We start from the raw sequence: 72089 nt of genomic DNA, 5'->3' as shown, positions 1-72089 counted from the left end.
GTCCTGGCAAAAAAGACCTCGAATTCTGTTTGGTAAATTGAGCAATAGAACTATAGTATGGAACTAAGTCTTCTAGATAATTTAGTTCTATCCTATCATGCTGTCTTCCTGGTAGAAATTGCATTCTTCCTTGGCAATTTTTTCCTGACTTTAAGACCAATCTATATGACAATAACTGCCTGAAGTCCCCAACTTGACATACTCTTTTAATTTTTTACTGCTGGTGTTTTCTGCATTGGTTTACTATTTTATTTCAAATGCACTATAGAGATTGTTTCTTTAGATTCTGAAAATCAAGAATCATTTTTTGATGTTTAGCAAAGCATCATGTACATAAACAGGTAAATTATTATTACCTTACAGATTATAAATTAGCACATCTGGAGACTGTATCAACTTCCTCAAGCTAATTAATATAAAGAAGAAGCAGTTTACTAATTGTCTGGAATTTGTTACTATTGAATAGGAGATTTTTCTGGTCTGGGAGAACTCAAGTACGTTTTAAAGTGTAAAATTTTAAGGGGAGATTGTGCTTTAAGAGAGGCAGGCTCCATAAGTACTATTTGATGGACATATTGGTCATTAGATAATAAAATATATGTGAATAAATATTAAAAGAATGCAAATATACGTGAATGAAAAATAAGCACTTACCAAGGAAGTTGTCATTATCTATGGAAATAAGCCAAAAGAAATAAAACTTTCATTTCAATTCTTTGAAAAGATAATCTACAATTGATTTGTTTTAGATGTTGGTTTAACAAGGCTTTCTTTGGTTAGGTTTTTATACAGTGTTTGTGTTACACCTGTATAATAGCTTATCTCGTTGAATATTATTATCATACTTATGAATAACTATCAAATATTTATTGAGCTTCTTGCATAGTATCTGGCACATAGTAAGCATTAAACAAATAATGCTTGATTGAATTCATTAAATTATATTGAATAAAATTAAATTTTAATACAGAAAGATAGCACTAAGGTGTGTTTAGAGCTAAATGCAAACAATACATTTAAAATGAAAATCTGACTAGTCTGTTCATTCTATACCACATCCTGATCACAACAGTTTTTATATTGGATCGAAATGTGACCCTATTTTCTTCCATTTCAGTCTTCTAAGTCATTTTACCACATGAATGGAGAGTTAACTCAGGAACTTGACTTAGAGAATCTTCGATTCATGAACACAGTGCCTGCTTTAAGAGGTAGAGGAATTGGTAAAACCACAGGAAGGAAGAGCTCTCAGAAACAATGGAAGTCCTTTCCCTGGGATTTCTGAGTGCCTTCCATAGAACTCAAAGTTCTCCTGAATAGTTCCATGGGGTGAAAATGAGTCTATGTCCAAATAAGTTTGTGAAATCTTGTCTATTGTAGCTCTGTCTTGGTGAATTATAATGCACATTAGCATAGTAAAGTCCCAATCAGCCCTGAAAAATGTATTTAATACAATATTTCTTCAAATATATTTGAATGTAAAATAATTTTTTCAAGTAAATCCCATTAATGTCCCAGGAATCTAATGTTCTCTTCAGCATATTTTGGGCAATGCAGTCTTAAGGTGCTATCAATAATTTCCTTAAGTTGTGAAAGTTAAATCTGGCAAAAGGGAATATGAAGATTTTGGATATTGGAGGAAGTTGGAGGGAGTATCAATGAGGGAGGTAAATGAAGTCAAACAGGAAGCTATGTGGTGATATTCAAAATTTATTGAGTGGTAGTCTGTTAGCTACTTTATCATTTTTGACAAGCACCAAATGTCAATGTTAGGGATTTCTTTTGATGCAGAAAACCATGTCAGAAATAAAATTCTTAGGACCAACTGGACAATGATGGTTAGGATAGTTCAATTTGTAACACAAATGGAATCTAAATGGAGATGAAATGGTGAAAGAAAATCATAAAATAACAATGGGAGAAGCCTTGACAGATTCTATTTCATCTCTATTTCATGTCAGAGATACTTTATTTAAAATAAAGCATTTTCAGTTGCATTATTAAGTGTTGCCAGTTTTCATAACTGGACATCATGAAGTTATTTCTAATATCTAATCTAAATCCTTTCTCTTATGAATTGAAGCTGTTCCTTCACATCTTGCCTTTGCGTGCATACTAGTTTTTTGTCACTTAACTGGAATTCTGTCATCTTTCATCTGAATTCTTTAACCAATCCCTTCTCTTTCTTAGAAAGAGGAATTTAAAATGTGTCTTAAGCTAGACTTCAGCCATGGAGAAAGTGGCAGCAATATCCTCTTAATTTCTGACTGGAGTGTTTCCAGAGCCTCCCATACAAAACAAGAGAAAACTTTATACATAAGTGCCTTTTTGCTGGGAAGAGGATGAAAGAGGATTTTTGGTAATATGTTTGGGAAAGAGCTGGGATTGCTCTGTATTTGGTGCCTGAAAACAAAAACTACTATATGTGAGGCTGTTACTAACTTAATAGCTGCTGTGGTAAATAAAGTTAGGCATCATGTGGATTTTTCAATTCTCTTTCAAGTCAAGTCTCTGGTTAAAAAGGAGGGACTTTATTGGTGTCAGGTGGTGCTTCAAGGACAGTAAAAGCGCCCTGGAAAGCAGGCTCAGGTGCGCAGAAGGGGTTCTGGATTGAGACTCTGCTCCCAGAGTGCTTTTGAACACTACGAAGAATGTGTTCATCTACCTTCAGTTCAATAATTAATGTTGCTATTTCTACAGCTACTCTTAGAATAACAAATAATGGCAACTCAAGACATTAAAGGCATTTCATTTAAGATGCTTTATTTCCTGGCATATTTTGGCCTTGATGGGTATATTGTTATAACTCTTTTAGTGACATAGAGTGGAGATACTTTTTAAGTGAGGGGAATCTCTGTGACCTCCACAAAAGAAGATACAGTAGACGATTTAACAGAATATTTTACTACGTTTTAATTTATCATAAAAGGAGTGCGAAGCATTCAAATGATTGGCATAGCATGACGGAACAGAGCTCTAATTGGAAGCCAGATGATGATTTGCACTTGACATGGAAGAGGGCTTTGCCGTCAGAACTCTGGATTTGTTTCATGTGGAGCTGGGTGCACTCAGAAATGATTTAAATCCAGAATTTTTCTGAATCCTAAGGAAATTCCACAGTTGAGGCAGCTTCACAGAGAAAAGGAAACATGTACACGCAAACACACTCACATTTATAAACACATTTTCTTGCTTCTTTGAAGAGTGCTCTTTTGTGGCTATTGCCACAGAGGGGAGAGCAGCCCTCTGGTATTTTTCTCGAGTTCTATTTCTGAGAGTCTATAGCTGAAGAGTAGCTGTTTCTAACCAGCTTTCTTGCACATGCTTTGCTTTGTATATAAAGTACATTTTACTGGTTAGCCATGAGCTTTTGTGTATACTGGGCATGATTTTCTACCACTTCATCAAATTTGCTACTGTATTATCAAGCTTATTTCACATATTGTATATATGAAAATTAAATATAGCGCTATAATTATACTTGTAATTGTTTTTTTAAAATATATTTGTATTACAGAAATTGTGAACTAATGAAACAAGCATGCACATGTATAGAATTCCCCTACAACACCCCTTCACCAATACACCACACCGTTGTGGAACATTTGTTACAGATTATGAGATAATATCATCAGACTATTACCACTAACTATGGTCCATTGTGTACATTTGACATATTTTCCCCACACCTCCTATTTTAACACAGTACAACTTGGGCACTGATGCAAGAATATTGCAGTAGTGCTGTTAACTATAGTCCATAGGTTTGTATTTTTCCCTTCCTTCCCCATATTCCCACCACCCTGCAATAGTGATATACATCCATTTAGTTCATAGAAGGATATTCTTGTTTTTTACTAATAATCACAATTCTCATCCATCTCTGGATACACTATGTTATTCAGTTCCTAGATTATTCTCTAGCTTTCTTTCAAATGACATTTACATCCCTAGGCTACCCTTTTCAGCCACAATCCCATTTATAAACTAGTTGCATTAGTTCTACTCACTGTAATGTGATACCATCAACTCTATCTATTCCCACACTTTTACAGTAGAGTTAATGAGAACTTCTACATACATTAAGCATCAGTAGTTCTTCTCAGCCCTCCACTTGCCTCCTAATAACCTATACCTTAGGTTTTAACTCCATGCATTTATTATTCACATTTAGTTCATATTAGTGAGACCAAGCAATATTTGTCCTTTTGTACCTGGCTTACTTCACTTAGCATAATGTCTTCAAGATTCATCCATGTTAATATGTGTCCCAATTTCATTCCTTCTTACTGCAACATAGTATTCCATCATATGTATATACCACATTTTGTTTATCCATTCATTGGTTGAGGGACACTTGGGTTTTTCATCTTTTGACAATTGTGAATAACACCCTATGAATATTGGTGTGCAGATGTCTGTTCGCATCACAGTTTTCAGTTCTTCTGAATATATTCCTAGTAAAGGAATTACTGGATCATATGGCAGTTCTATACTGAGCTTCCTGATGAACCACCAAACTGTCTTCCACAGAGGCTGCTCCATTTTACAAGCCGACCAACAGTGGAGGAGTGTTCTATTTTTCCACATCCTCTCCAGGACTTATTGTTTTCTGTTTTTTAAACATTTGTTTTTCTTCCCTAATGGCTCCTTCTTCTGATCGCTCATTGTTTTTGCTTGTTGTTTTTGCTCATTGTTTGCTTGTTGTCTGTTTTTTCTATAGGAGGCATATAGAATTGAACCTAGGACCTCGCGTGTGGGAGGTGGACCCTCGACTTTTTAGAATAATGGCCATTCTATGCAGTGTAAGATAATAGCTCATTGTCATTTTGATTTGCATTTCTCTAATAGCTAGTGATACTGATACTGAACATTTTTTCATGTGCTTTTTGGCCATTTGTATTTCCTCTTTGGAAAAATGTCTATTTAAGTCTTTGGTCCTCTTTAAAATTGAATTGCTTGCTCTTTTATTGTTGAGTTAGATGATCTCTTTATATAGAATGGAAATTAAACCCTTATTGGATATGTAGTTTTCAAACATATTCTCTCATGGAGTGAGCTGCCTTTTCACCTTCTTGATGAAGTCCTTTGAATCACAAAAGTGTTTAAGTTTGAGGAGGTCCCATTTATTGAGGTTTTCTTTCATTGCTCTTGCTTTTGGTGTAAGGTTTAAGAACCCATGACCTACAACCAGGTCTTGAAGATATTTTCCTACATTTTCTTCCAGGAGCTTTATAGTTCTAACTTTAATATTTAGGTCTCTGATCCATTTGAGTTAATTTTTATATGAGGTGAGATAGAGGTCCTCTTTCCTTCTTTTGGATATGGATATCCAGGTCTCCCAACACTATGTGCTGAATAGACTATTCTGGTCCAGTTGGGTGATTTTGACAGGCTTGTCAAAAATCACTTGATCATAGATGTGAGGGTCTGTTTCTGAACCATCAGTTCAGTTCCATTGCTCTATGTGTCTCTCTTTATGCCAGTACCATGCTGTTTATACCCTGGTAGCTAGGTAATATGACTTCAGGTGTGGAAATGAGAATCTTCCAACTTCACTTTTCCTTTTAAAGACATTTCTGGCTATTCGGGTCACAGAACTCTTCCAAATAAATTTGGTAATTGTGTTTTCCATTTGTTTAGAAAAATTCTGGTGGAATATTTATCTGTATTGCATTGAATCTATATATAAATTTGGGTAGAATTGACATTTTACTGATATTTAGTTTTCCAATCCATGAGCATGGGATGTTCTTCCAATTATTTAGTTCTTTTAAAAAAATTTGTTTTAGCAATGCATTGTAGTTTTTTTGAATACAAATGCTTTACAATCTTGGTTGAGTTTATTCTTAAATATTTGATTCCTTTAGTCACTATTGTAAATGGAATATTTTTCCTGACTGCCTCCTCAGATTGCGCATGACTAGTGTATACAAACATTATTGATTTTTGCATATTGATCTTATATCCTGACACTCTACTGAAATTATTTATTTGCTCTAGCATCTTTGTTGTAGATTTCCTGGGACTGTCTAGGTATAAGATCATATCATAACAAAAATTTTAATTCTTCCTTTCCAGTTTGGATGTCTTTTATTTCTTTGTATTGCCTGATTGCTCTAGTTAGAACATCTAGCACTATATTGAACAGCAGTGGTGACAGTGAGCATCCTCCTCTTGACCCTGATCTCAGTGAGAAAGCTTTCAGTCTTTCACCATTTAGTACAATGTTACCTGTGGGTTTTTCATATGTGGCCTTTATCATGGTGAGAAAGTTTCCTTCAATTCCTATCTTTTGTAGTATTTTTTATCTAGAAAGGATAATGTATTTTGTCAAATTTCTTTTCCTCATTAATCAATAGGATCATGTGATGTTTCTTTTTCCATTTATTAATGTGGTGTGTTAAGCTGGTTGATTTTCTTGTATGGGACCACCCTTATATGCCTGGTATAAAATTCACATGATCATGATAAATAATTCGTTTAATGTGTTGTTGGATTCAATTAGCAAGTATTTTGTTGAGGATTTTACATCCATATTCATTAGAGAAATTGGTCTGTAATTTTCTTTTTTTGTAATATATTTATCTGTATTTGATATTAGGGTGATATTCGCTTCATAGAATGAGTTTGGTAGTGTACCTTCTTCAGTTTTTTGGAAGAGCTTGAGTAAGACTGGCATTAAAACTACTTTGAATGGTGGGTAGAACTCACCTGTGAAACCATCTGGTCCTGGGCTTTTCATTTTGGGGAGTTGTTTGATGACGGTTTCAATCTCTTTACCTGTGATTGGTTTGTTGAGGTCTTCTATTTCTTCTAGGGTCAATATAGGTTGTTCATACGTTCCTGGGAATTTTTCCATTTCATCTACATTGTCCAGTTTGTTGTCATACACTTGTTCATAGTATCCTCTTATGAACTTTTAATCTGTAGAGTCTGTAATAATGTTCCCATTTTCATTTTTTATTTTATTTATTTGCATCTTCTCTCCATTTTTCTTTGTCAGTCTAGCTAAAGGTTGGTTGTTATTGTCAATCTTCTCAAAGAACAAACTTTTGGCTTTGTTTATTTTCTCTTTTTTTTTTTCCAATTTCATATATTTCTATTCTGATCTTTGTTATTTCATTCCTCCTACTTGCTTTGGGAATAGTTTGCTGTTCTTTTTCTAGTTCCTCTAACTGTGAATCAGGTCACTGATTTTAGCTCTTTCTTCTTTTTCAATGTAAGCATTGAGGGCTAGAAATATCCCTCTCAGCACTGCTTTCATTGCATCCCATAGGTTCTGATACGTTGTGCTCTCATTTTCTTTTTTTTTTAAAGATTTATTTCTTTATTACCCCACCACCACCCCGGTTGTCTGTTCTCTGTGTCTATTTGCTGCCTCTTACTCCTTGTTCGCTTCTGTTGTTGTCAGCGGCACAGGAATCTGTGTTTCTTTTGGTTGCGTCATGTTGTGTCAGCTCTCCGTGTGGGTGGCACCATTCTTAGGCACACTGCACTTTCTTTTGCGCTGGGCGGCTCTCCTTACGGGGTGCACTCGTTGCACGTGGGGCTCACCTACGCGGGGGACACCCCTGTGTGGCAGGGCACTCCTTGTGCGCATCAGCACTGCGCATGGGCCAGCTCCACACGGGTCAAGGAGGCCCGGGGTTTGAACCGCGGACCTCCCATGTGGTAGATGGACGCCCTAACCACTGGGTCAAAGTCCGTTTCCCCTCATTTTCAATCATTGAGATATTCATTGCTTTCTCTCGAAATTTCTTCTTTGACCCACTGATTATTTGAGTGTGTTGCTTAATCTCTTTATATTTGTGAATTTTCCCTTTTTCCATCTTTTGTTCATGTCTAATTTTATTCCATTATGATGACAGAAAGTGCCTTTTATAAGTTTGATCTTGTTGTTTTTATTAAGATCTCTTTGTGACCCAACATATGGTCTATGCTGGAAAAAGACCCATGAGCACTTGAGAAGAATGTATATCCTGCTGTTTTTGGGTGAAATGTTCTGTATAAATCTGTTAGTTTTAGTCCATTATCATATTATTTAAGCTCTCTGTTTCTTTATTGATCCTCTGCCCAGATGTTCTATCCAGTACTGAGAGTGGTGTGTTGAAGTCTCCAACTATTATTGTAGAGACATCTATTTCTTCCTTCATTTTCACCAGTATCTGCCTCATGTAATTTGGGGTATCCTGTTTAGATGCATATACATTTATGACTGTTGCTTCTTCTTGGTGTATTGTGCCTTTTATTAATATATAATGTCCTTCCTTGCCTCTAATAACAGTTTTACTTTTAAAGCCTATTTCATCCAATATAAGTATAGCTACTCCACCTCTTTTTTGTTGTTGTTGTTGTTGTTAAATACTGCATGCATGGAATATCTTCTTACAGTCTTTCACTTAAATCTGTAGGTATCCTTGGGTGTAAGGTGAGTCTCTTGTAGACAGCATATAGATGGCACAAATTTTCATATCCATTCTGCAAGTCTTTGTCTTTTGATTGGGGAATTTAAACAATTAACATTCAATGTTATAACTATAAAGGCAATTCTTATTTCACTCATTTGACCTGTGGGTTTTATCTGTCATACTTTATCTTCCCCACTTTTTCTACATCTTCAGTTACATTTACTGATATAACCTTCATTTCTACACTTTCTTCCAAGCCCCAATCTCCTGTATTTTCTTTTCAGACTGTAGTACTCCCTTGCTAACAAACTCTCTCAATTTCTGTTTATCTGTGAATATTTTGAACTCATCCTCAGTTTTGAAAGACAATTTTGCCAGATATAAGATTCTTGGCTGACAGTTTCTCTCTTGCAGTATCTTAAATATATCATGCCACCACCTTCTAGCCTACATGGTTTCTGGTGAGAAATCGGCACTAAATCTTATTGGGTATCCTTTGTATGATATGCATCATTTTTCTCTTGCTGCTCTCAGAATTCTCTTTGTCTGTGGCATTAAACATTCTGATTAGTATGTGTCTCAGGGTTGGTCTATTCAGATTCATTCAGATAGGCGTACATTGTGCTTCTTGGACATGGATATCTATGTCCTTCAATAGGGTTGAGAAATTTTCTACCATTATTTCTTCAAATATTCCTTCTTTTCATTTTCTCTTATTTTCTCTTTCTGGGACACCCATGATGTGTACATCTCTTATCATCATTTAGTTCCCTGAGAACCTGCTCAATTTTTCCATTCTTTTCATCTGCTCTTTTGTATGTTTGCTTTTGTAGGCCATGTCTTCAAGCTCATTGATGATTTCTTCTGTCTCCTCACATCTGCTGTTATGTGCCTCCAGTGTATTTTTTATTTCATTTATTGAGACTTTCATTTCCATAAGATCTGCTATTTTTCTATGTAGGCTTTCAAATTCTTCTTTGTGCTCACCTAGTTTTTCTTAACCTCTTTAGCCATTTCTTTGAATTTATTAAGGAGATTTATTCAAACATGTATGGTTTCAACTCCTTTTTGTTACCTGAAGGCTTGTCTTATTTCTTTGACTGGGCCATATCTTTCTGTTTCTTGGTATGGATTGTAATTTTTTGTTGGTGTCTTGGCATCTGCCCTACTAGATGTATTTATTCTGGATGCAGTTTCTTTCTTTAGTTTAGGGCTTTCTTTTTTTTTTTTTTTTGGATTTGGTAAGTACATCTTTGGGCACCTCTGCACCTCATAGACAATGGTTCACATCATGGCCCATACTCTCCTCCATTCCATCCAGTGGGCCCTGTGAGGATTTACAATGTCCGGTGATTACCTCTGAAGCACCATCCAGGGCAGCTCCATGTCCCAAAGACGCCTCCACCTCTCATCTCTTCCTGCCTTTCCCCATACCCATCGTCCACCATGTCCACTTTTCCCAATCCAATGCCACCTCTTCTATGTGGACATTGGATTGGTTGTGTCCATTGCACCTCTATGTCAAGAGGAGGCTCAGATTCCACATGGATGCTGGATGCAATCCTCCCATTTTCAGTTGTAATCACTCTAGGCTCCATGGTGTGGTGGTTGTCCTTCTTCAACTCCATCTTAGCTGAGTGTGGTAAGTCCAATAGATCAGATTGTAGGTGCTGGAGTCTGTTGAGGCTCAGGACCTGGCTATCACATTGTCAGTCCAGAGATTCAACTCCCCTAAATATATCTTAAACCCCAACATTAACTGCACCTCCAGCACATTAGCATGAAAGTCTTATGAAGGGAGATCCCATTTGAGTCCAGATTCATCACACATAAACACCATTTCCAAAGAGGGGCCATCTGCCCTGGTAGTTAACCCCATCGCCATGACCATAACTCCCATGGGTCTCTTTAGCCCTCAAAGGAACCAATATCTGGGGGTTGTATCTGCTTTATCTGTCTCTCTGACTCTGCTCAGTTGTGCATGAGGGCAATCCTTCTGCCAGCCTCCAGACTCTTTTTTAGAAACTCGTAGCCATATAAACTCATTTCTCCTTTCCATTTCCCCCTTACTTTAGGTCAAACAGCATTTTAAAGTCATGTTATTTTATGTAGACATGGATATTCTGCTGATCCGCATTGAACCTTCCATATAAGGTCATTTTCCAGTTGCATCATCAGTTGGTAGTTGATAGTGGTCCCTCGTTGCCAGGGAGGCTCATCCCCAGGTGTCATGTCCCACGCTGGGGGGAAGGCATTGCATTTACATGCTGGGTTTGGCTTCGAGACTGGCCACATTTGAGTAACATGAAGGCTGACAGGAGGAAATTCCCAGGCACAATGTTGCTCTAGGCCTTGTTCTTATTTTAGGTTTATCAGCTCACAAGCATAGTCATTAGCATCAGGGGCTCACTGTTGAACCCTCACTCCCTCCCGGTCCCCGCCACTGTACCTGGGAGACTGTCGCTGCTCCCCTAGGGACCACGACAGAGCACCACTGGCCAGGAACCCAGTACCCCCCCTGCTGTGGTTTTTAATTGTTGCCACTATGAGTATATCCAAACATTACCATGCACCCTGGACATATGTTCTGTACAGCTCCCTGTCAGCCATGTATCACCTGTCATTGGTTTCCCATACCAGTATCCCTCCATTGCCATTGTTGAAACACTCTGTGATCCAGAACTCCCCGAAATTTGAAGCCCAATATAATGTCATGGTCCCTTACTAGGGAATGGCATATAGTGATGGGTTTAAAGGATAGATAAAGAACTTGGATAAAGTTAGATAAAGAGCTTAGATAAAGAATGTTGACTTGAAAAAATTCCACATCCTATCTTTTTTTTTTTTTTTTTCCCCCCCTAATTATTCAGCTTTTCTTCACAGGAGTCCTAGACCACAGCAATGTATATATATAATATACAGCACTCCCACACATCCACCAGAAAACCTTTTCCCTTCCACAGTGATACTCTTACGCCCTATTCATATCATATTTACTTAAAGTGATGTACAGAGTCTGAGACATTAGCTTTCTAACAAGGTGACATCTGTGCTTACATTATGGTGCATACTTTAGGATACACAGTTCTTTACATTTTTAGTTATCCTATGTTTTACATTATGGTTTACATTATCAGTCTGTCATCTCCTATATGTTATGGTGTAATATTGCATGTTTTATATCCATCCTTGTGTACTCTCAAGAAACTCCTCTCTTACCCCCCATTTACTTTGGTTCCACACATTTGACGTCCATTTTCCCTTCCACCTTGGTGCCCACAGTGACAGCCAACCTCCGTTTCCTGAGGAGCCACTTCCAGAGATAGATGGAATAGTGTTCAGGGCCTAACTTGCTCAACTGCCCCAATGCCCTGGGAGCCACCCTTTCTCTCGAGGGATACAGTTCCCTCTATTTGATGGCATTAGTCCTCCCCAGGATGTGGGTCCACCCCCACTCTCACTACTTGGGTTTCTACCCCATGGTGTCACCCACTCTGGCAGAATGAGCATTTAGACATTCCCCAGGAGCCCGTCCTGCACCAGACCCTCCCCTCCGAGCATTCTAAACAGGTAACCCTCTTTATTATATTTTGATATGATTTTCTTGGCATTTTACTCTCCACCAACACCTGACCCTCTCCTGGTTCGTATGCTACCCCTCCCTCCCCCCACTTTTTTTTTTTTTTTAATTTTTTTATTTTTTATTGACTTTGTAATAATATTACATTAAAAATATATATGTGAGGTCCCATTCAACCCCACCCCCCCACCCCCCCTCTCCCCCCCCCCCCCCAACAACACTCGTTCCCATCATCATGACACATCCATTGGATTTGGTAAGTACATCTTTGGGCACCTCTGCACCTCATATACATTGGTTCACATCATGGCCCATACTCTCCTCTATTCCATCATGTAGGCCCTGTGAGGATTTACAATGTCCGGTGATTACCTCTGAAGCACCATCCAGGGCAGCTCCATGTCCCGAAGACGCCTCCACCTCTCATCTCTTCCTGCCTTTCCCCATACCCTTTGTCCATTATGTCCACTTTTCCCAATCCAATGCCACCTCTTCTATGTGGACACTGGATTGGTTGTGTCCATTGCACCTTTATGTCAAGAGGAGGCTCAGATTCCACCTGGATGCTGGATGCAATCCTCCCATTTTCAGTTGTAATCACTCTAGGCTCCATGGTGTGGTGGTTGTCCTTCACCTCCATCTTAGCTGAGTGTGGTAAGTCCAATAAATCAGATTGTAGGTGCTGGAGTCTGTTGAGGCTCAGGATCTGGCTATCACATTGTCAGTCCAGAGATTCAAATCCCCTAAATATATCTTAAACCCCAACATTAACTGCACCTCCAGCACATTAGCATGAAAGTCTTTTGAAGGGAGATCCCATCTGAGTCCAGATTCATCACACATAAACACCATTTCCAAAGAGGGGCCATCTGCCCTGGTAGTTAACCCCATCGGCCATGACCATAACTCCCATGGGTCTCTTTAGCCCTCAAAGGAACCAATATCTGGGGGTTGTATCTGCTTTATCTGTCTCTCTGACTCTGCTCAGTTGTGCATGAGGGCAAACCTTCTGCCAGCCTCCAGACTCTTTTTTAGAAACTCGTAGCCATATAAACTCATTTCTCCTTTCCATTTCCCCCTTACTTTAGGTCAAACAGCATTTTAAAGTCATGGTATTTTATGTAGACATGGATATTCTGCTGATCCGCATTGAACCTTCCGTATAAGGTCATTTTCCAGTTGCATCATCAGTTGGTAGTTGATAGTGGTCCCTCGTTGCCAGGGAGGCTCATCCCCGGGTGTCATGTCCCACGCTGGGGGGAAGGCATTGCATTTACATGCTGAGTTTGGCTTCGAGACTGGCCACATTTGAGTAACATGAAGGCTGACAGAAGGAAATTCCCAGGCACAAAGTTGCTCTAGGCCTTGTTATTATTTTGGGTTTATCAGCTCACAAGCATAGTCATTAGTATCAGGGGCTCACTGTTGAACCCTCACTCCCTCCCGGTCCCCACCACTGTACCTGGGAGACTGTCGCTGCTCCCCTAGGGACCACGACAGAGCACCACTGGCCGGGAACCCAGTACCCCCCCTACTGTGGTTTTTAATTGTTGCCACTATGAGTATATCCAAACATTACCATGCACCCTGGACATATGTTCTGTACAGCTCCCTGTCAGTCATATATCATCTGTCATTGGTATCCCATACCAGTATCCCTCCATTGCCATTGTTGAAACACTCTGTGATCCAGAACTCCCCGAAATTTGAAGCCCAATATAATGTCATGGTCCCTTACTAGGGAATGGCATATAGCGATGAGTTTAAAGGATAGATAAAGAACTTGGATAAAGTTAGATAAAGAACTTAGATAAAGAATGTTGACTTGAAAAAATTCCACATCCTATTTTTCCCCCCCCCCCCCCCTAATTATTCAGCTTTTCTTCACAGGAGTCCTAGACCACAGCAATGTATATATATAATATACAGCACTCCCACACATCCACCAGAAAACCTTTTCCCTTCCACAGTGATACTCTTACGCCCTATTCATATCATATTTACTTAAAGTGATGTACAGAGTCTGAGACATTAGCTTTCTAACAAGGTGACATCTGTATTTACATTATGGTGCATACTTTAGGATACACAGTTCTTTACATTTTTAGTTATCCTATGTTTTACATTATGGTTTACATTATCAGTCTGTCATCTCCTATATGTTATGGTGTAATATTACATGTTTTATATCCATCCTTGTGTACTCTCAAGAAACTCCTCTCTTACCCCCCATTTACTTTGGTTCCACACATTTAACGTCCATTTTCCCTTCCACCTTAGTGCCCTCAGTGATAGCCAACCTCCGTTTCCTGAGGAGCCACTTCCAGAGATAGATGGAATAGTGTTCAGGGCCTAACTTGCTCAACTGCCCCAATGCCCTGGGAGCCAACCTTTCTCTCGAGGGATACAGTTCCCTCTATTGGATGGCATTAGTCCTCCCCAGGATGTGGGTCCACCCCCACTCTCACTACTTGGGTTTCTACCCCATGGTGTCACCCACTCTGGCAGAATGAGCATTTAGACATTCCCCAGGAGCCCGTCCTGCATCAGACCCTCCCCTCCGAGCATTCTAACCAGGTAACCCTCTTTATTATATTTTGATATGATTTTCTCGGCATTTTACTCTCCACCAACACCTGACCCTCTCCTGGTTCGTATGCTACCCCTCCCTCCCCCCACTTTTGGGCAACGTTACCCACCCATCCCTCCCCAGCCACCCTCAAACCCGCAAAGCCCCAAGCAAAGGCAACCCCTTGCCCCCCTTTTATCTCTTCTTTGTGTTCATACTTACCACCATCTCGTCTTAAATTCCACCCCTGCAGACATCGGCTCATATCCTTCCTCCACCCTCTGATTTCCTGTAAGCCTATCGTTCAGTCTCTTGCTATCTAGGGCAGCTTGTTTATTTCATATCATTGAGGTCATGTAGTATTTGTCCTTCAATGCCTGGGTTGCTTCACTCAACATAAGGTTCTCAAGATTCATCCATGTTATCACATGTGTTTGTAGTGTGTTTGTTCTTACAGCTGAGTAGTATTCCATTGTGTGTATATACCACATTTTATTGATCCACTCATCTGTTGATGGGCATTTGGGTTGATTCCAACTTTTGGCAATAGTGAACAATGCTGCTATGAACATTGGTGTACATATATCGGTTTGTGTCCTTGTTTTCAGTTCTGCTGGGTATATAACCAGCAGTGGTATTGCTGGGTCATATGGCAAATCTATGGCTAGTTTTTTGAGAAACCGCCATACTGTCCTCCAGAATGGTTGGATCCTTCTGCATTCCCACCAACAGTGGATGAGTGTTCCCCTTCCTTCACATCCTCTCCAGCACTTGTATTCTTCTGTTTTTTATAGCTGCCAATCTTATGGGTGTAAGATGGTATCTCATTGTAGTTTTGATTTGCATTTCCCTGATAGCTAGAGATTTGGAACATTTTTTCATGTGCTTTCTTGCCATTTGTATTTCTTCTTCGGAGAAGTGTCTGTTTAAGTCTTTTTCCCATTTTTAAAATGGGTTGTTTATCTTTTTATTTTCAAGATATAGGAGTTCTTTATATATGCAAGTTATAAGTTTCTTATCAGATATATGATTGCCAAATATTTTCTCCCACTGTGTGGGCTCCCTTTTTACTTTCTTGACAAACTCCTTTGAGGTGCAGAAGGCTTTAATTTTGAGGAAGTCCCATTTATCTATTAGTTCTTTTGCTGCTCGTGCTTTTGGTGAGATATTCATAAATCCATTTCCTATTACAAGGTCCTGTAGATGTTTCCCTACACTGCTTTCTAAGGTTTTTATGGTCTTGGCTCTTATATTTAGGTCTTTGATCCATCTTGAGTTGATCTTTGTGTAAGGTGTGAGATGGTAATCCTCTTTCATTCTTCTACATATGGCTATCCAGTTTTCCAGACACCATTTGTTGAATAGGCCACTCTCTCCCAGTTGAGAGGGTTTGGTGGCTTTATCGAATATTATGTGGTTGTATATATGAGGTTCTATATCAGAGCTTTCAATTCGATTCCATTGGTCTATGTGTCTCTCCTTATGCCAATACCATGCTGTTTTCACCACCGTAGCTTTATAGTATGTTTTGAAGTCAGGTAGTGTGATTCCTCCAATTTCGTTTTTCTTTTTCAATATGTCTTTGGCTATTCGGGGTCTCTTTCCTTTCCAAATAAATTTCATAGTTAGTTTTTCTAGTTCCTTAAAGAAGGCTGTGTTGATTTTTATTGGGATTGCATTGAATGTGTAGATCAGTTTTGGTAGGATAGACATCTTAATAATGTTCAGTCTTCCTATCCATGAACAAGGAATAGTCTTCCATTTATTTAGGTCTTCTTTGATTTCCTTGAACAATCTTGTATAGTTCTCGGTGTATAAGTTCTTTACCTCTTTAGTTAAATTTATTCCTAAGTATTTGATTTTTTTATTTACTATTGTGAATGGTATTTGTTTCTTGATTTCCTCCTGATCTTGCTCATTATTGGTGTACAGAAATGCTACTGATTTTTGCGCATTGATCTTATAACCTGCGACTTTACTAAACTCATTTATGAGTTCTAGAATCTTCGTTGTAGATCTCTCAGGGTTTTCTATGTATAGGATCATGTCATCTGCAAATAATGAAATTTTGACTTCTTCCTTTCCAATTTGAATGCCTTTTATTTCTGGTTCTTGCCTCAGTGCTCGAGCAAGTACTTCTAAGACAATGTTAAATAGGAGCGGAGACAGTGGGCATCCTTGTCTTGTTCCTGAGTTTAGAGGGAAGGAGTCTAGGATTTCTCCATTGTAAACAATATTGGCTTTAGGTTTTTCATATATACTCTTTATCATGTTCAAAAAATTCCCTTGTATTCCAATCTTTTGGAGTGTTTTTATCAAGAAAGGGTGCTGTATTTTGTCAAATGCTTTTTCTGCATCAATAGATATAATCATGTGATTTTTTTCCTTCAATCTGTTTATATGGTGTATTACGTTGATTGATTTTCTTATGTTGAACCATCCTTGCATACCTGGGATGAATCCCACTTGGTCATGGTGTATAATACGTTTAATGTGTTGTTGAATATGATTAGCAAGTATTTTGTTAAGTATTTTTGCGTCTAGGTTCATTAGAGAAATTGGTCTGTAATTTTCCTTTCTTGTGATGTCTTTGTTTGGCTTTGGTACTAGGGTAATGTTGGCATCATAGAAGGAGTTGGGTAATGTTCTTTCTGTTTCGATGTTTTGGAATAGTTTCAGCAGGATTGGTGTCAGTTCTTTCCGGAATGTTTTGTAGAATTCACCTGTGAAGCCATCTGGCCCTGGGCTCTTCTTAGTTGGGAGATTTTTAATAACTGATTCTATCTCTCTGCTTGTGATTGGTTTGTTAAGATCATCAATTTCTTCTTTTGTCAATATGGGCTGCTTATGTGTTTCTAGGAATTTGTCCATTTCCTCTAGATTGTCATTTTTGTTGGAATATAGTTTTTCAAAATATCCTCTTATGATAGTCTTTATTTCTGTGGGGTCAGTGGTGATATAGCCTTTCTCATTTCTTATTTTGTGTATTTGCATCTTCTCTCTTTTTTTCTTTGTTAGTGTTGCTAAAGGTTTGTCAATTTTGTTAATCTTCTCAAAAAACCAGCTCTTGGTCTTGTTTATCTGTTCAAGTGCTTTCTTATTTTCTATTTCATTTAGTTCTGCTCTTATCTTTGTTATTTCCTTCCTTCTTCTTCCTGTTGGGTTACTTTGTTGTTGTTTTTCTAATTCCTTCAAATATGCAGTTAGTTCTTCAATTTTTGCTCTTTCTTCTTTTTTGATATATGAATTTATGGCTATAAACTTCCCTCTCAGTACTGCTTTTGCTGCATCCCATAAATTTTGGTATGTTGTGTTATCATTATCATTTGTTTCAAGATAGTCATTGATTTCTTTTGAGATTTCCACTGTTTTTCTAAGAGTGTGCTGTTTAATTTCCAAATCGTGGTGTGAAATCTGGGCTTCTGTCCCTTGCAAATCTCCAGCTTGACTCCACTGTGGTCAGAGATAATGTTTTGTATGATTTCAATCTTTCTGAATTCGTTCAGCCTTTCTTTGTGGCCTAGCATATGATCTATCTTGGAGAATGATCCATGTGCGCTTGAGAAAAATGTATATCCTGCTGTGTTTGGGTGTAGCGATCTATATATGTCTATTAGATCGAGCTCCTCTAATATACTATTCAGATGTTTTGTTTCTTTGGTAATTCTCTTTTGAGATGTTCTGTCCAGAGTTGATAGTGGTGTATTAAAATCCCCCACTATAATTGTAGATGTATCTATTCTTTCACTTAGTTTTTCCAGCGTTTGCCTGACGTATTTAGAGGCACCCTTGTTAGGGGCATAGATATTTATGATTGTTCGATCTTCTTGACAGATTTTCCCTTTGACTAAAATGTAGTATCCTTCTTTGTCTCTCACAATTGTTTCACATTTAAAGTCTATTTTGTCTGATATCAATATAGCTACTCCTGCCTTTTTTTGGTTATTGTTAGCTTGTATGATTGTTTTCCAGCCATTCACTTTCAATCTCCATGCGTCTCTGGGTCTAAGATGTGTCTCTTGTAGACAGCATATGGATGGGTCATATTTCCTTATCCAATGTCCCAGTCTGAATCTTTTGATAGGTGAGTTTAATCCGTTGACATTCAGTGTTATTACTATCAAGGAATTATTTGTGTTAGCCATATTTTGATTGGATTTTTGTTTGTCAGATTTTGTTTGTATATTTTTTTTTGTCTTTTTTGTTGTTGTTGTTGGTCTTATACTCTCCTCCAACTTTGCCTTTCCTGTTTTTTCCTTTCTTCCTGCAGAACTCCCTTTAGAATTTCTTGAAGGGGAGGTTTCTTGTTGGTATACTCTTTCAGTTTCTGTTTGTCTGCGAATATTTTGAACTCTCCATCATGTTTGAATGCTAGTTTAGCTGGATAGAGTATTCTTGGTTGGAAATTTTTTTCCTTTAGTACCTTGACTATATCATACCACTGTCTTCTTGCCTCCATGGTTTCAGAAGAGAAATCAGCACTTAATCTAATTGAGCTTCCCTTGTATGTGATGGTTTTCTTTTCTCTTGCTGCTTTTAGGATTTTCTCTTTGTCTTGAGCATTGGATAATTTGACAAGTATATGTCTTGGGGTGGGCCTGTTGGGGTTTATGACTTGTGGAGTGCGCTGTGCTTCTTGGATATGTACATCTGTCTCTTTCAGTAGATTTGGGAAGTTTTCAGCCATTATTTCCTGCAACACTCCTTCTGACCCCTTTCCCTTCTCTTCACCTTCTGGAATGCCTATAATGTTTGAGCGTTTTGCATTGTCATTCAGGTCCCTAAATCCTAATTGGATTTTTTCTATCTTCTTATTAACCGCTTCTACTATCTGTTTGATTTCTGATGTACTGTCTTCCACATCACTAATTCTCTGCTCTGTCTCTTCTAGTCTGCTGATATTTGCTGCAAGTGTATTTTTGATTTCTTGAACTGTGGTGTTCATTCCCATCATATCTGTTATGTTTTTGCGTATGTCTGCAATTTCCCCTCCAAGTGATGTCTTCATGTTGTTAACCTCTTTCATTACTGCATCAAATTTGTCGGTGATAAATGTTCTGAGATCTTTCATTGCTTGTGCCAAGTTTTGCTCTCCTTCGTGATTATTGGTTTGTTGATTGGATTCAGCCATGTTTCCCTGATTATTGGTTTGGTTTGTAGATTTTTGTTGCTTTCTGGTCATCTCTTTATTTTGACGAATTTAATCAGTTCCTTAGCTTCTTTGTCTGCTCTTGGAGGTTAATTAGTTGTTATTTTTGCATAGGTGTTATATCTTCTCTTTGTCACTTTTTTCTTCTTATTCTAGTTACTTGTTGTTGGTTAAGCTCACTTTAGAGGAAAGTATTAGTGTTGGGGAAAGGCAATTGTGTAAGCAAGGGAAAAGTGTAAAGTAGTATTGGTGATGTATGTTAACAAAGCAAGAATATGAGATCTGGGAGGATGGAGGTTAGATTCATGTAGATTGTATAGAGTTATAGCTGTAGGTAGAGTACCTTTTATGAAGTAGATGACTGAATATGGGAGGAATATGGTATGAACTACAAAGCTATTGTTTTCATGAGAGAGGGAAAAAGAAAAGAAAGGTAATAGTTTCAAGAGTGGATAACAGACAGAAAACAGAACAAAGGTATTAGAAATTAAGAGTTAGACCCTTTGTGGATCAAAGAACGGGAGGTGGGGGGTGGAATATAGGAGAGACAGTAGATGATAGTGGATATCAAGATGCAGGGGAAGGGGGATAGTGTAGGTAGCCTAAATCAGTTCACACAGAAATGAGACAGTGGAGGATGGGAAAACCCCAGCAAATGTGAGGTGTTCCCTGTAGCACCTATTGTATACTTGAATTAAAATAAAATAAGTGGAAGATGAGGGACAAGAGGGAAAGAGAAAACCGAAAAACAAAAAAACTAATTATAATAAAGAAAAAAAGAAAGACAAGAAGAAAGGAAGAAAGAAAAAGAGGATGGGCAAACGGTGGGGAACGGATAGGGGGAAGAGAGATACAGGTATACACGTGTCACAATTGCAACACTATCTAAAACAACAACTTCCCCCCGCTTTGCCCTAAAACCCCCCGTCTGTCTGCCCAAATGGGTCTGCAAGCACCTCCCTTCCCACAAACCCCCAATAGGCCGCCCAGGGCCCACGAACTCCCCAGTACTGCAGATGCTCCAAAAAAAAAAAAAAAAAAAAAATTAAATAAAATAAATTAAAAAAAAGAAAAAAAAAAAAACAAAGAACAGAAACCCCTCCGCGGGCCCGGCTCCACCCACCGCTGCCCGCCACGGAGGCCTGGACCGGCTCTGCCCTGCTCCGTACGCCGCCACGGCCCGGCCCGGCTACGCCCGGCTCCGCTCGCTACAGCGGCCCGGCCCGGCTCCGGCGTCCGCCTCTCGCCGCCGCGTCCTGGACCTGCCCCGCCCGGCTCCGTACGCCGCCGCCGCCCGGCCCGGCTACGCCCGGCTCCGGCGTCCGCCGCCCGCCGCCCTGGCCTGAACCGGCCCCGCCCGGCTCCGCACGCCGCCGCGGCCCGGCTCGGCCCGCCTCGGCCCCGCCCGGCTCCGCTCGCCGCCAGCACAGCCCGGCCGGGCTCCGGCGTCCGCCGCTGCGGCCCGGCCTGGCTCAGCCCCACCGAGCGGGGCTAGATGCCTCGTCTCCGCCTACCCAAGGAGGGAATCCTCTACAGGTAGCTGGGATCTCCGTGTATATTTCACAGACGGATCCTCTCTGTTACCTTCCCTCCAAATCAATGTCCAGACACCTCCGGACCAGCAAAAATCCCGAAATAATCCGGTCCCAAAGAGTCTCCAACGCCGCCCAGCCGATTCCCTGCAGAAGACCCTAACAGGGATGTTCACTCAGCCGCCATCTTGTCCCCTCTCTCTCTAGTTTAGGGCTTTCTTGTCCTTTCTCCCTTGCTGTTTGTATAGGGGGAGTCAAGGATGTAGCTGGTGTTGTAAGCTGTGGAGACTGAAGCTGCTTGTGTTGTCCCAGGAAATGATGAAGCTTCTGTCATCTTTCTCCTCTGCTGGGGGTAGGGACAGAGCCATAGTCATGTGTAATAATAATGCAAGCCATACAGGCCAAGACTGTCTGTAGTTGCCCGGAGAGACTGATGAAGCTTCACACCTCTTATTCCCCTGCCTGGAGTGTGGATGAGCTGCAGGTGTGGGCAGCCATCTACGTCATGTGGTTTCAAATGACTGCAATTGCCCACTAGACTGCCGTAACACCAGCCCCCCTTCTCCCCTGCATAGACTGTGATGGACTCTCTGGAGTGCCTACCACTGTAATCCATGTTGGCTGAATGTGACTGCAGTTGCCCTGAGAGGCTGAGGGGAGTTACTACCCCTTCTGCCCTTTAGGGGGTGGGGATGGAAACACAGGCACCCAGCAGTTCAGTCCATGTAGGCTGAAAGTGCCTGCCGTTGTTCAAGAAACTGACGAAACATCAGCCCCCTCCTATTCCATTTGTGGGTGGGGATGAATTCAAAGGCACCTAATAGCCCAGTCCGTGCAGGCCAAAAGTACTGGCCATTGCCTGGAGAGTCAGAGGAAACAGCAGCACCCTCCTATCCCATTAGGGGATGGGGCAGGGGTGGAGACTGAATCAAAGATGCACAACAAACCAGTTCATGAGGCCCAAAGCACCTGCAGTTGCCTACAGAGGCTGAGGATACACAGCTCCCATCCTATCCTATTGGGAGGTGGAATGGGGCTACAGGTGTCTGAGTATCCTGTCTGTGCAGGCTGAATGTGCCTATAGTTGCCCTATCCTACTGGGTGGAAGGGTGGAGATGGAGTTGAGTGTGCTCAGCAAACCAGTTTGTATGGGTTGAAAGTGCGTGCAGTTGACCAGAGAGGCTGAGGAAACACAGCTCCTCTCTTATCTTGTTTGAGTGCGGGGATGAAACCCCAGGTGTCATACTGTCCAGTCTGTGCCAGAAGGCTGAGAGCCTGCAATTACCTGGAGAGGCTGATGTAGGTCCCCTACTGGAGGTGGGGCTGGAACCTAGGTTAGGGCTACAATCTGATTTGGGTGAAAAGAAGTTAGTCTCTACCTTCACTATGATTTTCAGTCAGCCCTGCTTCCCCTCATGCTGGAGGCAGAGTTAGATGGCAGCTACCAGTCTCTTTCTGACTTGGACAGGTTTAGACTTTAGCTGTTCTTAGGATTATACTTATTTACCTCTGATCACATTAAAAGTTATTGAAAGAGTGACAGTTAAATTCAGATAGCCTGCAATCATGTGATCACAAATCTGTTGGAATGCCTATTCTGAAGGGCAGAAACAATTTAAAATTCACTGGTTTGAACTCCACAGCACAGTTTCAGGTGCATTGTAACCTCTCAATATTTGTAGACTAAATGAATAAATAATTGATGTTAAATAACAAATGATTCATACATGAATTTTGTGCAGTTGTTTCAATTACTATTTTAAATCATTCTCTACTCACTTTTCTGGATAAAATCATAAATCTAGCCAATCTTGCATGAAGACATTGGAGTCATCCACAGCCATTTACTAATTCAGGTAAGTTGTTTCTAAAATGTCTGTTATTCCTGTGATGGCTCATTGGGTAAGAATTTTCTACTTACAAACACAGAAACCTGCTCTACTGAATTAGGGGATAATATCCTTTACACATTTGGGACTGTCTGTTTGAGAAGTCAAACAAATATCAGCTAGTTCTTCTTTGATACCTAACGTTTCTGTCTTGGAATGTTTCATCCTTTTCACATACCTTCCAAATAAAGGAAATAAGAAAGACCAAAGTTTAACCAGAAGTTTATAAATTTGGTTTAAAAAAAGTTTATGAAAGCAATTTTCTTTTTGTTATGCAATTATAGTTTAACATGGATATGTTGAAATCACCTTAGAACAATGGCATCTACAAAATCTACATTGAGGATTTTGACAGATCTCTTCCTTTGTTAACAAGTGTTTCTTACAAAGAATGGAAAGATTTATTTTACTTGTCTATTTGCATGTAAATCTGAGATACATATCAGTGATTATAGCATTTATTATTTTTAAAAATCTAGCTGAACTAATACAAATGAGAGGGTGGAATCATCCATCTTTGTGTCTTTTGGCGATCATTTATAGATGCAGTGATATAGATGAATAGAATATTGATTTCAATAATATTTTAATGGAATATAGTTAATCTTCAAACTTTGTATCATGCCTGATTCTTAAATTCTTGGTGCCCAGTATCATGATTTTTTCCTGAAAGACCCCACTTTTATTTCTCTTTATTTATAAATTTCACAAATGCCATAATTAACTTCTTTATAAAGTGCATTTATTGTCTCTCAAACTTTTCTTATGACAACCCAAGCATCATCAGTTTTGAAACTGAGATGCACCATCTTGTGTTCAATTTGCTATTATTCAGTTGGTATGAATACTATTACCACTTTTTATTCCTTTGTACCTTACTCTGCTGCTCTTTTCTCATTATCACATAAACTGGTGTGTGAGCTCTGAAATAGATCCTGTTAAGTGGAAAGAGTCAATTAATTTATACTTTGATCTAATGAGATAGGCTTGATCTTTGGACAGGTTTATGGGCATGAAAGCAAAGTCTCTCGCTCTATCCCATAGAATCCTCCCAGGTCAACAAGCTGTTAGACGTTAGAAATCTTTTCTGATATTCAATATATGGCTTAGCTTTCCACACTTCTATGGTGTAAATTATCCTCTTTAAAATCTAAAATGTGCTTGAGATATTTCTGAAAACTGTTCTCAATATAGCCAGTGTTTAATTGAAGATGGGACCACAGTTCAAACGCATTCTCCTGAATTGTCACCAGGTGTCTAAAACAGCAGGAAGTGAACTATCTTCTTTTCAGCTAAGAACCTATTAAAGCTACTGGCTGTATTTGTTGTAATACCAGCCAGTTGGAATGAAGCCATTCCAGACCAACTTATCAATCATATCAACGACATTTTTGACCTACTAGTTCTGTCTAATGCTCTCATTGCAGTTTCCTTTTAAAAATTAGCCAGCACAGCTCTTTTTAACCCTCAAGTTTCTTGAGGCTTTCTGATGTTCTCAGTGGACAAATGTATAAAACAGCACAGTTCCTAATTTATAGAAAGATTATTATCTGAAAGGTCATTTGTAAACTAGTTGTTTGAAATAATGGCACGCATAGTCCTAAATAACACATTTGTACTTGTTTGTTTAGGTTCCTTGGCTGCCTTCACATCTTTGTACTTATCATTAACTCTGCCTGGTGAATAGTGGGTACTAAATAAAATTTTATGGACTGAATGATTGAAGATAATGCTAATAATGTAACACCTAATCACAATGTAAAAACAAAAAACGAAAACAAACAAAACGATTCTGTCAAGAAAATGCTGTCAGAGTTCACTTCAGGATGACGCCAGTCACAAACTTTTCTCTAATGCGTCGGAGTAGGAATTCTTCAGCAATTTACCCACTTGTGGATAGAAACTTCCCTGATTCAAGTGGGTGACTCTTCCTGAGAGCTCTTTTAAGTCCCGCTTAGGTTTCTCTCCCTTTTTTCTGCTGTTCCATGAATTGGTTTCCTGCTTCCCTGGACCTCTATGTAGTTCCGTATAATTTTGTTTAAATGACTGCTCCTGAAATAAGAATGAAAGTCCCTTCCGTAAGGGATTTCCCTCTTTGTTTTCTCTTCCTCTTTGTGTTTATAACAAAAAAGCAGAGTATTCCAAAATTTTAAAAGAAGAGAAAATAAAACCCAAAATGTCTCCCACTCATTTTCTTTCATAGAAGAAAATATCTCTCTTCTATAAAATATCTTCCACTTCATATTTTCTTTTCTGGTTGTTCACAGTAAGAAAGTAGAGTTTCCCATAAATGCTAAAAGATAGAGGTCTTTTTAGTCTCAAAGGACTATGGAAGATTCCTCTAATTAGAGGGTTTGTGGGCATTTCATGAGATTTGGGGCAGAGTCTGATCAGAGAAAGATGGGATTAAGGCTTTAAGGGAATTTAGCAGGGTGTATCAGTTAACTTTTGTCACAATGATTCTGGTTTAAAAACACTCTGAAGCTCAGTGACAGGCAGCAATAGACAATTCTGTCTTGCTCGTGCATGTGCAAGTTTGCTGAGGCTCAGCTGATTCAGGCTGGCCTTAGCAACAGGCTGATGGTGGGGCCTCCAGGTCTGCTCCAGGTGTCTCTCAGTCTTTCTGGATCAGTGGGCTGCTCAGGGGCATGTTCTCCTCAGGCCTGCAACAGAAAATAAGAGGGTAAGCTAAGCTGAACACGCACATCTCAGCCTCTGCTTAGTAATGCTAGCTTTTTGATATCCCACGGCGAAATCAAGTCATACGTCTTAGCTCAAAGTCAAGGACCAAGAAGTAAACTCCCCACCTTACAGGAGGAACTAAAGTCATATGACAGAGGGTAAATACAAGAAAAGGCATAGATTTGGTATAGTTTGAGAACAATGTATATGCCTCAGGGAGGCTAAAAATTTGGCACCTTTTAAAATCAGTGTTCTTTAAACAGTTGTTTAGCATTTATTTAGTGCAGGTGGAGAGAAATTGAATGCCTTTTAGAACAAATTGTACCAAGAAACATTTACTCAGTAATTTACTTCTGTTTGCCAAACCGGAGTTAATATTTAAAAAGAAAAAAGAAAAAACTATTGTAGTAGATAAGAGTCCAGGTTCTGAACCAGGTTTCCTGTGTTAAAACATCAGCTCTGCCACTTACTAGATCTGTGACCTAGGGTATGTTCCATGAATTGGAATGTTATTTAATCTCAAGTTATAGATAATAATTACTAATACAGCTGCTATTTTCTCATCAGCTTTCTTTTTTATATGGCAAATCAGACTACTTCTTGGGAGGCAAAGAATTTAAAATTTAGTCAATAAAAGGAATTGTACTTCAATAATCTATCTTTGGAATTTCACTGATTGCAAATGACATTTATCTGACTACAACCACAATTGTTCAATTAAAAAGGCCTTAATAGAGATAGGTCTGCACTTGAGAAGGATGTATATTCGGGGGCATTGTAAGATTGAAAAAGAAGGATGGATTTTAAATTTTACCATTTATTCCAGTGATATTTTGGCACCCTTACAATTGGCACTTCATGAAGATGTCAGTATGACTTTTCCCTTAGTCCTGCTCTGGTTCTCCTAGTCTCAGACAAGGGAGCAGAGCTGAATTCATTTAAGGGACTGACAAGTCAGGGAAGATCCTTGATTGTCTCACTGCATTGGCAATGTGAGCTAACTGCTAGAGCATGAAACAGGAAAGCACGGATGCCGCCATGCATTGAACCAGGAACAGGATTGCCATGGGCTTAGGTTAGGATAACACTTAGGGTTAAGGGAGCCACATGTCAATTATTCAGAAAGAGAGGAGAAAGTGATTGGCATCTATTGCTTGCTAGGAAAATTATCTAGAACTGGGTTAGTTTTTTGGCCTTTTGTTGAAAAAAAATATATAATTGGTGAAGTGAATGCCTTGAGGCTAAACTGATCTCTATAGTTCAGAGTCTTGCCAGACAGGGCAGAAGAATGAAAAGGTGAGATGGGTTGGAAAGGACTGTGAGAGGAACACTGGGGTGGCTGCCATGTTTGTGAAAGTTGAAGGAGAGATGGAGAAAAAGATGACAAGTTTTTCTGGTCTCATGAAAGACTGCAATGAAGATTTAAATGGCTAAAATTGGTTTTCAGTTGCCAGACTCTTATTATTTATTTGGAGATGACTCCATGCTGTGGCTTTCTTCCAGGCAAAGAGTATGTCAGCCTGGATTAAGTGAGATATCATTATGATGAAGAATATTTATCCTTGCAACTTCATGAATGTGAGTGAGATAGAAATTCAGGCAGTAGTTTTTCTGTTATTGTTATTGGTACTTAATTGTATCAACATATTAATGTGATCTAGGAAAATGTGGTTATACTTATAATTACTGAAATTTGCCAACTGTTAAATGAGACATGAATGGATAAAAGAGTATATCCTATTTTCAATTAACATTGTGTCACAAATACACTGTTTTCAAATTGAAAATTTTGTGCATTTTGATGAATATATGTATTTATGCATGCCAAGAAATATGATAGTGCTTTTATAACAGGTTCTAATTAAAAGTCAGCTAATAGCACTATATTCAGAATTGTATCCCATTTGAACAGGTAGAGTTCTGAAAGCTTGAAAAGAAAAAATAATATGCACAAGGTAAATATATCACGCTAGATAAACAGATGGTTGGCCAAGCATTTAATTATTTTAGTGATGCTTGCAATTAATTGCAATTATTTTTAAAGAAAATAACTATTGGTAAATGCTTATTTAATTTGCCTTCATGAGAATAAGATTTTAAGTAGGAATGTAGGCTTACTGAGTAAATTACACAAGTTTACAATGATTTCACACCAATTAACAATACAAAACAGGAACTTTGAAATTTCTTGACTGTATCTTGTTTACTGTCTTTCAGTGATATTATATGTATCAGAAGCAAAATGATGCAAATAAAACCAGGGCATGATTAGAGTTTTAAGCACCTAACTGTAGATCAAGGTGACTTGTTTTCTCAAAGATGCAAATAAAGAGCTCATGCCCTTGCAACCCCCATCACCTTTTGTATCCAAACAGTCCAAGTGAGTTGTGAAGGGCCTGCTTTTAATATCTTAAAACAACTGGTTTCTGAAATGTCACTACTGGAGATTTTACTGTGTCACTTAATGGGAAATAAAACATGAAGGGATTTCAGGGGAAACTTGTCTGTTTGTGGAATGTGACAGCAGGCTTGGCGTGGTGGGGCGGAAGGTGAGAGCCTGCAGCCTCCATGGTGCACCATGTCATGTAGGACTTGTCTGGCTCTCTTAATCTTCTCTTTCCCAACTCAGAAATGCATTCTCCTGAATTCATATTTGACTAAGTTCAACAGAGACTTATTATTGCCTTAAATTCTGTTTTGGAAGAGACAGATATTAAGAAATATTAATTATTTTATAAGGATATATGAAAATCAATGGTGGCACTAATGAAATATGATACATGGGGCAGCCATCAAGAAGTGCACAAATTAATTGGACAGTTAAGGTCTAGAAACCCCAAACAGACAGACAAAATTAAGTTCATATTGTTGAGTGAGAAATGAGTGTTGTATGTGAATGTTTGTACAGGAATCCAGAGGTGGGAGAATTCGTTTTTGCCATGAAGTGGTTAGGAAAAATTGAGGGCTAAGTATTGGTCAAATTTTTTATAAAAGGTGGGGAAGGGAAATGTCTTAGCAGAGATGGAAAATAACACCTCAGCAGAGTTCATAGGACAGGAGGCTTTTCCTCCTGGATTCACAGAAGTAACAGCTAATGATATAAATGTGTTTATATTAATGTCTTCCGAAAAGATTTTAGGGCAGATGTTGAATTTGTTTTCTTACTCCACAGTTATCTTAAAGTTTGGGACTACCATGCCAGAGGGATGGAGACAGCCAAAATAATGTAAAGAGTGGTTTCTTGGCAGTTGGGAGGTTTTGGGTTTCAGTTCCTGTGCTTTCACATCACTTTTATTAAAGTGACTTCAGGAGAGTTGTTTTATATCTCTTTCTTCATTTATAAAATTAAGTTGTTGGACAAGATGTTCTGAGGTCCCTTCCAACTCGAGGACTCAATGAGCTGGAACTATAGTAAGCTGGGGAATGGGGTTTCTGGAGAGCACCTTTAGGCATCTTTCTGTTCATGCCGTCCAAGTGACCACCTACAATGTGTGTCAGAGGTAGGAACTGTTCATCTTGGGCTCCTGAAAGAGTGGATGTCCTGTAGGCTATTGTGATTTTGCCCTTTCAGGCTAACTTGATTGTTAAGTTTAGAAGGCTGAGGTAAGATATTTCCCTTTCAGTTACTCTGCAAGTAGAATGAGGTTACGTTTACTCTTTTATAAGAGAGCCCTTTGAGAATAAAATGGCTTTAATGTTTCATGTCAATTTTGAACAGCCTAGAGTGCATTATTCTTATCATGGCTTAGCAGGTGTCCCTGGGTCAGAAGGTTCTCTAAATATTTAATGTGAAGCTCATGAAGATTTGTCTGTCTTTTCTTCTTGGGCCAGTTGCAGCCTTAGTGTTTACTGCGAAATATACATGTACTCAGATTTACCAAAGTTTAAAAGCTAAATGTAGTTTTACTGTCAGTCTTTAACATTTATTGAGCACCCACTGTTTCTCTGGCATTGTATTATGCATTAGGAACTCTGCAGATTGAGGTCTTTTTTCTCAAGGACTGTACACTGATCCTGTTTAAGGGTTAGAAATAAGAACTGAAACTGTGGGATAATAGTCACATCCAGTGATACAATAGGTCATTGCAAGGTTTATATTCTTTTATTGTGTGATACACTATATTCATCTACATATATATGGTTATCTTATTATATATTCATTTTCTCCTGTTATTTAAATGTGACATCTGTAACTAATTTGGATATCAACCACCTGCTGGGTTGTGCACATCTCTATAAAACTTTATTCCACAATCTGGAATATATCTAAAAATATTCAGAAGTAAATATATCATCATTAACCTGTCACCGGCAATGACAATCTCACAGAAATAAAAGATGAAAGCAAATGGAATGGATTGTGAGACAGAAGCCCTAAATTAACCTAGAATTCTGCATCTGATCAAGAAGGACTGCCTGGAGGCAGGACAGCATTATGAGAAAGCAGTGGGTGGGGATGGGTGGAAGTGGGTGTGCAGGGTGTGGGGGTGGGGGCTGTATGTTAATTTCTCTTGCATTTGTGTTTGTGTTTCCCCACAGTTTGACCTTGTGAAAAAAAAATCAGAGTAGTAGCTTTCATATGACCCAGGATGACTGTCTAGGATTCTGCTCTATCCTCGGTTGAAAGGTATGGTGAGGAAATGAATACGTCATCTCTCCTCTATTCTGTACATCTATGAGACATAACTATATAGTACCAAAACTAATTTTAAAATCAATAGCAGATGGAGCACAGTGGTTGAGTGCCTGCTTCCCATGTACAAGGTCCTGGGTTCAATCCCTGGTGCCACCTTAAAAATAAAAAAAGCAAAAACTAGAGTTTTGCGACTGGCTCTCCATGCCTGTCACTTTAATAAAATCATTCTTCTCTGGGTCAGTGTTAAGTATTCCACAAACCAAATCCAGTTGCCTTTTGTTTTTTATGCTTCTTAACCTTATTGAAATCACTGTTAACCATTCTTCCTTTCTAAAACAATTATTTTCTCTCTTTATTAAAACAAGCACACAACAAATACAATGGCCTTGCCTCTTATTTTATAAAATTGAAACTGCAGCTGAGTAAAAATAGAAAGGAAAGGCAGCCATAAAGTTACCACTCAGAGAGAGGGCCACTCTTTTTTTTTTTTTAATTTATTCCATTCCCCCCCCCCCAGTTGTCTGCTCTCTGTGTTCATTTGCTGTGTGTTCTTCTGTGACCGCTTCTATCCTTATCAGCGGCACCAGGAATCTGTGTTTCTTTAGGTTGCATCAACTTGCTGTGTCAGCTCTCCGTGTGGGCGGCGCCATTCCTGGGCAGGCTGCACTTTCACGCTGGGCGGCTCTCCTTATGGGGCGCACTCCTTGCGCGTGGGACTCCCCTACACGGGGGGCACCCCTGCGTGGCACAACACTCCTTGCAGGCATCAGCGCTTTGCATGGGGAGAGGGCCACTCTTAATATGGTACAGAGCTCAGGCTTTTCTTTCCAAGCATATTTATTGTTAAAAAATGGGATCATGCTTCACAAGTCATACATAAACAATAAGTGTATAGCAATAGTTGTGAGCATACAACACAAACATACATAACACCATACAAGGCTCTCATACCTTACCCTACCACCAGTACCTTGCATTGTTGTAAAACATTTTTAACTAAAGATTAAAGAGCATCCTCAAAATATTACTACTAACCAAATTATTTTTCCCTTAACCCACCCTATTATTATTATTTAAATTTTTTTATATCATTTTCAGTTTTCAAGAGTTTTTTTTCCCTTTCCCACTCTAATCTGTGAGCTTGTGTTTGCCCGCAGTGTGAGGGAAAGAAGGAAATCTTGAAATTTAGTACAGATTGGGAGGTGGAGGAGGATGTGCATCTCATCCACAAATTCCCTCTCCTGCTTTCTGTTGCCAGTGCCTTTGCCTGGTTTGGTCCCTGGTATTGGGGATGCCGTCAACACCCACAGCCGAGGGCCAGGAGGGGAAGGGAATATACACTCCCATTTTTATTACAATCACAAATAAATTATTTTACAGCTTAGGTTTAAGTTAAAGTGCTAGAAGTCATGCCCTCCCTCCATTTTAAAAATTATCTCATCCCTAATTGTTCAAATATCTATTACTTTGCCTAAGTTTTTCTTTGTTTCTTTTCCTTCTGATCACAAAACTAGTTTTTTAAATCTTCCTTTAATATTGTTTGTGAAATTTCAAGTGCATTGTTGAATAACATTGGTGACAATGGGCATCTTTGTCTTGTTACTCATCTTAGAGGAAAGCTTACAGTCTTTCACCATTGAGTATATGTTAGCTGTGGTTTTTGATATACCCTTTATCATGTTGAGGAAGGTTCCTTCCATTTCCTACTTTTCTAAGAGTTTTTATAAAGAAGCAGTGCTGGGTTTTGTCAAATGCCTTTTTTTGTAAATTGAGATGATCATATTAGTTTTTCTCCCCCTTCATTCTATTAATATGGTGTATTACATTAATGGATTTTATGTTGAACCACTCATATAATTGGGATAAAGACCCGCTTGATCATGGTGTTTAATTATTTGATGTGCTGCTGATTGGATTTGTGTTTTGTTGAGGATTTTTGCATCTATGTTCATAAGGATATTAATTTGTAATTTTTTCTTATATCTTTTTGGCTTTGGTATTAGGGGGATGTTGTCAAAGAATGAATTAGGTAGTGTTCCCTCATCTTCAATTTTTTGAAGAGTTTGAGTGGAATGTATTACTTCTTCTCAGAATGATTGGTAGAAACCATCTGTGAAGTCATCTGGTCCTGGTCTTTTTTTTTGTTGGGAGGTTTTTGATGACAGATTCAATCATTTTGCTTGTAATTGGTCTGTTGAGGTTTTCTCTTTCCTGTATAGTCAGTTAAGGCTGTTAGTGTGTTTCTAGGAATTTGTCCACTCCATCTAGGTTGTGTAGTTTGTGGGCATACAGTTGATCAGACTATCCTCTTTTGATCCTTTTTATTTCTGCTGGGTCAGTAGTAATGTCTCCTCATTTCTGATTTCATTTATCTGCATCTTATCTCTCTTTTTCTTTGTCAGTCTACCTAAGGGGTTGTCAGTTTTATTCATATTTTCAAAGAACCAACTTTTAGTTTGGTTAAGGCTTTCTATTGTTTATTTAATTCTCAACTTCATTTATTTCTTCTCTAATCTTTATTTCTTTCCTTCTCCTTGTTTTAGGAGTAGTTTGCTGTTCTTTTTCACCTATAGGTGTGCAGTTAGGTCTTTAGCTCTTTTTTCATTTTTAATGTAAGCTTTTAGGGATATAAGTGAAGTCACCAATGACTTCATTGAATTCCATAAGTTTTGATATGTTGTGTTCTCATTTTTGTTTGTCTCAAGATATTTACAGATTTCCCTTCTGATTTTTTCAATGATGCACTGATTGTTTAAGAATGTGTTTTTTTTTTTAAAGATTTATTTATTTATGTAAATTCCCCCCTCCCCCGGTTGTCTGTTCTCTGTGTCTGTTTGCTGCGTCTTGTTTCTTTGTCCGCTTCTGTTGTTGTCAGTGGCACGGGAAGTGTGGGCGGCGCCATTCCCGGGCAGGCTGCACTTTCTTTCGCGCTGGGCGGCTCTCCTTACGGGGTGCACTCCTTGCGCGTGAGGCTCCCCTACGCGGGGGACACCCCTGAGTGGTAGGGTACTCCTTGCGCGTCAGCACTGCGCATGGGCCAGCTCCACACGGGTCAAGGAGGCCCGGGGTTTGAACCGCGGACCTCCCATGTGGTAGATGGACTCCCTAACCACTGGGCCAAGTCTGTTTCCCAAGAATGTGTTTTTAACTTCCATATATTTGTGGATTTTCAAGATCTCTGCCTGATATTGATTATGGCCAATAAAGAAACTTTATATGATTATAATCTTTCTAAATTTATTGAGACTTGTTTTGTGACCCAACATGAGGTCTGTCCTGTAGAATGAATGATCCATGTACACTTGAGAAGAATATTTATCCTTCTGTTTTGGTTTGCAATGTTCTGTGTATAACTGTAAGGTGTACTTCAGTTATCATATTATTCAATTTCTCTCTTTCTTTATTGATCTTCCATGTAGATGTTCTATCTACTGATGAGATGGTGTATTGAAGTCTCCATCTATTACTGTAGAAAAGAGGAGTAAGAAAATATCCAGTTAAGCAAAAGGAAACACCATATACACTCCATGTAGATCCTGCCATCAAGAAGGCAGAATGGAGTCCTGGCTAATGAGCCTTACCCAAGAGTCCAGGGAGATAGGTATACAGTTGGCATCTGTATAGTATAATACTAAAAGAGATGTGGTATATCTCATCCTTACTAGATCATTGATGAAAAGTGTCAGGGGATGTAGCTAAGTAACTTTATCTTGCCTCAAAACAAATTTCACTGGAATTGTATTGTGACTGACCCAAATGTGAGCCCAGCAAAGGGGAGCCAGGAATCATTGGCTGGAAAATTATTTCTTCTTTCAAGCCTACTTGCATCCCTATTTCTTTTATGTACCTAGTCTTCCACTCACTCAACCTTGAAACCTTAGTATTTCCCTTGTTTCACCTGAAACTGGGCCTTCAGTTAGTCCCCAAGTTTTAGCAATTCTAGGTTGAAAATGTCTCCTAGAAATTTCCCATCTCTATGTCCACTGACACCAACTTAGTACAAGTATTCTTTTATTTCTTGCTTAATCTAATGTAATAGACTCTTAACTGGTTTACTGATCTCAAATATTTTTTCTCATGAAAATATTTTATACAGTGCTGTCATTTCAATTTTCATGAAATACAGTTCTAAGTTTACCTCTTCCTTGTTCAAAAGCATAACGTCTTTCCATTTAATGCAGTTTCCTGTGCCTTGGCTCCCTTTAACTTCTCATTTAAATTTTACCCCATAATCAAGTCCAGCTTCAGGTCACCTGCTTCATGAGTCCACTGACCCTTTCTCTTGATTATAGTTTCTTCATCCTCTGATCTAGGTTTTCTTTCAGTCTCTCTCATGAGATTTAAGGCTTTCTAGAGTGACTTATAGCACAGTGTAGGGCAGACATAGGATGAGATTCAGAGAACATGGACTTAACTGTCCTATTTATTAATTTTTTGGCCTTATGCAAACACTTCTTTTGTACCTCTGATTTCCCTCCCCTCATATTATGAGGGAACTTATAAATGGGGTGGTCCAAGAAACTCTCACTGAGAAGGTTCTGTCTGAGCAAAGATCTGAAGAGGTGAGTTGTGGGCAAGTGGCTAACAAAGGAAGAGTATTCCAGGCAGAGAAAGAGGTAAACGCTCTGGGACTAGAGTGTGTCCAGTGTATGTGCGAAGCAGCAAAGTTGGCCATGTAGCTGGAGGGGAGTGAGGTGGGGTAAAAGTTCAAGTTAAAAGTTCAAGGTGTCAAGCAAATCAATGAAATCCAACATAAGCTTTAGTACAATTACTCTGGCTGCTATGTGAAGAACCAAAGTAGGAAGACAAGAGTGGAGAAATAGTATATGCAAATTCATGGAGTCAGAAACTAAAATACAGGTTATCAGGGGATGGAATAGGTATAGGAATAGGAAGTTAGTGGAAAATTGGTCAGAGTTTCTGTTTGGTGCATTGGAAAAGTTTCATAATATATAGTGGTGATAATAGCAGAAATTGAAATCCATCCCTCAATCCATAACCCTCTGTACTGCTCATTTCTGCATTATTTTTCCCCTTAGTATTTATCACCATTTACCACAAACATACTTTTCATTTATTTTGTTTATTTCTACCTCTAGAATGTAAGCCCTATGTCACCTCCATTTTGTTTGTTGGAGAATTCTCAGAGTTTAGAACAGTGTCTAACAGAATGACTTAGGTTAGATTCTTCGAGGAAAGGAAGGATTGCTGAATGGGTGAATGACTAGATAGATCCCCATATTGCTTAAGGAATACTGTCCAAGAACCTATAGACATTAGAGTGAGATTGTGGTCACTTTTATGGCATTATTTTATAAATCAAGTCTTCAATTATATGTGAATAAATCTCACAATTGCAGAAGTGCAGTGTTTATTCCAAGCCTCCAGTGAGGAGTTTATTCTGCTGAGATGGGTAGTGAGGAGTGGAATCCCATGTAAAAGAAGAAATATAGTTCCAAGAAGCATGTGCTATGGGTCATCATCATCATCCTTCTTGTCCAGCCTTAGTGGGCCCCAGAACAGTGGGTTAGGTTACTTCAGAGCCTGCTGCCTACCTGAAATTTATGACTGCTTTTAATACAGGCATGTGTTTTTATTAAGAAATCACATGCTGTTCAAATGATGAGGTTTTCTAAAGAGGACCCTAAACTCATCTTGTGTTTTTACTTTAGTATAAAGAAAAAGATTAATATGATTAGTTATTTAAAAGTGGTCATAAAATGAGTTTACAAATATTAAACCATGCTATGAAATTGCAATAAGATTCTGAGTTTCCATTAACTGAACTTTCCTTCTAAAGATTCAAATTATAGTTATTAGAAGTAAGGAAATAAGATAATGACTTACGTTTAAAACAAATTTTAATTTGAGGCTAAAGGAATATTCATTACAGAAATTTTAGATAGATACAGAAAAATACAGAGGTAAAAATCACAATTTTATCACCGTCTTTGAACTATTTTTACATATCTTCACTCCATTTTAAATAAATTTATCAAAGCTTATATGGAAGTGAATGATTTTCTTAAAAGTAGTTGACTCTGAAAGCAATATTTTTATAGCAATCATGAATGCTGTTTTAGAAAAAGAAAGGGAATTTTCCTTAAGATTTGTTTTCCAAGTTTACATCACATTTTCTTATAATCTCATTGCTTCCAATTTATTATTTTACAAGGAAGGATTTGATATCTGGGAAAGCCAAATGCAATTCAGGCTACCATAAAGTTATCCAAGTTCAATCCAGTTCTCAAGCAGCTTAAAATCTAGTAGGAAAAATAATACATGTAAGAAACAAATATAAACATACCTAACAATGGTCCTGCTTTTATGAGCTGCTTTTAACCTCAACCATTGAATTGTATATTTGAATGTGGTTAAAGGGGAAATTTTATGCTTTATATGCATGTGACTGGAATTAAAGTTTTTAAAAAATACCACATAATACAACACAGAAAGTGATCCCTAAATGTAAACTATGTATTATAGTAAATATCATAATCATAATAATATTGTTTCATCATTTGAAAGAAAGGTAACACACGAATGCAAATTTTTAATAATAAGGAAAACTGTGCATGTAAGGATGGGTATATAGGAACTCTGTACTTTCTTTGTGATTTTTCTGTAAAACTACAATTTCTCCAATAAACAAACATAAAACTATGGGTACATCAACAAATTTAGAGTGCTTTGCAACTCTAAAAATGAATGAGGAATAACTCTCTATGCTAACATGGAGTAACTTCCAAAATATATAGTTAAATTTAAAAAAAACAAGGTAGAGAAAATTGGGTATGAAATGTTGTAACTTAGCTCAGAAAGGAATAATTTGAATATAATATATATATTCTTATCTTAAAAATAAACCATAAAATAAAAAGTAGTTTCCTAGAAAGAGAGAAAAAGAATGTAAAGGTGCAGAAAGGGGTAGTATCTAAAATCTTTTGATATATCTTGTTTTGTATATTGTCATATAATTATAAATAAAAGAATTTCTAAAGCAATCCCTAAAAATTTAAAATAATATTTTGGGCATGAACCTACATGTGCATTTAGTTGATGAGACAGAGATTATTCTACATGAGTTTAAAGGAGAGTAATTTGACTGTACATCCCTGGCAGGGTATACCCTAAGACTCTAAAATTAAAAACATAATTTTTAGTAATCTCATTGTAGGTGAGGTGTTGGTATTGTTAGACTGAATTTGTTGTGGGTATATTATGTGACAAAATGAATGAATACCATATGATATTCTATAATTCTCCATGTTATTGAGAACCACGATTCTCAGCCTGAGAAAAAGGAGATACAAATGTAATGTTAAATCATCTAACAAAAACTCTGCAATCTAGATTTTGAATTCAAAGTATCATTGCAAACTTATGGTGAATTTTCTGAAAAAAGTATTTCATACTTTTGAATACTAAAAAAAGTAAAATAAAACAAGGAAAATCTAACCCCCCCCAAAGGATATTTCTAATGTTTCTCCATTTAAATAGTTTTTACTGAAATCATTCTTCATTGAATTAAGGAATTTCCTTTTTATTCCAAGTTTTAAAAAGTGTATTTTTTTTTTTAGGAATTACCAGGGATTAAGCCGAGGACCTCATACTTGGGAAGCAGACACTCAACCACTGAGCTACATCTGCTCCCCAAGAGTATATTTTGAAAAAATGATGAACTGGTCTACATTTTTCAAACAATTTTCTGTATCTATTGAGATAAAAATACGGCTTTTTCCCTTAAAGAGCAAATGTGGTATATTTCATTCATAGCTCTTCTAATGTTAAAGCATCTTTCCATTCCTGGAAAAAACCCAACTTGGTCTTGATGCATGATCTTTTATATGCTATGATATTCACTTTCCCAATATTCTGTTTAGTATTTTTCCATCTATTTTCACTTGTGAAACTGAACTAAAATTTTCCTTCCTCTTTTTGCCTTTGTCTTGTTTTGGTATAAAGGTCATACTAACCTCATAAAAGAGTTATCTAGCATTACCTATTTTCTGTTCTCTGGAAGAGTTCATAAAATTTTAGAAGAATTTATTCCTTGAACATTTTGTAAAATGCATTGCTTAAACTGTCTGGTACTCCAGTTTCTTTGTAGGAAACTTTTAACTATTGACTCAATTTCTTTACAATTATGTGACTACTAAGACGTTTTATTTATTCTTGAGTTAGTTTGGTAAGTTATATTTACTAAGCATTTATTAACTTAAATTTATTGGCATTAATTTTAAATTATATTTTCTTGTTCTTTTTAAAATTTCTATTGTTTCTACAATAAATATTCCTTTTCATCACTAATTTGTTTCTTCTCCTTTTACCAATTATCGCACTAAAGTTTATCTATTTTAATAGTATTTTCAAATGATCAATCTTTAAACAGTCTATGTTTATATAAATGCTTAATTTTGAGGAAGTTGCAATAATAATATAGAAAATATTTTTTTATCATTTATCTTTTTCTATTTACCTCTCTTTCTCTCTCACACACACAGAAGCACACTTTTTTATTTCTGAACCATTTTAGGAGAGGTTGCATACATCATGTTCCTTTAATGCTTAATATGTCAGTGTGATTTTCCTAAAAACAGGGCTATTCTCTATTCTCCACAGTAAAATAATCCATTTCCAGAGACTTGATATAATACATTTATTTTATCTATAGTCCATATTCTATTTTCTGAATTTTTAACTTTGGTAATTATATTTTTCATTCAATAATTTATATTTTATTATTTTTTCAAAACTATTTGGCCATTGTTGATTACTCATTTTTAAAAACTGCCTCATATAAATATAAAATTCACCCAATATAAATGTACAGTTGGGTGATTTTTAGGGAATTTATGCAGTTGTGCAACCATCACCATGACTGAGATTTAGAATGTTTCCATTAGCTCAAAGAGTCTCCTTCTGCGTATCTGGAGTCAATCTTCATTCCTACTCCTAGCTCCAGGGATTCACTGCTCTTTTTATTATTGAGTTGTAAAGCCTTTTTATATTCTATATACAAGTTTTTAAAATCATAAATATTATTTGCACTTATTTTCTCCCAATGTGTGGTTTATCTTTCCTTTTTCTTTTTTTTTTTTAAAGATTTATTATTTATTTATCCCTTCCCCTCACCCCCAGTTGTCTGCTCTCTGTGTCCATCCACTGCGTGTTCCTTTGTGTCTGCTTATACTCTTGTCAGCGACACTGGGAATCCGTGTCTCTTTTTTTTTTTTTTTAAATGATTTATTTATTTATTTAAATCCCCCCCTCCCCCGGTTGTCTGTTCTCTGTATCTATTTGCTGCGTCTTGTTTCTTTGTCCGCTTCTGTTGTCGGCAGCGGCTCGGGAAGTATGGGCGGCGCCATTCCTGGGCAGGCTGCACTTTCTTTTGCGCTGGGTGGCTCTCCTTATGGGGCGCACTCCTTGCGCGTGGAGCTCCCCTACGCGGGGGACACCCCTGTGTGGCAGGGCACTCCTTGCGCGCATCAGCGCTGCACATGGGCCGGCTCCATACGGGTCAAGGAGGCCCGGGGTTTGTACCATGGACCTCCCATGTGGTAGACGGACACCCTAACCACTGGGCCAAGTCCGTTTCCCCCATGTCTCTTTGTTGTGTCATCTTGCTGCATCAGCTCTCCGTGTGTGTGACACCACTCCTGGGCAGGCTGTTCTTTTTTCACGTGGAGCGGCTCTCCTTATAGGGTGCACTCCTTGTGCATGGAGCTCCCCTACACAGGGGATACCCCTGCATGGCATGGCACTCCTTGCATACATCAGCACTGCGCATGGACCAGCTCATCCCACAGGTCAGGAGGCCCTGGGTTTGAACCCTGGACCTCTCATGTGGTAGGTGGATGCTCTATCAGTTGAGCCAAATCCGCTTCCCTCTTTCTTTTTTCTTGATGGTTTCTTTTGAAGAGAAAAAGTCCTTAATTTTGAGGAAGTCTAATTCATCAGTTTTTTTCCTAAGTAGATAATGATTTTGATATTATATCTGGGCAATCTTTGCCTAACTCAAGTGTAGCAGTTTGGCATAGTTAATGAATTCCCAAAAGAAATATTGGATTGTGTTTGTAAACTGATCTTTTCCTCTGGGCACATTAGATTATATTGGATTCATAGGTTTCCTTGATTAAGTAATCATGTAAACCTCTTGTGCCAGTAGGGGCGGGGACTCACAGATAAAAGACCTGGCAAAGGACAGAGTTGAGGATTCTTAATGTTGGAGTTTTGATGTTGGAGTTTGATGCTGAAGCTGGAGCCCTGGGAAGTGAGGAACCCTGAGCCCAAACAGAAGCAAGACCCTGGAAGGGAGGAACCCAGGAAGCCTGAACCCTCATAGATGCCAGCAGCCATCTTGCTCCAACAAGTGAAAATAGACTTTGGTGAGTGAAGTAACTTATGCTTTATGGCCTGGTATCTGTAAGCACCTACCTCAAATAAATACCCCTTAAAAAAACCAACCAATTTTTGATATTTTGCATCAGCACACCTTTGACTGACTAATACACTAAGGAATAATTCCTTTTTTTCTCCTAGAAACTTTTAGGTATTTTATTTTTTTAGCTCTTCCATATAATCCATTTTGAATTATTTTTGTGTAGGGTGTGAGATAAGAGTCTAAATTCATTTTTCTTCTGCCTATGGATATCAAATTGTCCCAGCACCATTTGTTGAATAATTTATCTTTTTCACCACCTGGCACCTTTGCTGAAAATCAAGTGAATGCAGATATGATGCTTATTTTGGGCTCTTTTCTGTTCCATTGATCTGTGTGACTATACTTATGCCAGTTCCACACTGTTTTGATTACTAACTCATGCTTTTATGCCACATTTTTTATCTTTAAGTATTCATCTCTTAAATCTTTAGTTTATATTAATTATCTGTTATTCCTGTTGCTGCCTCCCTTCACCCCTCCTCCTAGCCTTTGTTATCTCCCTTTTGCAGCCGTTGCTATCCTTCACCGCCTACCTCATAGCTGCCTGCGCAGCTCCGCCTATCCACTACCGCCCCGTAGTTAATACGCCCCCGTTCCTACCCCTCCCTTGACCCAACCTTATATAATCAAGTGTATTTCCGCAATAAAGTGGACTAGCTCACTCTCACAGGCTGTCTCCGTGGTTTTTACCGCGCGTCCCCCACACCTGGAGAACCTAGGCCTACGCGCTGGCCTAGGGGCTCACCGCCGAGCCGTGGAAGCCCGCCCGGTCCTCGTGGGTTGCTAACTCAAAGTAGCAAGCTCAAAATAGCAAGCCTACAGTTGGGGGCTCGCCCGGGATCCTTTCCTTCCACCGCCCTCCGGCCCCTCTCTGCTGCTGCTGCTGCTGTCTACAGGCGACCATTTCAGCTCTCCAGGTAGGGACCCCATCGCCGTCTTTTCTTCTCCCACTATGGGCGCCTCTCTCTCCTCACACCATACCCCTCAGGTTCGGCTTTTAGCCGCCCTGCTTGATACCAATGGAGTCCGCGTTTCCCTGAAACAGCTCCAAAAATACTGGGACCTGCTACTCCCTTTTAATCCGTGGCTCGCCACCTGCCAGCTCTGGAGCCCAGACACATACTCTCAACTCATAGATCGAGTCACCTCTGCCATAGAGCATGAAAAGCGGTCTTTTCCGCCCGGCCTGCTGCCTGCTCTAGTAGCCATACGCGCCTGTCTCCTTGGTGCGCCTCAGAAGCCATCCGAGACAAATCGGTTAAGCAACCCAATGACTATGAGCCCGATGATCCTGGCGACACAAATTCTCTGTCTGACCAGCTCGCCGCCGCTCTCGAGCGCGAACCTCCCCGCCCGCGCTCCCCACGACCCGCAGAAGCCGCTTCAGTAGCTCCTCAAAATAGCGGACTTTCTCCCTCTTCTTCCACCTCTGCCCAAAATGGCACACTTCCGGCTTCTTCTTCACCTATATCTGAGCCCGCCGGCGGGAACAAAGGCGCTTCCTCTCACCTTTACCCGCCCCTCCCTGTCCCGTCATCTTCTGGCCCTGCCCCGGAAATAATGCAGCCGCCATCTTGGCCGGCGCCCGGAAATGACGCGACTTCGCCGCCATCTTGGCCGGCGCCCGGAAATGACGTGACTTCGCCGCCATCTTGGCCAGCGCCCGGAAATGACGCGACTTCGCCGCCATCTTGGCCGGCGCCCGGAAATGACGTGATTTCGCCGCCATCTTGGCCAGCGCCTGGAAATGACGTAACTACACCGCCATCTTGGCAGGCGCCCGGAAGTGATGTAGCCGCTCCGCCATCTTGTCCAGCGCCCAAAAATATCCCGCCGCCAGTTTGTTGCCGCCTTGACGCTGCTAAGCCATCATTCTCTCATCTGTTTCCCGCTACCGTTCGTCCCTCGCCACCACCGTATGGCAGCAGCCCCCTACCTGCTTCTAGCGAAGCACATTCTCCCGCCCCCCAGCTATATCCGCTCAACCCGCTGCCCACGCAGCAACGCCCTCAAACTTGGCTTCCCTTCACAGCAGAAGAAGTTAAAACTCTTCGTAAAGCCGTTAAAGAAGACGGCATTGATAGCCCATATGTTCAACAACTAATAGAAGAGTTGGGGGTTCAGCTTGTTCTTCCCTATGATTGGATTTCTCTAGCTCGTTCCATCCTTCAGCCAGGCCAGTTCCTTGAATGGTGCGCTCACTATCAAGTAGCTGTTGATCAACAAGTAGTGGAAAATGTTCGAGCGGGTGTCCAAGATCCAGCTGATGCCTACACAGGGGTTAACAACTATGCTGACCCTCGTTCCTATGTGAACATAGACCCAGGGTTTTGGCTCCGAGTGAAAGTTCTCGTTCAGCGGTCATTCTCTTTAATTTCCACCAAACAATCCACCAAGTTCGCGCAAATGCTCCAAGACTCGCAAGAAACCTTTCCGGCATTTGTCGCCCGCGTTATCGAAGCATGCCAACGTAAAATTACTAACGAAGATGCTCAGTTTGCGTTAGCAAAAGAACTCATTCTCGATGGGTGCCTCGCACCCTTCTGAGCTGTCATCCTTCCTATCCGCGACAAGCCGATGCACGAATGGGTCCTAGCTTGTCGAGACATTGACCCACAGACTAAAGCACTTACTGCTGCCTTCGCTTCCGCCATGGCTGTCTCATCTGCCTCCACTTCTGCCTGCTTTCGATGCGGTCAGCCCGGTCATTTTGTTCGCGAGTGCCCTCAACCGGCAGCTCCCCGCCCTGCCGTAGCACTGCACAGAGCAAGAGGTCCCCCCACGCCATGCCCACGCTGTGGTAAAGGGTATCACTGGGCCCGCGACTGCCGCTCAGCGCAACGTTTTTCTCAGCCTTTAAACTTCCAGCGGGGCAGGCCTCAGCCCCTCCCTCAAGAGGCCCTCCACAAAGCTCCAAAACCCTAATGTGGACCATGCCTATCAAACGTCACCAAAAACCTTCACTAGAACTTAAAATAGAGGGACAATGGCTTGATGGACTCTTAGACTCGGGTGCCGAAATCTCTTGTATTCCCTTCGAAATCGCCGCTTTTAATCACTGGCCCCTCGAAACTGGCCCTCAAGTCATCGGCGCCACAGGAGCTGCTACTTCTTGGAAAACATCTCAGCCTCTGCATTGGAGCGACCGAGAGGGTAACGAAGGTCAAATTCGTCCACTCGTCCTCTCTTCAGTCCAAACCATCCTGTGGGGAAGAGATGTACTCAGCCAGCTAAAAGCTCGAATCACCACAGAAGCCTTCTTAGCTGCGCCGCCCCCCCCCCCCCCTTATAGGGGCCACTGCTCCTGTTTCAAAACCTGACCCTATCCCTCTGGAATGGGACACAGAGGAGCCCATCTGGGTCGAGCAGTGGCCCTTGCCAACTCACAAACTACAAGCTCTCTCTGCCCTCGTTGAAGAGCAACTACAGGCAGGGCATATTGAGCCGTCTACCAGTCCCTATAACTCGCCAGTTTTTGTCATCAACAAAAAGAACACAAGTAAGTTTCGCCTCCTCCACGACCTTCGAGAAATTAACAAGCATATTAAGCCAATGGGGTCACCTCAGCCTGGTTGCCCGCATCCCACTGCAGTCCCCCAGCATTTTTATGCAGTCACTATTGACATCAAAGATTGCTTTTTCTCCATTCCTCTTCACCCGCGAGACTGTCCACGGTTTGCGTTTACAGTCCCGCGTACCAACAATCAAGGAGCAGCACTCTGATTCCAATGGTGAGTACTACCACAAGGCATGCGGAACAGTCCAACTATATGTCAGCTCTATGTCAATCATGCCATTGAGCCGCTACGCTCTAAGTTCCATCCAGAGCACACATACATCATCCACTATATGGATGACCTTCTTTTAGCAGCAAGTTCTAACACACTTCTCAATGATTTACTTTCTGCAGTTATGACGAACCTCTCAAGTCTTGGATTAATAGTGCAACCTGACAAGGTCAACCCCCAGCCACCTTTCCAGTTCTTAGGCTTTCATTTTCATCAATATATTCGGCCCACCAGCCCGCAAATCCATGTTTCTGATCACATGACGCTGACTGAGCTCCAACGGCTTTGCGGACAAATCAATTGGCTTCGATCAGCATTCCCCATCACAACAGCGCAAATGCAACCCCTTTTCGAGCTCCTGCAGACTAAGTGCAGTCCATCCGCTGCAGTCGTTCGCCCCATCACCATCACCCCAGCTGCCAAAGAAGCCATCCAACAAGTAAATGCTGCACTCCAGCAATGCCGCCTAGAGCGATTCTCTCCCGATCTCCCAATCCTTGCCTTAGTTTTGCCAACACCAGTCACCCCAACGGGTCTCCTATGACAAGATGGTCCTCTTCTCTTTCTACACACGTCAAAAAGTAAACTCCCAAAAATCTGCCCATTTACAAGGGCTTGGATCACATTAGCCACTGACTTAGTACTTCTCTCCATACAAACATACGGCGTCCCGCCACACACCATTGTTTGGCCCTTTGATGCAAAAGAAGTTACTTCCCTTATCATGAATAATGCTCAAATGCAGAGCCTGATAGAGTTCTTTCGTGGCTCCTTCGACAACCACTATCCTCATCATCCACTGCTGCAAGGTGTATCTCAATTAGCATTTTTCAACCCGTTCCGTCCGCTGCCCGCAAGAAAGCCAATCCCCTTTGCCATCACTGCTTTCACTGATGCCTCAAAAAGGGGCTTCGCTGCTGTCATATATGTGCCAGGAAAGCTTGAGCCACGACAGTTGATGTTTGCCAATCACCTTTCTGTTCAAGTAGGTGAACTCTTAGCTGTCGCTGCAGTCCTCAATCTTTACCCAGACCAGCCTCTCAACATCTTTACAGACAGCTTGTACACCTTACAGGTATGTCGCAGCCTCCCACTTGCTACCTTTCTACCCAGCGACTCATCTATAGACCAAGCACTCGCCTTTGTACAGCGACTGCTTGAAGAAAGGCAACAACCCTGGTTCATCGCTCATATCAGAAGTCACTCTGGCCTGCCAGGACCACTGACTCAAGGAAATGCCCTTGCTGACGCCTTAGCGTCCGGCCGCCATGTATACCCAGCTGCCATTCGAGAAGATTCCATTGACAAAACAAGACTAGGAGACTTCGTCAACCAAGCCAAACTTTTACACTCTCAATTCCACTTCTCTGCGCGATCTATCCAGAGGCTCTTTCCAGACCTCCCCATCGAAACATGCAAACATCTTGTGCGTTCCTGCCGAACATGCGCACCTTTGCTACCCCTTGGACCCTTGCAGCCCCGCGGAGCTAATCCCCGCGGCCTGCGGCCTAACTCCCGCTGGCAGCTAGACGTCACCCATGTTAGTGCTTTTGGGCGCCTTAAATATCTTCATGTTGCAGTTGATACCTTCTCGCACCTATGCTATGCTGTGCCCCTCACAGGAGAGAGTGCCAAACATTGCATCAAAGCGCTTCGGCAAGCCATTCTATTCATGGGAATTCCCTGGGATCTCAAAACCGACAATGGACCAGCCTATCGCAGTGCCACCTTTGCCAGCTTTGGGCAGATGTACCACATCACACATCATTTCGGCATCCCCTACAACCCGCAAGGGCAAGGAATTATTGAGCGTACTCACCAGCAGCTCAAGCTACTCATTCAAAAGGAAAAAGCTTCCTCTCCCCACAAGGCCCCTGCCGACGTCATTACTGCCTGCCTTATCCATCACAATCTCCTGACCTTCGATGACAAAGGACTCTCCCCAACCCATAAACATTGGGGACCCATGTGGCAACCTTCGCAAGTTCCCCTTGTTCATTGGAAAGACCCCGCCACAAACCTTTGGCAAGATCCAGCTCCCTTGCTAGCACAGGGGAGAGGTTTTGCTTATGTCTTCCCAGACTCCGAGCCACGACCGCTCTGGGTTCCTGGGCGCTACATCCGGCCTGCCACCGACCCCAAAGTTCCACCGAATGATGAACACACTATGCCCTCCGTAAGAGAAAACATTGACTGCGAAGGCCCAGATGTCGCCCCATTTGCTCAAATCCAGCACCAACCAGCCCCTCCCTGAAATGTTTATATTAGATAAGTGCTCTCTCCGAGTTTCCTTCTGCTGATTGTCCCTCCCCTATGAGGGCTCTCTTCTCCTTTCTTTGTCTTTACAGATTCCCCAAAAGGATTCACCTCTGCACAGTCTACAAGAAGAGCCTTATTGCCGCCTCTACAACCTGCTGCTGACAAGTGCCTAACCTCCACCGAAACGTACCTTACAACTTATCAGAGAAGAACTCTCAGTGCAGATGCTCTTCCCACTCCCCTCGCACCCTCACCCACTTTTATACTTCTTTTTTATAGTCTTCATTTTTTTAACAATCTTTTCAGCTGTCTGTCTCGTGGCTACAGCCCCAGCAGATTGGAACCTCCACCAACGCTTTCTCCTTGCTGTCGCCTTTCTACTTCTAACTGGCGTTTTCACCTCCCTCGTCACCCTCCTCCCATGACCACCATGCGCCCCCAAGTAAATTCACTCGAGCCTACCTCTCCAACACCACCGTCCGTGAGAACCACACCAGCTCTCTCTCGCCGCGAACGACGTCGACAACGCTTCCTTGCCCGCCGCTTAAGCCGTCTTTCCCTTGAAGATGATGACCCCATCGAGCGCCAAGTTCTCCAGCTCCTCCGACAGGCCCGCTCTGTTCACACCCCCGCCTCCTGTTCCCCTACCCTTCCCTACCTCATCCATCTCCTCATTCTCATGTTGTCTCTAGCCTCCTCTGCCCAAAGCTCCTCATCCCATCAGCCATTCAACTGGACCTTGCAGACATTCCCGGAAAAACGCATTCTCGCTTATAATGTTACTAGTGTCGCTCCCTCCTTTCTCACACACGTCTGCCCTCTTGCTGGAATTTCCTTCCGTCCCGAATGCCAAGTAAGCAACATCAGAAAAGCGAAAGTAGGCCACCACTCCTCCTCATCCTGTCGAGGCGGGAATACAGCATGCCTGCTTTCTCGAAACAACCGTCTCCTTGGCCCTCAATTCAACCCTGTGTCTGGTTTTTACATCTGTCCTGCTGGTGCTCGAGGTTGTCATGACCCATCACACTTCTACTGCCCCTCTTCGGGATGTGTGACCATGGCCCATGGATGGTCTGGCGCCCCCAACAGAGACCCGTATCTCTCTCTCCAAGTAGCCAACAATTCCCGTTGGGACTTCATTTGGCTGACAGTAAAAAACCCAAACGACGATACATGGCTGGCCGCTCGCCCCTATGGACTCCGGTTGTATATGAGCAACTATGATCGTGGCGCTTTGTTTGAAATCCAAAAGCGTGTTGTCTCCACCCCACCCTCTGCTATTGGTCCCAACCACATCCTTAACCCTCCTCCCTCACCCACTGTTCACCTTCTTCCGTCCTCATCTACCCCCCTCAAAATCTCTTCCACCTCGGCCGCCGTCGTCCCTTCTACAAGCCCCACTTCCCCCCCCACTTCAGGTATACAACCACATCCTCTCATCCCCTCTAGTCCCTACTTCAAACTCCTAAACGCCTCCTATTCCTCTCTCAACGCCTCCCACCCCAACCTCACTCGCTCTTGCTGGTTGTGTCTTTCCCCCAGCCTCCCCCTCTATGATCCACTTGCTATCCCTTCACCACTCTTTACTTCCTCCACCGACGATTCCCTCTTCCTGCAATTGGAATCAATCTACTCATGTCCCACTCACTTTTACGCACATCTCTTCCAAAGGTTTATGCATTCACCCCCGCTCTTCCCACACTCCTAGCCTTACTGCCTGTACCAACTATACCTCCCCAAACATCTCTGCCAAATACTTAGTTCCCCTTAACACCACCCAATGGCTCTGCTCTTCCACCGGACTTACCCCATGCTTATCTGTTGCCACACTTAACAAGACCAAAGAAACGTGTGTTCTCATCCTCCTCACGCCTCGAGTCATCTATCACACTCCTCTACATTTCTTTGAAGCCTTTGACCACACTCAAGAAGCTATTTACCTCCACAAACGCGAACCTATTACTGCTGTACTCACTGTCACTTCCCTCCTAGCTACAGCTGGAGCTGCCACTGGTGTTGCAGCCCTAGCCACACAAGCCTCCGCCCTCCAAAACCTCAGACAAGCAGTAGACTCTGATATCATCTACCTCCGAGATGCAGTCAAATATCTTAAAGACTCCCTCAATTCCCTTTCAGAAGTTGTCCTGCAAAACCGCCGAGGCCTTGACCTCCTCCTCCTCAAAGAAGGTGGCCTATGTGCAGCTCTGGGAGAAGAATGCTGTGTCTATGCCAACTATACCGGTTTAGTAGACTCCAGCTTAAAAGAACTTGAAAAAGGTCTCAACCAACGCCGACTTGAACGAGCCCAAACTGCTGGTTCCTGGGGCTTCCTGCAGCCCCTCCTCCCCTATCTCCTCCCGCTAATAACCCCAGTTCTGCTCATCATCCTAGGTCTCACCGTTGGTCCTTGGGCCATTCGACGAATCATCCGCCTTGCCAAAGATCACGCTGACAGTGTATTTTCCTCGTTTGTTCAAATCCATTACCACCGTCTTGCTACCTCTGATCTCGCTCCTCAATCTCGCCCTTGTCCTCGCCCCCCTTCCCACCGTACTTCCCGCCTGTGAAGCTGCTTGCTGTGAAACTCCCTGACCTTAGCCGCCGGCACGGGTTTGTTTCCCTCGGCGTAAAGGGCTTGGGTGCACCCTCCGCCCCCCTTTATTGCTATATGTCTGAGAGTCCTTCGCGGTTAAGCTAGCCACAGCGCTATCCACCCCAAAAAAGCGTGCGCAACATCATGTTAGATATTTCGTCTAGCACCGGCACGCACCGACCCTAAGGGCTATGCATACATTCTGGCCAAATGATATGTCATTTGCCCATCGCCAGTCAATTCTACCCCCTGTTTCTCTCACCCTCCACAGCCCATCCCCCTACTCTCTCACGCCCCTTTTTTTTATAAAACAAAAGGAGCAATTGTTGCTGCCTCCCTTCACCCCTCCTCCTAGCCTTTGTTATCTCCCTTTTCCAGCCGTTGCTATCCTTCACCGCCTACCTCATAGCTGCCTGCGCAGCTCCGCCTATCCACTACCGCCCCGTAGTTAATACGCCCCCGTTCCTACCCCTCCCTTGACCCGACCTTATATAATCAAGTGTATTTCTGCAATAAAGTGGACTAGCTCACTCTCACAGGCTGTCTCCGTGGTTTTTACCGCGCGTCCCCCACACCTGGAGAACCTAGGCCTACGCGCTGGCCTAGGGGCTCACCGCCGAGCCGTGGAAGCCCGCCCGGTCCTCGTGGGTTGCTAACTCAAAGTAGCAAGCTCAAAATAGCAAGCCCACAATTCCAATATCTGAAATTCTTGTATGTTCAAGAAAATTTTTTGCTGTTTCTGCTGATTCTAAATCATAGTGCTTGTTTCCTTGTGTGTTAAGTGATATTTATTAGCTCATATTTGGCTAAACTTCATCTGTGGGAATCCTGAAGGTCTTAGAATGCCTTTATCCACAGAAAATTTGCTTTACTTCTGTCAGAGCTGGGGCTGTGATGCTAGCCTGAGACCAGGGTTGGGACTTAGTATGAGTCACCTAGGTTGCAAATTCAAGAAAGCACATTTTGCTAGAGTCTGAGAGTGAGTGTCTCCTTAAGTTGTGCAACTTTGACCCCTCTTTTGCCTGACACTAGTCCTGGCCCTGCCTGAGACTACGTTAGTCCTTCTGTAGTTTTTTATTTTCTCTAGAGTCACATTAATCTTGTCTCTTATGCAAATGCCTCCAAGGCTTAGTCTCCTGAGATCTCTCTAATAGCCTTTCGAGTTTTTGACTGAATGCAGGAATCTCAGGTTCAGTTACCCTCTCATGCAAGAGGCCCTAAAGCTCAGTTACTTGATCTCAGTTATATATGAGAATCTACCCTTCTGGAAACTCTGGTTTTCTTGGTACATACATAATATAGCTCAACATTTCCATTTAGCTCAATGTTCTTTTTCTGTTCTTTTTTTGTTTGTTTTATATTTCCCCCTATTTTAACATAAACCTTCAGTGCATTAAAAAGATGTTATTTATCCAAGATTTAATTTTATCGTGATGAGAGAAACTCTCAAAAAATGTAGCACATAGTATGTCTGGAGTAGTAGTCTCTAATATCTTCATTATTCACAAGGTTGCGTTTGATTAGAAAATATACTTGAAATTTTGTAAAAGCAGAATTCATTTTTTTCATCATGATTAGTAAGTGAAAAATATAGACAATAGCCTGAATAATGAATATTTGCCAAAATGACTGGTTTCACCTTAAATAATAATTAACTTTTATTTTCACTCATTCACTGGTCCTGATCTTAAGTGCTTTATACTTTTCTTCCTTGATTGTGATTAAGCCCCTACTAGGCAGGTGAGATTGACCATGCTCAGAGAACACTGATGTGCTTTCTTAAAGGACTTTGCTAAAAGAAGGTTTCTTGATATTGTCTATATACTCTGGCGCCCAAGAAAAATGAAATCTGAAGCCACACAAGATGGAACCGAGAGTTACAATTTCACACTAAACCAATGGTGAATAAATGCTTCCAGTTATTAAATGTTCGACTTCAGTGACAATAGGAATGAGAAGAGTTGATTTAATTAAGGAACCAACATACTTAGTTGGAATCTCTGAATTTTTGTTAGAGAATAACAAGAGTCAGAATCTTAGAATGATCTTTTATGATTTAAATAGCAAAAGCATAGTCAATTGGCATGAGTTTTAGTTCCATCTAATAGTAATGTAGGCTCTCCGAACCCAGTGTCCTCCCAAGTATAAAGTGCATTGGACAAGAAGGTCTCTAAGTCGATCAGTGGGATGCTGCTCCAAAGTCATTACAAAGCAGTATTCATAACTGGAGACAGACAGGTTTTGGTTGGAATCAAAGTCCTGCCACTACTAGGTAAGTGACCTTGGAATGCTTCCGTACCGTATTAGTTTCCTAGGCTGCTGTAACAAAGAACCACAGACTAGATGACTTAAACCAACAGAATGGGAACCTCTTGTCTCATACCTGGAGGCTGGAAGTCTGAAATCAAGGCATTGACAAGGCCATGCTCCTTCTACAGGCTCTAATAACGAATCTGTTTCAAGCCTCTTTCCTGACTTTTGGTGGCCCCAGGCATTCCTTGACTTGGGGCAGCATAACTATGAACTCTGTCTCCATATTCAGATGGCTGCTTTTCTCTTGTGTCTGTTTTACTTTCCCTCTTCTTATAAGGACACCACTAATTTTAGATTAAGACCCAACCTAATCCAGAAATAAGTCACCTTATAAAATATTTTGGATTAGTTGCATTTTCAGTATTTTATTAACGATGTTATGTTCCAACCACCATATTGATAAATGTTATTGATTGAATTGTGTACCCCCCAAAAGATAGATCAAAGTCTTCTCCCAAGCACATTAGAAAATCATCTTTTGGAAACAGGATTATTACAGATAGAATTAGGCAAGTTAAAATGAAGTCATACTCCCCATTTGGCTGCCCGCAAGATACCCTAACGGGGAAGAAACTAGAATTAGAAAACTCTCACGTTTAAAAAAAAAAGGTGGGCAGGGGAATTGATGTAAGCCAGGATAGACCCAGAACTGAAAAAATGTAAAGAAAAGGGGGCACTGGGTGAGGGAGATAATTTAAATGAATCATGGGACCTTTTGAGAAAATTCTGTGCAAAAACAAAAAGAACAAATTAAGATTCCTGGAAAAGGAACAGAGGAAGAGAAAGCGCTCTCCTGAAGGTGAAACAATTGCACAAAAAGTGCAGGACCAGATGGCTTCACAGATTTATCTTACCAATCATTCAGAGCAGATTTAACACCAATCTAGCTCAAACTCTAACAAAAAAAAAAAAAAACAGGAAGGAACACTACCAATCTCATTCTATGAAGTCAACATTACTCTAATACCAAAGCCAGATAAAGATATTAGGAGAAAAGAAAATTACAGAGCAATTTCTCTAATGAATATAGATACAGATCCTCAACAAAATATTTACAAACTGAATCCAAAAGCACATTAAAAGAAGTTTACAGAATGATTAGGGAAGCAGACATGGATCAAGCACACCTACCACATGGGTGGTCCCAGGTTTGGTTCCTGGTGCCTCCTAAAGAAGACAAACAAGACAGTGAGCTGATGAGACAGGCTGGTGGAGTGAGTTGACACACAAGATGATACAACAAGATGATGCAACAGGATGATACAATGAAGAGACACAATGAGGAAACACAATGAGAGACACAACAAGCAGGGAGTGGAGGTGGCTCAAACAGTCGAGTACCTCCCTCCCACATGGGAGGTCCTGGGTTCAGTTTCTGGTGCCTCCTAAAAAAAGGAAGACGAGCACACAGTGAACAAACACAGAGAGCAGACAGCGAGCACAAAACAATGAGGTGTGTGGGGGAGGGGAGAAATAAAGACATAAAACAAATCTTAAAAAAAAAGGATACAGCATAATGAGGCTGGTTTTATCCCAAGTATGCAAAGATGGTTCAACACAAGAAAATCAGTGTATTACACCACATTAATAAATTGAAGGAAAAAAATCATTTATCTCAATTGATGCAGAAAAAGCATTTGACAAAATTCAGCATCCTTTCTTGATAAAAACACTTCAAAAGATACAAATAGAAGGAAGCTTTCTCAACATGGTTAAGGGCTCACACGTAAAACCCACACCTAACATTGTACTCAATGATGAAAGACTGAAAGCTTTCCCTTTGAGATTAGGAACAAGACAAGGATGCCCACTGCTACTGCTATTGTTCAGTATAGTGCTAGATGCTCTAATTAGAGCAATTAGACTAGGAAAAGAAAATAAAAATCATCCAAATTGGAAAGTAAAACTTTTGCTATTCACAGATGGCATGATCCTATACCAAGAAAGTCCCCAAAAATCAACAAGACAGCTATTAGAACTAATAAATGAGTTCAGTAGAATGGCAGGATATAAGATTACTCTGCAAAAATCAGTAGTGTTTTTATACACTAGTAAGGAGCAATCTGAGGAAGAATTCAGTTAAAAATTCCCATTAAAATTGGAAACAAAAGAATCAAACATCTAGGAATAAACTTAACCAAGGAAATAAAGTACCTGTATTTAGAAAACTACAATACATTGCTAAAGAAATCAAAGATGATGAAACAAATGGAAGGACAGTTTATGTTCATGGGTTGGTTGACTAAACATCGTTGACATGTCAATTCTACCCAAGTTGATTTACAGATTCAATGAAATCTCAATAAATATTCCAAGCCTTTTTGGAAGAAATGGAAAAGTCAATTATCAAACTTATTTGGAAAGTTAAAGGGACCTGAATGACCAGAAACATCTTAGAAAAAGAAGACAAAGTTGGAGGAATCTCACTTTCTGACTTAAATCCTATTACCTAGCTACAGTAGTAAAAACAGCATGATGCTGGCATAAAGATAGACATATAGACCAATGAAAATGAATTAAGTGCTCAGAAATAGACCCTCACATATATGCTCAAATGATTTTTGACAAGGCTTTCAAGCCCAACCAGCTGGGGCAGAACAATCTATTCAACAAGTGGTGCTGGAAGACCTGGATATCCATATCTAAAAGAAAGAAAGAGGACCTGAATTTCATACCTTATCCAACAATTAACTCAAAATGGGTCAGAGACCTAAATATAAAAGCTAGGACCATATAAATCCTAGAAGAAAATCCAGGAAAACAGCTTCAGGATCTGGTGGTAGATTGTAAATACTTAAACATTATATGAAATCACGAGTTACCAAAGGAAAAATGGATAAATGCAACCTCCTCAATGGGAGAAAATTTTCAGAAACCACATATATGATAAGGGTTTGATATCCATAAAGTGATCATACAACTCCATGATAAAAAAGCAAGCAATCCAATTTAAAAATGGGCAAAACACTTAGACTTTTCTGAAGAGGAAATATAAATGGCCAAAAAGCACATGGAAAGATGTTCAATATCAAAAGCTATTATGAAATTGCAAATCAAAATTACTATGAGATATCATTTCACACCTTACAGAATGGCCATTATTAAAAAACAAAACAAAACAAAACAAAAAAACAGTAAACTACAAGTGCCGGAGAGGATGTGGAAAAATAGGAACATTCCTTCACTGTTAATGGGTCAGTAGAATAGTGCCACATCTGTGGAAGACAATTTGGTGTTTCCAGGAAGCAAATACATGATTCTGCAATCCCCCTACTAGGAATATATTCAGAAGACTTGAGAACAGGGATGCAAGCTAATATTTGCATATTGATGTTCATAAGTGGCATTATTCACAACTACCCAAGTGTCCATCAATGGATGAATTGATAAACAAAATGTGTGTGGCAGTGTGAGATTATTTATGAATCTGCAAAGGAGAGATTATGTTTGTAAATATTCCTCTGGGTGTGATACCCTTAGAATGTATTAGGTTCAGCTGAAGATGTCTTGCTTAAATTACTTGTTAAGATTAGGGTTTGATTCTATATGTCCATAGGGCATGACTCAGGATTGAGTTTCTGCCCCCTTGGTGGGTTGATATAAGTGGACACTCACTCAAGAAGGCACACAGGAGGAAGAGGGCTCCACAGACATGGAAGAGGAGAGAGATTTGATCCTGCGGCTCTGGGAAGAGAGATGAGCCATTCGCCTGATAGTTTGCAACTGAGCAGCTAAGATGGCCCAGAAAGAAATGAGGCCTATGCCAGCCTGCAACTGAGATTGGAAGAGGCTGGGCCCATGGATCCTTAAGAGGAAGAAGGAAGGAGAGACCAGGCAGAGATCGCCCGCCATCTTGCTTCAACACTTGGCAACTGACTTTGTGAGAAAGCAGCCTTGAGATGGACTCTTTAGGACCTTGTCACTGTAGGTTTTTATCCCAAATAAATACCCTTATATAAAAGCCAACAGATTTCTGGTACTTTGCATCAGCACCCCTTTGGCTGATGAATATAATATGGTATATACTTATGATGTAATACTATTCTGCTATAAGAAGAAATGAACTGGGGACACATATGACAACATGTATCAACCTTGAGGGCATTATGTTGAGTGAAATAGGCCAGAGAGAAAAGGAGAAATATTTTATGGTCTTACTAATATGAATAAACATGATGATTAAATGCATGGAGTTAAAATCTAGAGTATAGGTACTAGAAGATAACATGAGGGCTGAGAAGGGGTAATAATGCTTAATGCATGTAGAATTTTTATTTAGGTGGATTGTAAATGTGTGGAAATGGATAGAGTTGATGGTAACACATTTTATTGAATAACTAATACTGCTGATTTATAAATGCAATTGTGGCTGAAAGTGATAGTCTAGGGATGTAAATATCAATTGAAAGAAAGCTAGAGAATAATCTAGGGACTCATAGTGAACTCGGTGGTAGTTGAGGATTGTGGTTAATAGTTAATTGTACAAATATAAGAATGTTCTTCTATGAACTAGAACAAATGTATGTCACTATTACAAGGTGCTAAGAATATGGTGATACATGGGAAAAAGACAATTAATGTAACTTATGGACTATAGTTAACAGTAATATTGTAATATTCTTACATCAGTCACAGAAACGGTACTACATCAATGCCACGGGTCAATAAAAGGGGGCTATAAGATTTTTTCTATTGAGGTAAGGAAAATGCTCTAAAATTGACTGAGGTGATGAAAGCACAGCTCTAAGACAAAACAGACATGGGACTGTACAATACAGTGATGGACTAGTTAACAGTACAAATATGAGAGTGTTTCTCATGAGCTATGACTAAAGTATAATACTAGTACATGGTGTTAATAATAGAGTAGCTTATGAAAAAAGCACACCAACTGTAAGCTTTGTTCCATTGTCAAAAATGATATTTTGATGATGGTCTTTCATAATTTGTAACAAATTTTTCACAACAATGCAAGATATTGGTGGTAGGGTGATGGATGGATATTCTGCATGCTATGCATGATTTATTTGTAAACTCACAACTTCTCCAGTAAAAAAAATTTAAAATATGGGCAAAAGACTTGAATAGACATTTCTCCTAAGAAGATATACAAATGACTAAAAAGCACATGAAAAGATTCTCAACATCATGAGGTATTAGGGAAATATAAATCAAAATCACAATGAGATAACATTTCACACTCACTAGAATGGGTGCAATTTAAAAGTCATAAAATTACAAGTGTTGGAGAGGATGTGGAGGAATAGGAATAGGAATACTCAATTATTGCTGGTGGGAAAGTAAAATGATGCTGCACTGTGGAATATAGTTCGGTAGTTCCTCAGAAAGCTAAGTATAGAATTACCATATGACCTTTTAATCCCTCTACTATTATAGGCATATATCCAAAAGAACTGAAAGCAGGGACTCAAACAGATATTTAAACACTGGTGCTCATAGGGACATTATTCAACAATTGCCAAAAGGTGGAAGCAATTCAAATGTTTCTAAACGAATGAATGGATAAGCAATATGTGGTATATACATGCAATGGTATATTATTCAGCAGTAAAAAAAAAAGAATGAAATCTGTTACATGTGACTCATGTGGAGTGAAATAAGTCAGACACAAGTGGAAAAATATTATGATATATATATATATATCATATATGGTGTATATATATATATATATATGATATATATATGAAGCAATTAGAATAAGCAAATTTATAGAGTAAAAATCTATAATCTAGGTTACCAGGGGCTGGGTTAAGGGTAGAGAATGGGGAGTTAATGCTTAATTTGTGCAGGATTTCTATTTATGTTGATTGTAATATTTTGGAATTGGATGGTGATGATGGTAGTACAACACTGTGAGGATAATTAACAGCACTGAATTGTATACATGAATGTGGTTTAAAGGGGAAAGTCGAAATCCTATTATGTCAATAGAGTAAAAAGTAAAAGATAAAACACAGGAATGTATGAAACAGTGAATCCTATTGTAAATGATGGACTATAGTTAATAGTACAAATATAAAAATATTCTTTCTTGAACTATGACAAATATACCACACTAATGCAAGGTGTTAATAAAAGGGTGGTAGATGGGGAAAATGCACCTAATATAAACTATAGACTATAGTTAATAGTACAATTTTAATGTTCTTTCATTAATTATAGCAAGGGTACCACACAAATGCAAAGTGTCAACAATAGGTGAGTATATGGGAGCACTGTATATTTTTTCCAATGATTGACCTGTAAATGTACATTTGTAATTTAAAACATTTTAAAAATGAGTGCCTACTGGAGCAGGGAGTGCCCTTAATGCAGTTAAGGTGTCCTCATAAGAGAGGATTTCTGGACACAACACAGCGAGGGAAAGAACATGTGATGACTGAGGCAAAGATGGATTTTTGGCAGGTCACCTCCAGAAGCCTGGAGACAGCCTTCGAACATATTCTTCCCACAGACCTTAGAGGAAGTGTGGCCCTGCTAACATCTTGATTTTGGACTTCCAGCCTCTAGAACTATGAGAAAATACCTTTCTTTTGTTTGAAGCTGCCCACTTTGTGGTACTTGGTTACTGCAGTGTAGGAAGCTAAGCAAAGGGGCTATTTATGTGGTTTAATTCTCTCAGACATTACATGCCATTAGACCTTAGCCAATCAAACTATTGTGTTTCAGAAAGAAAACACAAACATTTTGGTCAACATTGTTTCTTCATATATACATAGGCAGGTGCTGATTTTAAATGATTGAGATAACCAACTCCATTGTAATCACATTCTTCATCTTGCTATGTAAGTGAAAAATTACCATATCTCATTATACTGTGCACCTGATTTTGCGATTTATGAAGTCCTGTGGTCAATACAATGTGAATGTGAACCTCTCTTCACTTCCCGAATACCTTGTAGTGGCTGATATAAAATAATTGACTTAGCTAGGTCATTCTCATTCATCTCAGATCTCTATGAGGCTTGATGGAAATGTTTAAAAAAAGTTCTGACTGAAAAAGGGTTAGTGATCTTGATTTTTCTGGGATTTAGAAAGAGTGTTTTTTTCCTAAAGAGGTCAGTGAATGCAAAAAAAATTTTTTTTGAGTGTATGTCATGTACATAAAAAACCAAAAATGTGATATCATTATGAAACTGTTTTTGGAACAATCAGCATGAAGTTATCAAGAGACTTTTGAGATTGTCAGGTAATTGGCTTCACTTGTGGATTAAACCAAATTGCATTAATTGAGTTGATCACAAATAATGGTCTCAAGTACCACTACATCATGTGAATAATTATCTCAGGTACACAATACTATAATTAAGACTCTAGTTCTAAATCATACTTCTCCAATTTGTTCTTGCTTGCAAAGTGAAGCATGCCAAGTGGCTTTAACTTAGAAGCTATCACTGTGTGATACCTACCATAGGGCTGAAGAGAGGAAAGATACTGCTGACCCATGGAATGAATTTACAGGATAGTCTTAAAAGAGACTGGACAAGTACCTTAGTGAGGTAGAGAATGATGTCTTAATAGGAGGCAAAATATAGTGCTATAACTGAGCTAAACTTAATGCTTAACTCTTAAGCCAATTCCTGAAAAAGACTGTGGTGGCTTATAAAATACCTAGTAGATCTTGATCTACTACTGTTGCTTTTTTTTCTCCCCAATATTCTTGATTCAAAGATAAAAGAGATTCAGACCTTAGAGAGGCTTGTTTCTTGACCTTGAGGGTGGGAGGTCTTTGACCTCCCTCCTTCATGCTTCATTACTCTGTGAACATGTGGTAGACCAGAGGGTGTACTGGATTTCCAGTCAGAGAATCAATAATAAATGATGTGGGTGATCAGTTTAGCTCTTTGGGAGTTTGATTCCTTATTTGAAAATGGGGATTATCAGGGTTAGTAAAAGCATGAGACAATTGGGACTAGTGTAAAGAAAGTTTATACAGTAAGGAATGTGAAATGTCCTATACTTAAATTTTTAAAAACTCTTATTTTATATGTTTGTCTTATTAATCTAGTTCCCTACCCACCCTAGACACCCTTCCCTTTGATTTTGGCCCTTCCACCCCAACACTGCTTCTCTATAGTACCCTTTATCTCAGTCATCCCAGAATTCACCTTCCCAATCCCTAGTTCTCTTCCATCTGACTGATTCTACTGTGGCCTCATGTTTACTGACTGCTCTTCGTTTTTTACTTCAGAAAGGTCATTTTACTGCTCACATGTGGCTTTCTACTGCCCTTATTTAGCTCTAGCCTTATCAAACTTGTGTTACTTAATTTTTTTCAGGCCCCAGTAGTTGTAATATCCTCCTAAATGGATCCTAAACCTGATCTCCTAGGTGCTAATCTGTGGGTGCCCCTTATGGATGATAACTATTGCTAGGCCTTCAGGAAAAAGCAAAGTAAAGCAAAACAAAAACAAACAAGCAATGTCTTTGAGGGCAACCCTCTAGAATTATATTTCTTAAATGGACCACCTCCACCATAATTACCTGGCAAACAAGCAAACATTCAGAACTCTGCATTCTACACAGACCTACTATAGCATATATTGGGAGTGAAGCCCAGGAACTTGTCCGAGTGATGCTTAGGCACATGAAATGCTTTCCCACTGCCACTTTTCATTCTTTGATCAAATTCCTTAGAACTTGCATTTGCCTTTTATTACAGCAACAGCAACAACTAATAACACATGCTAATTGCTTAGTATGTGCCAAGTCCTATTCTGAATTCTTTTATATTTATTATTTAATCCTTAAAATAACCCTATGAGGGATGTATTATCTTCATTTTTTTCAATTAGTAATCTGAAGTAAAAGAGAAGTCAAATAATTAGCCCAGTAGTGCGGTCACCCCTCGGGCTGAAGTGTGGTTTGCTGGCCTGGCGGGGGAGCAGCCGCGGTAGGCCTAATTCCGCTGCCCCCATAATAGGGTGGTTGGTCGGACCCACCGCCACCCCTGAAGGGAGCTCGGCATGGGCGCAGAGTGCCCTCGGGTCTCCCCTTCTCGGCAGCCATGCTTCCGCGGCCGCCCCTCCTCCCGGATGGCGCCACACGATGCCTGTGGGGCGGCACCCTTCTTCTTCTTTCTCTCTGTGCAGGCGCAGGGCGGAAAAATCCAGTCTGCCCTTTTCCCTCCCCCCGACAGCAGCAACAGCCAGGCGTGGGCGGGAAACTCAAGTCTGCCCTCTACCCCAGCAACAGCAGCCACCAATCCCTAAACCCTGCCCCTTCCCCCAGCAACAGCGACAGCCAATCCCTAACCACCACCCCTCCCCCGTCCAGTACCGCCCACTGACCTTTCGCTGGCAACCAATCAGAACAGGGCGTGGCTTCGACCAATCAGCCTTCCCCAGCCCCTATAAAACTGTTGCCTCTCCCTCAATAAAGGGGACTTGCGTGTTTACCTTGTCTCCGCGGTAGTTCTTCTGCCGTGCGCCCTCCAGTCCTGAGAGCCCCCGACAAGGCCTGGCCTCCCTTGTTCCCAGTTCGTCGCCTGCTTCTCCGGGTGACCCCTTCGTCGCCAGCTTTGCCGGGCGACCCCGTCAGCCGAACCGCACAACCCCTGTGAGACCGACCCCTCGTCTGCTGCCGGACCGATCCCTCGTCCCAAGCGGGACCGACCCCTCGTCCAGAGCTGGACCGACCCCTCGTCCGCAGCCAGACCCCACCTCTACCGACCGAGCAAGCCGTTGCAAAGTAGTATGTATTAAAGCTGGGGTTCAATTTCAAGCTAGTTTAATTTCAGATGCTATATTTTGAATTATTACACTACCACTGTTTCTGTCCTTGGCTTTGCTATAGACTACCTATTTGACCTGCCTAACTGCTGGTCACTGTTATAGCATCCCTTTCCTGCCCAGAATCCTGTTTGCTCTCAGTACTCCTGACTAGGCTTCTTTTTCTTAGCTTGCTTCCCTCTACTTTATATATAATGTAGGTTCTTGTTGAAATCAATTCATCTTCTGGGATTTAAATAAAATTGGCTTAGTCATTTTAACCCTCATGATGTGGAGAGACAGTTGAAAACTTTACCAGTATTTCTGTGAATTCATAGGGACTTGTGTTCTTTTGGTCCTATTCCAAATCTGTTCTTAGGAACTCTTAAACTTTCCTAATACATCAGTCTTCAAAGGCATTTTTTTGTGTGTGTTTATGTGTGTGTGTGTGTAGTGATATTAGGAGTTTGCAATGGTAAAGGGGTTTCTATGCTTGGCAGAAATGTATATTCTACTTTTGTTGGGTGGAGTATTCTGTATATATTGGACAGTTCAAGTTGATTGATAGTGCTTTTTAATTATTTTATATCTTTTATAACCCAAGGTGTGTGTGAGTTGAGGAATGCATTCAAAGGCACAGCATATACAATCTCCCCAGGCTTCCAATATTTGGCAGGCTTTCTGGAGGTCTGCTGCATTCATGTTTAGAATAGATGTTATCTACGGATGCTTGGGAGATTTGTTATCTCAGATTTTCTGACTCTTTAACTTCCAAAATCTCCCTGTTAAATTTTTAGTTGCTCTCTTGCCTGTTGAAACCAAATCTTCCATCTCTGACTAGTATAGCTATAGGTTTTTGTAGTGTGAGCTTCAATTGAATGGCCTCTGGCAAGAAGGCTTCCAACTGACAGTTTAGTAGCAGTTTCCATGGATGTTTTAGTTTCCTAGGCTGCTTAAAGCAAATGCCATGAAATGGTTCGACTTGAACAATGGGAATTTATAAACTTACAGTTTTGAGGCTGAGAAAAAAACATCCAGATCAAGGCATCATCAAGGTGATGCTTTTTTCCTGAAGACTGACTGCTGGTGATCCTTGACTCCTCTGCAACATGGCAAAGCACATTGGCAGTGTCTGCTGGTCTCTCCCTTCTCTTCCAGGTTTAGTTGATTCCACCTACTTGCTTCTGTGGCTTTTTTTTTCTCTGTATATTCATTCTGTTCATAAAGGAGTCAAGTAAGAAGATTAAAACCTATCCTGAATTGAGTGGGAGAGAGTGTAAAATTACAATGTAAACTATAATCCATGCTTTGTGGCAATGTTCCAAAATGTGTTCATCAGTTGCAATGAATGCACCACACTAATGAAAGGAGTTGTTAATGTGGGGAAAAGTGGGAGGTGTGGGGAATAGGGCATATGGGAATCCCTTATGTTTTTTAATGTAACATTTTATGCAATCTAAGTATCTTTTAAAAATAAATTTTACATATATAAAGAAAAAACCTGAATGAGGCAAGTCATACCTTAAATGAAGTAGCCTCATCAAAAGGTCCTACTTATAATGGGTTTATATCCACAGGACTGGACAACTTCAGACCATCACAATGGGTAAATGATTCAGAGTTAGTTTCTTGCCTTTGGATGTTTTCCATGGCCCTGAAATTGCTGTTTTTTAAAATCTTGTCCATGGACTTGTTTTGTGTGGAGTAGAAATATCCAACTTTCTCATGCCACCATTACCGTTAGTACATCTCTGCTCCTTCCCTTGAACACATTCTCTTTTCTTGGCTTCAATGACCCTGTACTTCTTATTATCTTGCTAGCTATTTTCTTTTTTTTTTAATTTAAATATTAGTAAGTCTTGGCATTTAGGACAAGACACTTTTTAAAAGCTTCAGTTACCTTCTCCTCTTGCTTTATACTTTTCTCTTAGGTGGTTGCCATCTATTCCCACAACTTTAATTGGCATCTGTATGCTACTTCTCAAGTTTATATCTCCAATCTAGACATTTCCTTTGAGCTCCGACCCTTACACTCACCAACTTAACCTCTGTTTTCACTTACCTGTTTTAATGGTACCTTAAACACAATTCCAAAATGGAACACAATCTTTTTCCCTAATCTGCTCTTCCTTATCTTGCTTATAGTGCCACTAACCACCATTACCTTGGCTTGTCCCTAGCATATTCAATCCTCTACTTGTATCTACAGAAATAATCAATCATCAAGTACTGCCAAGTCTATCTTCTAAATAGCTCTTGACTCGGACCACATCTTCTCATTTCCATTGTCATTACATAAATCCAAGTGATCATCTATTTCTTGAACTACCTTAAGAGAATCCTTATTTTTTACTTCTGAGTAATCTTTTAATCTGACAATAATCCTTCCCTGGAAGAATTTCCATGGTTTTCTTGTGTTCTTAGGACAAATATAAAAATATTTATCATGGCCTAGCTGACCTGCATGATCTGGTCCTTGCTGACCACTCCAGGTTCATTTTATGCCATCCTCTCCTTCATTCTTTAAATTTCAGGCTACAACCATCTTCTTTTAATTCTTCAAGCATGCACCTCCCCTGATTTCCTGAAATCATTCTGTTATACGTTTTCAAGGACATTGTATCTCTTGATTACATTTATCACACTTATCATGCAGTTATTTATTTAATGTTTGTTTTCCTTGCCTATGTGTCGGTTCCATACCCAAGGACTCGGGTCGCTTTGTTCACCACCATATCAGTAATCTCTAATGGAATATCAGGCAAAAATAAGGCTCTCAATATATATTTTTTAAATGAATGAATGCACAGGAAAGCAATTTCATGCTTACGGACTCTATTGCTTTAAATAGTGTTTATGATTCACTGTATGGTCACTTAGAAGTCAGGCTAGCCCAAAGATTATAGAAAAAAAAATGATAAACTGTTCAAGAGTCTTCCATACTGTAAACTGCTTTCTATGTGTAAATGGGTCTCTCTGACTTTTGCTCAGCTCTGCATCCAATTCCCATTTCTTTCAAGTATTTCATGGCTCCTAGTTGGAGTTCAGTAGAAGGTATTGGAACAGTAAAAGGAACTCCCACTATTTGGGATCTTCTGCCAGAGTATTTCTTGATAACCTTCCTTAAGACCTGTGTTCTATTTACATACAATGTCATTTTCATTCTGTTCAATATGGAAGTTTCTCCCTTCAAAGGTTAGTATATGCTATTATCTACTAGTAGGTAAAACACACTAACCATTCTGGGTTCATTTACCACAAATTTCACTTACTAGCTGTACCTTTAGCAAGTTTCCTACCTTGCTAACTTTTCTCTACTACAAGAGGGTGCTAATAATAGCATCTACTGTATAGTGTATGTAAAATGCTTAGAAGAATATTTGACATTTATTAAATACTCAATAAATATTATCTAGTACCCAGGTCTCTAGTTAGTTTCTCATGCTATACCTCTCATTTCTCCCATAATTAGAGGACCTAATTGTCACTTAATTGTACATTATCAGAAATCTTGGGGATAACAATCTCTATGCTGTAATTCCTTAAAAGTAGAGATCATGCCCTGGCATGATGCCTTGTACATAAAATGTACTCAGGAAATACTTGTTAATTGGCTTTCTTTAAAAATATTCTGCAATTCAAGCTTTCCATTCAAAGTCTCTCTCCCCCAATTAGTTTAATTTAGTGTATTTGTTCTGTCCCATGAGAAACTCCCAAATTAGTTTGCATTAGAGTTGACTGATGGTGGAGATCATACCTTTTAAATGAGCATTAATTAAGGCAATTAGTTACCATTAGTAAACATGATGAAACCATGCACTAAGCTGTCCCTGAACCTATGGGTTCTTTAAAGTCTTCTGGCTGCTGGGCCTTGCTGAAAGTCCACTTATTAAAAATGTTTAAAATATCAAGGACTGTGAGACTGCATTGGTATCAAAGCAAGGCTGAACAAAACCAAAAGAAATGTGGAAAAAAGGGATGCGTCAGCTTCAAACAGGGGAACCAGCTACTGTGGATACCTTTCAATCAGTCGGAGTTATGAACCAATCTCACGGCCAATAGCTGAGTAGAGTTGAACAAAAATTAGGTCAATTGATTGAGCTATTTTAATAGGCTAGGCAGGGTGGGGGGGAAATACAGAGCAATGTACTGGGAAAAGAAACGGAAGTCAAGTATGCTTTATGGGGGAGGAGCCATGTTTGATGAATTTGAAGAAAAATTTCCATCTCTCTAATTAGTTGGTGTCACACGGACAGGACCTACCTTAGTTTTGTTGCCACTGCTCACTCCCATCCTCAGCTGCTGGAAGCACTCATGGCTGAGGCTGGAAAGAGGAATGATAAAGAGGCTTTGCTGGTTCTCTGTGGCCTTCCCATCTTCTTTTCTCCATGGGGAGCAGTGCTGATTGAGAAAGAAAGGGACTTACAGAGCTGAAACGAGGGATGCTGGCATCTGTCAGAACCACAGCTCCTTGGTTTGTGTTGATCAGAGCCAAGAGTCCACAGGGGATGAGAACACTTCCTCACCCCGCTTTTTTCTTGTAGGGTATCCACCATTTTTTCTTTCTGAAATTAAGGGGGAAATCCCCTTTTGCTTTGTAATTCAATTCCGAAAAGTTACTTCTATTTCTCAATTTTTCTTGAACTCTATGTCCATGACTTACATGAGTTGTATATTTTTTAAAGATTCTGCATCCTTCTTCCCATGGCCATTCAATTTTCTCTTGCACTCTATTCAAATATATTCCCAGAGAATATGATAAGGCTGGTCAAAAAGTAGACACTTGTAATCACTAACTTCAAGTAAATCATGGAAGATTAACTTTATCTTTCTATAAAAGATGGAATAGTGTGTGAAATGGGCAATTTGAATATTTTCAGGATAGAGGATTCTTGCCTTACTTGATTGCTTTAAACCAATTGGAGAGATAAAGAACATTGAACACTTGCTCTCCCCAGCTCTTCTCCTACCAGGCACTCTCTCCTTTATAGAGCTCACATTGACAACATAATGAACGCACAGCACAGCTGTCAAAGGAAATGTTTGAGCACTTGTGAAATTACAGGCTGCTGCAGAAATGACTTAAGCATGCCATTACCTCTTGCTGCATTTAGAACAAATAAGCCACCTGCCCTTTAGGTATTATCTGATCTGTTTGAATAGACTGCTATGTAGACCCACACAGAAGACTCCAAACATTTTCTTCGACAATTCTGCTCAAAGAACTGCAGCTTCAGCATCTCACACTTCCTTTTCGCAGTGCTTTCCTCTCTGACTCAGTCTTTGCATACATTATATAAACAGTCACACATCTCCTGTGTTAAATGAAGCCTCTGTTTTGTGATCACAGTTACCTAGTCATGGGCTGCTGTACTTGCCAGTTATACTAGTCTGACTTCAAAATCCTGTGTTCCCTTTTACCTGTAAAGCAGGGAGTCTTAACAAGGGGTCTGTGAGCTTGAATCGAAATTCAAAAAAAACTTTATTCTTGTAGGGGTGTGTTGATGCAGGTGTGATACATTTATTAAATAATTCACAGGATAATGTGAACTTAGTAAGGGGTCTGTGGTTCTCACCTGACTGGCAAAGGGATCTGTGTAACCAAAAATGTTAAGAACCCCTGCTCTAAAAGAAATTGTTTGACGATGAATCCATCTCACAACTAAAAAGCCCTTTTCTGTCAGACTTGGAATGAGTTTTAGAAGTGTTCTGTGATTGACTGGATCATCAATCAGAAATGGATAAATTAACTAAGATATGATGGCTGCATTATCCTGGTTATTATCTCCTCAGCAAGGAAGAATCTTTAGGTTTGTGCCCTCAGGAGAACTACCCTTGCCTTCCCATGCTCTTGGCTATCCCTGGTTCAAAGGCACTTAGTGACTCCTGCACCAGCCAGGGGCTTGACAAGGCACCAGTGACACTCTGAAACTGGGGAGGGTAAGGATCAGTTGATAAAGGGATTGTTTGCTTATGGAAGGGGGGAGGGATTCGAAAACCAGCAGGAATAATGTGGTATCTCAGGGATAGTAGCTGTAGCTACTGTTACCACCCCTAGGCCTGAGGAGTAAGGAACGGGGCATTTCCTGGACTTGAGACAGAGGAGTGCATGGAGCAGGCCAGTTGGCAAGACCTTTAACCTTGCATTGGGATGGGACACAACCTCTCCGAGGCAACCTCACAGGGAGCGAGCTGAAGAAATGAATGTCTGAAGTTCATTCTCCCTATCCCCTGTGAGTGCTTCCCACTGGCTGAACATAGTAGGAAACCAGAGGTCCAGGGAACCAGAGATGCGATCAGTCTCCCAGGAAAAAGATCCTGAGAGTGGAAAGTGTCCCCCGAGGGCAAGTGAAGGAAAGCCAGCTCAGCTCCTGAGAATATCTCTTTCTAATGATTTCTGTTTCTTAGTCACCTTCCTCAATTCCCATTTATCCATTAAACTGCAGCCAAAGTGTAATTCTTAAAGCTTAGCTTACTATAGCATATCCTTACTGAGAACCCTTTAAGGGCTCATTCCATAGAGCCTGAAGTCCAAATACTCTATCATGGAACTCAAGGCTACACAAATCTCCTTTCAATTTTGAGACTTTTGCCAATTAACTCCCTTCTACCCCAAACTATTTCCTTAACTTGACAATGTCTCCAAACTTTCACCCTCTTTTCTTCACCTATAATGCTCTTAACTATTGATGAAATGGTCCTTCTTTAGGGTCGATCCCAAGCATCACATTTCCATGAATCTGCCTTCTATTGTTTTAGTCAGAAATAATCCTTCCCTTCAATATACTGTTTTTTCCCCCTGAATAACATGAGAACACACTGTGTCTCACGATCAGTTGTAGACATGCCCACCTCTTTTAGTAGAAGGTGAACTGTATACTAAACTCATTTTGGTGCTCTGAGTGTGAGTATAAAAATTTCCCATTCTTCCGGATAGACTTATACTAGACTGGGATATGCCGTGGGTGGCCAGAGACAAAAGGAATTCCTGGTGAATCCAGGTCCTGTCTGAATAGGTAGAGAGAAGGGCCAGAGAGATGCCATGTTAGTCTGTGGGGTGGGTGAAGATCTGAGTACCAAAAAGAAAGCTGGAAAAGGGAAACAGCTCTTGGAACAGTTTCAGAAGTGAGTGTTTAGGGTGGGAATAATATGAATAGGTATATGGCTGTGAACCAAGTTATGATGGCCAGATATACACTCCCTGGCTCTGGCCATCTGGAGCATTGCCAATTGGCTGATTACGTCAGTTCATAAGCATGGGTTCTTTGAAGGCAGGGGCCGTATCCTAGTCACCTTCGTATTTACCTTCCTCCTCTCCCCTAAGACAGTTAGCATAGTGTCTGGAACTTAGCAGGTGCACTAAATATGTTTGCTCAATTGACTGGAAGTCAGCAGATTTTATTTATATAAAAATATTGTATGGAATGTAAAATGATATGTGTATATATAATGATGATATTTTAAGAACTGTTAAAAGATAGCCTGCTGTAAACATTTTTTGAAAATGTGTCTTTGTATTTTCTGTATAGGCTGTTGCACCCACCTCAAGTAAACGTGCCTTCAATAATGTCTGCATAATTGGGGTACATTGGGTACTTGATGTCTGTACCCATCAAGCACTTAGGTTACTGCTGACCACTGGGAGTGAGGAGGAAGTGAGGACGTGAATTTGGTCACTGGTGTCTTGAACATGTTGGCAGTGTAAGAGGCTGTTGACTATTTCTCAGATGCCTCCACTCTTTGGAACATTGGAGTGGTGTGAAAGAATACAAATTCCATAGTTCCATGCAGTCTGAATCAGAATTGCCTGGCGTGGTTCTCACAAAAATGTCCGTTTCTGAATTATGCTCCTGTATCAGAATTTAAGATGATTTTTATGAACACAAAACTTGTAAATCTTTGCCCTTATTTGCTGGGAAAACATTAGAATCACTTGGGATTTAAAAAATATTGTGCCTGAGTCACCCCTCTCCTGCACTGCTTCTCCCAAGTTTATTTAAGGGGGCTGAGGTGGAATCTTTAGCATCTGCAATCCCCAAGCTGTCTGCAATTACAGTGCACCTTTCGTGGGCCTTGGAGGCGTAGCACCGTGATGTGTGAGTTAGAAATAGGTCATTCTAACCTCACAGGGCAGACTAGCAAATGTGCTGAGAAAAGCAGGCAGGATGGTAGGAGACTCTCACGCCTACCACAGGAGTCCGAGTCCTGGGTCCCCATAATTGCCCTGCCACTGATGAGTGCTGTGTCCGTGGGTGTCTCTGAGGGCCTCAGGTGCCTTCTGGGGATTAAAATATGTATAACTCAGAGGTTGTTTTCAGTGCTGAAATAAGTATAAATAACTTAATATAAGAAGTATTCAATTATTGAACAGTAAGTGCTCAATAAATGTTAGTCACTAATATTAACATCAATAATTACAGCTAAGGCTAATTGAAAGAACTATGATTTTCAAACATGGTGACATAAAGATGTGGCATGATAAAGGGTGTGAAATTGACTAGAGTTTGGTCAGAAATAGGAGCAAGGAGTGGAGTTGCTAGAATTTTGATTAGGTTCATTATGCAGAAGAATATTTTAACAACTCAAGACCTCCAAAGTAAACAGTGATTGGCTGTGCAAGGTAGTGAATTTTCAGTCCTTAGAAATATTCTCCAATAAGCCGATTGATCACTTATTCGGTACTTTATAGAAAAAATTCACATAAAGGTAGAAATTTGGACTATAAATACAATTGATAACTCTGAAAATGTTTTTTAAACTCTAAAAGGATCAATTATTTGTTATTACTATTATAATTACCCCTAAATTCTATACCTGAGAATCCATAGTCCTTTGGTTTTATCTTAGTATTTGGAAATCAATTTGGTTACTTGTCTTTAAATCTTGGAGAAAGTACTTGCAAATTATCACTAAAGGATGAAGATGCTCAGATGGCCCTAAGGACATCACTTTTTAGGAAATGTAATCATTGCCAGATTTGAACATATATGAGAAGTGGATGCTGCATAAGACACATGCTAATGGCTGCTCAGAAAGTTTATTCCATTAGGATTTAGGTTTTTAGGTAATAATGCATTTTCAACCTGAAATTCAAAGAACAAACTTACTTATATGGTAATAGTCCGCTTTCTTAGAGTGCTGGGAATTTTTAATGATGCCCTAATGGGGCCCAGTTTACAGACATAGTGATGGCTTTCACCACAGTTTCTTCATCTCAAGTCCAAAACACAAGGAGAACTTGATCAGATTTTATTGGAAAAGGAGGGGTAGAGTAACAGAAAATCTTAAATGAGGGTGGAGTCATGTGTGTGTTTGTGTTGAATTTGATGAAAATATTATCATCTCATACCTGAGGTTATAAAGCATCTATATTCTTTTATTCATTCAACAATGATTAGTTAAGCACCTAGTAAGTACAAAGCACTGAAGTACCAAAAGACTGATATCACACCTTATAAAAGTTTATAAATTGGTGTATGTATAAAATAAAGCAGAATTTAGAAAGTGAAAAAGAGGATTTGTGGGAGGTATACACCAAATCCTGACTGAGGGATGGTTTCCTAGAGACTTTAAGGAAGAATAAGATTTTTAAAAGGCAGGAGAGATGCAGAAAGAGGCTACTCCAGTGTAAGAGCAAAGGCATAAAGGATTTGAAAATGTGGAGTGGTTTTAGAAAATCAACTATTGAGAACTCCTGGAAATAGAGGTATTTATCAGTACTCTAAATGGAAACGTCTCACATATTTCTGCAACCTGCCTAGAAAGCCCACTCTCTAGTGAGAAGATGAGTGGTAAAGAAATATTGTAATTACTTTTTGGAGTGAATCTGATCTTTTGGGAAACTGGTAAATATATTGTTAATGTACAAGCAAATTTGCTTCCAGTTAAAAGAGGTATTATATCATAAGTAATATGATATATTTTTTTTGATTGGCAGTCTTAGACTTGCCTCAAACTCTCATGTATGTCTTTACAAGCAAAACTTGAATATAAATGAGGAGTTGCAAATCCCAACAGTGAGGTAGTTAAAAATACATGATTAGATGGCTCTTCAGGGTGGAATTTTTGAGGACAAGTGAGGTCAGTTATCCAATAAGCTTCTGTTGGGAAGACTGAATGTCTGCATTGCAGGCTGGTACCATGGAGTGGTGGGATGGAGGGGGGACAAGGGAGGGTTAGGGCTACCCTGTAAGCACCCAGGTAAGTTCAGTCCAATGTCTGTCATGCTCCCCATCCATCTCTGCAGTCGGTTGTCCCTTACCCTGTACAGCCAAAACATTTTTCCGCTGTGGCACTTCTCGCATGGTACTCTCTGTTTGCCGTGCCTGTTTCCTCAGATAGACTGTGAGGACCCTCAAGTCAGGGCTGTAGCAGCTATTTGTAGTTCTAGGGCCAAACATGGTGCCTAGCATATCTTATTTGTTTATTTAAGTGTCTGCCCAATGGTGGATAATTTAGTGATATGCCATAGTTGAAATTTTGCTAATCGAAAACAAGAGATACAGGGAGCAGA

Source organism: Dasypus novemcinctus, chromosome 1 (assembly GCF_030445035.2).
Source record: "Dasypus novemcinctus isolate mDasNov1 chromosome 1, mDasNov1.1.hap2, whole genome shotgun sequence".
Lineage (NCBI taxonomy): Eukaryota > Metazoa > Chordata > Mammalia > Cingulata > Dasypodidae > Dasypus > Dasypus novemcinctus.
The sequence above is the reverse complement of the archived record's forward strand: the minus strand, read 5'-3'. Positions refer to the sequence as shown.